The sequence below is a fragment of the Camelus bactrianus genome, chromosome 10 (assembly GCF_048773025.1).
Source record: "Camelus bactrianus isolate YW-2024 breed Bactrian camel chromosome 10, ASM4877302v1, whole genome shotgun sequence".
Taxonomy (NCBI): domain Eukaryota; kingdom Metazoa; phylum Chordata; class Mammalia; order Artiodactyla; family Camelidae; genus Camelus; species Camelus bactrianus.
In genome coordinates, this window is record NC_133548.1 from 53283783 (window position 1) to 53355871 (window position 72089).

Below are 72089 nucleotides of genomic sequence, written 5' to 3' on the forward strand. Positions count from 1 at the left end.
ACAGATAACAGGTCAACCTCTGTTGGCGATTATAGGACTTGGGGACTTACCCTAAATGCAACAGGACTCTGATGGAAACTACAAACATGTGAAGAGGGAGGGTGGAGGAAACTCTTAAGATATGCATTTTGAAAAGACCACCCTGGGGGTGAGAACAGACAAGAGGAGGGAAGAGTGAGCACAGGGAGATGAATGAGGAAGCTACTCCTTGGGCAGTCCTTTCATGAATCCTCACAAAAATGCTGGGAGGCTGTACTTAGTATTCCATGTCTACAAATGAGAGCCCACATTTCCCAGGCATTAATTTACCTCCTCCAGGTGCTAGAAACGGCAGTTGACAGCTGGAGGAGTAGAATGGGTTCCAGTCCTGCCGGAAGAGCACCACCTATCTTGTCCCATAAGCTCACCTGTGGAAAGTGGGTGCCTCTCACCAGGAAGGGACACTGATAGAGTCCAGTCATCTACTTTTTTGTGTGACACACACCCACACGTACGCATGCACACATGAATTCACAAGAATGGGTGCTCAAAAAAAAAAAAAAGAAAAATATCTAAAATGAAAGTGGCTTAGAGGTGAAGCTGTCCCCCTCTAGGGGTGAGCAGGCGAGGCCCTGGCTCCCGCAGACCACTGCTGTGAATGAACTCAATTCATTTCTCCAGCTTCTCCCCAATCTGTGCTCCTCTTCTGGAAGTCCAGTCTCTGTGTCCTTGTGCAGGCTGAAGCCTCTGCCTGGAAAGCCTTCTCCACACCCATTGCACCTGTCATCAAGCCATCAGGCGGGCAAACACCTCCCCTATCTCTCATCACCATCTCCGTATTGCAGTTGGTCCTAGAAATGTTTTTCGACCCGTCCTCCTCCAGATCCAGCCCTAAAACTAACCCTGCCATCCTCTGGCTCAGCCCAGCCCTTCAGTGGGCACTCCTTCTTGTGTCAACTCTCCGCTATGTGGACTCCTTGAAAGCAAGGGCTTTACTCTCTGGACCTCTTCCCTGGCAAGTGTTTAAGAACAAGAATGGATGGAAGAGAGGCAGGATGAGAGAAAGAAGGTGGAGAGGAGAGGAAAGAAGGTGGCGAGAAAGAAAGAAGTGGGGGGAAGGGTTAGGTCATTAGATAAGTGGGGGCACCAGGCAGATAAGGCGGAGGAGAGGGAAGATGGTCCGAAAGATGGGAGTATGCCCGCCTTCAGCATAAAGGGGCTTTACTTCTAAATAAGTGCCGGCGAGAAACCAATTAGAACTCCACAGCGGCAACGGTGCAGTGATGACAAGGACCTAACAGGACATGACCCAGTGCTCATTGTAACATAATTAGCATTATGGTTTAGGCGCCCCCCCCCCCCCCCGCAGGTTTTTTTGTTTGCATCATGGGTCAGGACATGCGCAAAAGGGGCCGAGCATGACTGCGCATGCCAGGAGCAAAAGCCGTCAATCAATCAAGAGACCACCTCCAAGAGAGGGTGTAAGAGAAGGGGCAAAGACCGCGGCTACCCGCCCTCGGGTCAGCCCGCCTCCCGTTCTTGGAGGTCTACCTTCCCTCTGCTAATAAATCCTTTAAAGTCTTTCTCTACTCAACGCTTCTTTATCTTTCGGGTAAGACAAGAACTGGAGTCTTTTCCCTTCCCCTCTTGGGGTAACAGAAGGACTTAAAGTGTAGCTTATGAGATAAGGGTTACATGGTGCCACACGTGCTCAGCAGAATATACTAAGACGCACGTGAGCCTCGCCTGACCACCGTGAAGGGTGAAAGAAGGAAAAGTTACTGTTGTGTGATGACCAGGTCGTTCTGTCTCGGGAGAAGGGAAGAAATATTCATCTGACAGAGATGGATTTGTTTTGCTCATGGAAGTAAGGAAATAGAAGACATTCTGGGTGGCAGCCTGAAATATCCCGTCCTTTTCTGCAGAAATGACATTGTCCCCGAGTAGCCCCTGTCCATGGTCAGGAAGGCCTGGGGAGAGGGCTACAGGTTCTGTGCTGGCCAGAACTTTATCCTTGGTCTGGGGCATCAGAGACTGACGAGGGCTAGGGCTAGAAATATTACAAATTTGGAACATTCTTAGGGATGTACTTACAGAAGCTTATTTTTCAGAAGAGGTCACTGAAAACCAGGGAGGTGAAGTACCCTGCTCAAGGCCAAGCTGCCAGGAGTAAGTGCTGAGGGTTTATCCTCTGCGACCCACAACAGGAACCTGGCACACGCTCCTCCATCATTCATTACTGACGTATTTTATTCTAAGAAACATAAAACCATTTAATCTACCTTGATCGTAGTACTCTGTGGAAGGCACGGGATTACAGAGGCAGCTTGGTATAAAAGCAAGAACACAAGTTTTGGAACCAGATGGACTTCGTTTTATAGTCCTGCCTTTCCCGGCTGTCCTGAGGCGACTTTGAGTAACTTATCTATGCCTTGATTTCTTTCAAGAGCTCTGTCTTCTCTCCCAAACGGAAGTTAAAAGGTGGGGACTGGGGTTGATCGAACTGATGAGACATCTAAGGGACAGAACACGTCTTGGGGTCTCCAGGGCTGGAGCCTAGGGCAGGGAATGCTCCCAGGAGAGAAGAGAGGTGAGGCTGGCTAGCGAGAAGCATGTGGAAGAGTGAAGAGAGGTGCTCTGAGGGCCCCACCATCGAGATGGGGGCCTGAGCCAGCCAGGCCAGAGCCAGCTCCACTCCAGCAGGCAGGGCCCTGAGCTGGAGGGGACCGTGGGGTGGGCTGTCTGGGAGGGGATCCTGAATCTTACTTAGAGCAGCTGGAGTATCAAGACTTGAGGCACATATAGAAGATCCATGGAGAAGCGTATGGACATAATTTGTTAGGAATAAATGTTAGTGGATAGGAACGTGTACCCACAAACTCAAGGGCACAAAAGAAGTCGTATCAACTTAATTTTTAAAAATCAAATTAAATACAACTTTGAACGTAACTTTAAATACGAATTTGATCTCAGAAGCTGATAGAAAATCCAACCTCCGGGAATACTGGAGTTTGTCCTCAGGGCTCACGAAGCTCCCTGCAGTCTCATGTGGAGCCTCTGAGGAGAGCCCGCAGATTCAGGCCACACCCGATATGCTTAGAAAAGGTAACTGCCTAGGGCCTTGTGACATTTCAGCTTTCAGCAATTCTGCCCCTTTTGTATTGTCTTGGGCACCTGGGCCTTTGCTAAGGCTGGGACTCTGGCGGCCAGGGTCCAGGCGGCGCATGTCCCAGCCTTTGGAGATTCTGCTCCTTTCAGTGGGGGGGGGCGACTGAAAGGCTGCGGGCTTCCCAAGACACCTAGGACGTGCAGACCCAGACCTCTGTGTCCTTCCTTCATGGCCTTCCATAACCTTCTCTCACCTTTGCTTCTCTAGTGCTGTCTCTGACTCTCCCTTTCCTCTTACCCTGGTTACAACTCTAAAAGGCTTGACCCTTTCTCTGTCTAAACAATGAGTGTAGTCGCCTTAAAGAATTGGCTATCATAAAAGCCAGGAAAAGTAGTTCCCCTGGGGTGAGGAAATAAGACGTGTGGGCTCCTCTTTAGAATGGAGACAGGACCAGAGAGAGACCACCTCTGTCAGGCCCCCTTCTCTCTACCCATTTTTCCACTTCAGAGGAAGCAAAACACAGTATCTCAGTAAGTTATCTTGACACACTGAAGTGCCAAAGTTTTGAACGATTTAATTTTTTCAGTTGTGGAAAAATACACACGACATAAACTCTACTGTCTTAACCACTTTCAAGTCTAGAGTTCAGTATTGTTAAATATATTCACAGGGTTGTACAACCAATCTCCTGACTTTATCATCTTGCAAAATGGAAACTCTACGCAGTAAATGGCAACTCCTCACTCCCGCCTCTCCCTAGACCCTGGCCCACACTGTTCTACTTTCGGTTTTGATGAATCAGACTACTCCAAGTACTGCATATAAATGGAATCACAGAATGTGTGTGCGTGTGTGTGTGACTGGTATATTTTACTTAGTACAGTGTCTTCAAGGGTCAGAATTTCTCCCCTTGTCAAGGCTGAAGAATATCCCACTGCATGTATACACCACATCTGGCTTATCCATTCGTCCATCAATGGGCACTTGGGTTGCCTCCATCTTTTCACTATTATGACTAATTCTATGAACATGGGTGTGCTGAACAATTTAATTTTAACACACAAAGGAGAGTCAATAGAGGAGTATTTCTATCAGAACATAATTCTGGACACTCACGATGCCAGAATTTAGGTATTCTGTGAAGCCCCATGGGAGTGTATCGCAGGGATCATGGCAGGAGAAGGGACTGAGGGCATCAGTTACCTTCCAGGACCAGAGACGCAGCCCCAAGCACCCACCTCCCACGGCTGCTGGGAGGACTAAGGGAAGTGAGTGGAGAAAAGCACCCGGCACATAGTAGATGCTCCATATACTTGCAGCCCTCTTGCCTTCCCTTTGAACTCGCCCTACTCTGAGCGCAGACGGCTGGGGAGTGCGCAGGACCCAGGGAAGCTTACAGCGCATCAAGTATTCTGAAAGCAATTAGACTGCAGAGTCTGCCTTCTGTAGAGTCAAAACATTTAAAATACCATTAAACTGCTCTCCCAGCTCTGCGGGTTCCTGCAACCTACAGCTCACAAAATTTCTGTGTCTGCAGGGGTTCATAATATACTCCAGGCCCGACGTGGTGCCACACATGTTTCCACGAAGCGATTATAAGGCCGAGTGCAGTGCAGCTCGCGTCTTATTTTGAGATGGCAATTTTGCATGGCATTTATCTCTCCCCTTGATTATGTATTTTTGTTCCCTGTGATCATTTTTCATGGGGCTGGAGGGGGTCTGTTAGAGTTCTGTAATCTCGTTTATTTAGCGTTTTGATTTTCAGATTTTTGTCCTGTAGGCACCTAGTGCAGCAGCAAAACAGAAGCTCGCATGTTGCCAGGGGCAAAGAGGAGAGAGGCAAAGAAAGGGCATTTATTCGGCGACACCATGCTGGAGCGGCTCCTGTGTCCAGAGCCTGGGCTGAGCGCTTTCTCTCTGTGATCTCTAACCCAGGGCTGCTTGGGAATCAAGAGGTTAAATGATGTGACCTGGTGTTCAATGACACTTAGTGACACTTAGGAAGTGCTAGTGTCAGGACTGGAACCCAGCCCCGACCAGCTCCTTAGTCTGTGCTCAGCTCACCACACAATGTTTATGCAGCCACTAAAAGCCAGGTGCAAAACAGGTCCAGGAAATACAAAGGTAGCAACACTGGTGCCCAGAGTTTGTGTCCCAGGCAGGGTTCTGCTTCTTTATTACCTATGACTCTATCTTCAGGCAGAAGTGACTTCCACAGAGTAAAGTGTTTTGAGAGCTTAAAGAAGGACACTGTCACATCATTTAGGCTAATTGGAAAGCTTTCTCTGGACCTGAAGAATTTAGGGCACTCAAGGAACAGAGAATTAGCTGTTTGATCAAAAACACAGAAGTGAGAGAAAATCTCAAATGTGGTAGCTGGGACTGAAGATAGAAGGCTGGTTCTCATACAAACCACAGTGAGGACTGAACTTGCTCTTTCTCAAAGCCAGGCAGAGGCTGCGGGGACCAGAGATGGACATGAGGTTCAGAACCCTGCCCCGGCTGGTACGCGCCAGGGCGCACGTCACGTGATCCACAGAGCGGGAATTGCAGACAGGGCAAACGTGAGCTAGGGAAGGGAGGCGCTGCCCCGGCAGGCGCCTTGGAAGAGCCCCTGTTTAGCGCTTCGGGCATACCACCGCGCCTAAAACTTTGATGCTGGCGTCTGTTTATGGGATGGCGCTCAGCCTCCTGAGCCTGGCTGGCGCTGCTTTCACGAGTGAGCAAGCATCCTTCCACCCCCACACGGGGCGATGAGGGCTCTGGATTACCCCCGCCTCTCCCAAATCTCCAAGCCCAGCCACAGCAGCTTTCCTCCCCCAGCACCAACTTCCCTCTCTCCCTCTGTACTGGCGGCATCCCTAATTCATTTCTTAATATCAACCTGAATTCTGTTGCTTAGTAACTCCTTTCTTCTCTCCAATGAGCTAGGCTAGCTGTTCCCTCCCAAGTGCTCCCACATGTCTTACTGAAAGGTCTTAGAAGGCGCCACTATAATTATTTGGGTCCAAGTTTTCCTGCTCCACTGATGTGGTACATCTCCAGGGCTTAGGAGAAAGAGTTTATGGAACCAGTGAATGAATAGGTGAGGGAGTGGCTGAGTGAACACGTGACTTCTCTGTCCCCATAGCCTGATGCAAGGTCCACACAGTGGGCACATGAGTGTGGGAGGGAACGAGTGAGGGTAAGAGTGAAGAAATGAATAAGAGAGTTAACAGTGGGACAAGGATTGGCTTCCTGCTCTGATCAACACCTTGTGACCACAGGTGGATGTGGAGAGTGACAGGCATAGGGACACTTCCCTAAGACAGATGCTGAGAACCTGCCAGAGAAGGTAGTGAGTGACAGATGGTACTCCTTCTCGGGGAAAAAAAAAAATCAATTGACCTAAAAAAAAAAAAAACCAACTAACTAAAAGAGGATTAAAATCTTAAAAGGCAGTGTGTGCTTAGACAATTCTGTTATTGAGGCTTTTAGCAGGTACCTGGTAGGAATCTCTGATTTATGTTTTTTTCTACCATTTTCCATTTCATGTAGAACAACATTCTCCAAAGCAGTGCCCCCTGCCCAGTAATTCCTAGCAGGCAGCCACATGCCTCCCTTTAGCTGCACAGATAAATCATATCCCTGCGTATTGTGGTAAACAGCAGATGTCAGTAAAAGCAGCCTGGGGGAGCAAACAAGGCCACCCCAGACTTTGCAAAGGTCCGGGTGCAAACCCAAAATACATCACTTAACTTTCTGGGGGATCTTGGACAAATTTCCTTAATGCCTTGTTATTTATCTATAAATGTCTTATCTATAAAATGGGAAGAACATCTCTAGCCACCGCTGTTGTGAGGACTAAATGGTTTTTAGCAGCTGATCCCTCGGTGAGGACGGCGGAGGCAGCAGGAAACACGATCTGAAGCAGCAGGACCTGAGCTGCAGTCTTAAAATTTTGGAAAGCTCTCATAACTTTTTAAAAGGGTTTTCGTATCTCTCATTTGTTCTTTCAAACAGACTTACAACACAGGTCCTGCTGTGGGATTTTAAGGGCTGAGCATAAACAATCTCAGATTTGGAACCTCCACCCTGTTAATTCTCTAAGCACCATGTAGTCTTCGGTCTTCCACTTTCATTTACTTCCTTGAATTGCATTCATTCACTCATTCTTTCACATATTCCTTCGTTCATGCAATCATTAGCTGAGCGCCTACTCAGTCATCGCTGGGTTCTCGCCTTCATTCATTAAACATGTGATGGATACCACCTCTGGGGCAGGCACTGTGGTAGGTACATGAGATACAGACACAATCCCAATCTTCGGAGTTCACGCTGCACAGGATGAAGAGGTACGTGCACTCACACATACACACAATTATAAACACAGATGCATGACCAGGGAACCGTGGTAGCATAGAGGGGTGTGTGATTAAACACTGCCTGGGAGAAGCAAGGCAAGCTGCAAGGAGGAGGTGATGGCTGAGCTCCATTGTCATCATCAGAAACCAGCAGGTCCCTCAGAGGAGCTCTTTACTGGTACCCTCCCTTAGTTATGCAATGATAAGGTAGGGTGGCTGGCATCCACTGCCCTGGGGAAAAGACCAGAGTAGAGAATTTTATGGCCTTTGTCACATAGGGTTGGGTCCTGGGGAGATGAGAGATTAATTTGCAAAAGGATTTCAGAGCTTTCAGAGGATAGAGGGAACATGACCCTTAAAGGGAGAAAAATCTTGGCCAACATTAGCAAAGAAGAATTCACCAGGAAAGCAGGGAGTGAGGCTGGTGACCCTGGCTTGGCACAGGGCACAGAGCTATAGGAGAATCGAGGATCCAGCACTGCCCAGGGCTGAGACGGGGAGCTCCTCAGGTCTCAGTAGCCCTGACTCAGTGTCTTGTTAGTGCCAGCAGTGGGTGAGCATCAACGAGTGGACAATGAGAGCTGTAACCCTGGCGCTAGTTCAGGAGGTTCCCACAGCAGTAACAGGGGTCCAGCACACTGTACGAGTCAGCATCTAACCAGGAAAACAAAAACCATAGAGATTTTCTATGCAGCTGATGGAGGTAGTGCGAAGCCAAGGAGAGAACGGTAGGGTGACCCACAGGTTAGCAAGAGCGGAAACCTAAGTGAAGGGTAAGGAGGAGGTGTTACGTGAGCCCGGAGCCTGTGGCAGAGGAGGCGGGAGAAACACTCGGGCTTCTTCCTTTCACCTTGTCTCCCACTAGCACCGCCCATTGACTGAAGCCACTTAGAAGCCGGCTGACACGGAGGCCTGGAAACTCCCGCCTGCCGTCATCAGCCCTTCTGCCCTGCAGTTCAGGGCAGAGCGGAGGAAGGGTGAGAACGGGGCCGAGGGCAAACAGGCTAAAGCTGGGTCACAAGGGCATCCTTCCGGCACTGGACAAGCTCGGGCAGTGCAGAGCCCTCTTCCACAGCGACACCATGCGGCCGCAAGAAGTCGCAGCACAAGGAGGCTGATCAGACTTGGGTCCTCTCTCAGGTTTAATACACACCAGGGTTCTTGGACAGTCCGTGAGCGAGACATAGGGTCTCGGGGAAGAACTCAAGGGATAGTATCAGACGTCTTATCAAGAAAGCACACAAGAATTTGTTCAATTAATTGATAAACTAAGTTGTACTTGAATGTAATTAAAACCTAAGGTGGGAAGGATAAAATAAAAACGGTAGCTACTAATATTGAATTCTTACTATATGTCAAGCACTGTATTAAACACCTTACATAAATTAAGTCATTGATACTCACTGCAACCCTGTGAGGGTATATATTATTGCCCTATTTTACACATTAGGAAACTGATCTTCAGTGACTTGTGGAAGATCACATAACTAGTAAATAGCAAAGATAGACTTCAATCTCAGTTCCTCTAGCATCCAAAATATATGCTCTTAGTCACTATGATACATGGCTGCAAAGGGACAAAAGTGTGCCCTTGACATCCCAGTTAGTGTGCAGCCTGTGTCCATTCCACCAGGAGGGGTGGAGTCAAGTGACAAGCAGTCCAGAAAAGACCACCCATCACGAATGTATTGTGACATCCCAGAAATCAGCATAGGACCCTGATCAAGATACATTTGCACAGTGTGTAGCAGCAGTTGTCTGCTTTGCTCTGTAATTGGATAATCTAGCTCTAGTCCTGCTCTCCCCACTGCTGATGAGAGAAGTTTGGTCCCAGGGAATGCAGCAAGGGAGATGGGCTGAAACCAACCAGAAGAGAATTTGAGCTGATTATCCTGCAAAATATGTCCGGGCTCTGAGACGTTACACTATGAGAGTCCCCCAAGGGATGTGCAGAAGAGAAGCCCCATTGCCTTTAGCTCCTCTGAGCAAGTGCTGTGTAAACAACGTGTCTGCCGAATGGTTATGACAGTGTCTGCTATCAGCTAAGGATTACTGAGGGCCTCGGGAGCTGGGAGCCAGGGGCCCCTGCAGAAACAGACGGAGATGGTCCCTTGTAATGACAACCCCCGACACAACAGCATGGCAGTATCACGTACACTATCTTTTTGAGCCTCTCAGTGGTCCTGCAAAGGAGGCAGGGCAATATCATGATCCTTGTTTTCTGAATAGGGAAAGTGGAGTCCAGGAAATAGAGGGGATTCACTGAAAATCGTACGGACTGCTGGTAGGCAAGCTGGAATTAGGACTCAGGTCTTGAGAGGCAGGTTTAGACCTCACTGCCTTGCCCTCAATTGAGATGTGGTTATGCTTCAACGTCTCTTTCATACTATCTGAGTCTTGGGGAGTTGAAGTGACAGACCTCCAAATAAATTCCTCTAACCCAAACATATTTTCTAAACACAAATCAAGGTCGCTGAGACAGCAATGTCTGGCTTAGCTTCAAATAACGAGATTAGTCCAGGGAGATGCCTCTCACCCATAAGGCAGATCTATGTGACACCAGGAAAGGAACATAGACTGTAGAAAAGAGGCTTGCATTTCACTCACCAGGAGCCATCCATTCATGGGACCCAGGTAATCCCAGCCTCAAAACATTACTTGTAATACGAGTGGGGACTCATAAAATGGCAGTCATCTCTGCACCCCCTTTCAGGCCTCAATAGACCATTTCATGATCCTGAGTCCTTTGAAAAGGGCTTCACTGGGAGTCTGTGAGCTTGTGAAGGGGGGCTTGCCAGCCTGGGGCAGTCAGAGAAGACTTCCTGGAGGAGGAGCTGTTGCTTCAGCTGGGGTATGGTGATTGTGCAGGGGTCAACAAGGATCCTGGGCATGGCTCAGTCCAACATTGCCACTTTTAAGATCCAAGTCACTTCAACTCAGCAAACACTGATCAGGTAGATACTCATCAACCTTTCCAAGAGACTGAGTGAGACCCAGGGAAGTCAAGATATTTTCACAATCATAGCACATTTCATGGCAGAGCTGGAGTTTATGAGACCTGTCTTGTGACCCTCAGGGGAATACATCGCCTGATACCACCACCCCCAAACCTGCCCCTTTCTCTTGGTGCAAAGTAAGCACTGAGGGGCCTTAATCACCCTACTTTCCATGTTGTTAATGCTAATTGTGAAAATGCCTGACATTGGGATCTGTGATATTTCATGTACAGGTGATCTACATTATAACCACTGAGACTTTGCCTAAAAATTAGCTGATTGAGTTTGTCAGATCTGACTATGGTCTCATGAGCCAAAGTGAAATGACAATTTCATTGGACAAGAATGAACCCTGAAACAGCTGTTTAGCCTCAGACAAGGATAACGTCTTTCATCTTGATGCTTCAATAGGCTGGGACCCTCAATTTGGAGCCCAGAGAGAGGGTTGGCTGAGTCATCATCAGGGCTTCCGTTTTGAGCACATGCTACATACCGAGGGTTGCACGACCTCAGGTGTCCGTCGCCACAGAGACACAACAGAATAAGAATCGTTGTATTTTTTCACATGTGAGAAAGTTGGGGCAGGGAGATATTGCCACATCGCTTGCCCAAAGTTAGTCAGGCCGGTTAAGTACAGAAAGTACGAGATTCATACCAGGTTTGTCCAATTCTAAATCTCATGTTCTTCACCCTACATTGGGCTACCTACCAGAGAAAGCTGGTTTTGAAGGAAAAAATGAAAAAGCAGGGTGTCAGATTTGGCAGGAACTTGATGTCATGACTCTATTGGGGTGGTCATGGGCCTCATGGGTCTTCAATCACAGGGTCATCAGAGAAACAGGAGTAGCTGGAGATGAGCGGGAGGAGGCCTGGGCCCAGGGCACCGAGCACACCCAGGACTAGGCTCTGGCGCCCTGCTGTCAAGGGCAGTGACTGGGGACGGGTCATGTAATCACTGTCATCAAACCCACAAGGAGGTACAACTTGACACCCCTTTCAACTGTAAAAATCAAGAAGCCTCTCTATATTATGGTGCGCTGAGAAGAGGCTGAGAATCAGCACGATCTCTCATGCTTTGTTGGTGAGAATGAAAATTGGCATAACCACTCTGGGAAATTGCAACATGGAATATTCACAATTTTACTCCCAGAGATAGCCAAGAGAAACATTTGCACGTGTGTAACAGAAGACATGTTCAAGAATGTTAACAGCAGTTCTGTCTGTAATAGCAAAAATCTGGACACAACCCCGGTGCCATCCTCAGATACAATGATAGAAAAAAGTATGGTATATTCACTGGATGGTATATGATATAGGAGTCAAAGCACATAACCTACAGTTAGACACAATATTGTATTTTAGCAATATAATGTTACATAAAAATAATCCCAAAAGATTATGTACTTTATGCTAACCTTTTTTTAATACTGTTAAAACCAAGTTAAAAAATATTTTATACAAAGTGAAATGCAGATCACTAAATACAAGTCTCAGGATGGTGTCATCTTGGGTTGGGGAGGTGGACGGGGATGGGAGAGGTGAGGACCACATATGTGATGAAGGTTTTATTCACTATGGTGGATTGCTGTAGTCATGGTTGTAGCAATGGCTTAAGATGACCGTGCTTCCCTGTATCCACAGCTTTGAGTAGTCCTCTCCCACCCTGACTTTGGGATTGGTTGGTGGCTTGCTCTGGCCAATGGGATAAAAGCAAATATGATGGAAGCTGACTTGAAATATGTTTCCACATTGATCTTGCCTCTCTTGCTCACTCTGGGAACACTGCATCCACTGCCACGTGAATCCACTCCAACTACCCTGGTAAAGAAACGAGGTCCAGCCAGCCCTGTCACCTGAACAGACAACCAGTACTAACCAACAGTCAGCACCAACCTCCACATGACTGTGAGTGAGGCTGTCCTCGACCACCCAGCCACGGGAATCACCCAGGGGAGCCCAGGGAAATTTCTAACCCACAGAATCATGAACTAATAAACCCCTGTTACTTTAAGCCACTGAGTTCTGGGGCACTTCATTAGATGGAAAAACTCATCTAAATTAGTTTTTATGTAGAGTGGTTATTTATTTTATAATAAATAAACAACAAACAAATGAGAAGCTCATATGAACCAATGATGAGAGCATATACAGTGAACCAAGGATGGCAATTAATCCAATTCTACGCACCTGAGGCTCATTTAAAAACAAACAATAATGACAAAAATTAAAACCCCTCTCTTAGCTTGATGATGATATCAGCCTGCAAACCCGTCTCCCCATCTAGAATTCTTTGTTCCTTCTGGCACAGACTGCTGATTAATAAATCCTTCCCCCATCCCCCAATCCATTCTATGGCTACATCTTCACTAATGAGCATAAAAAGGTAGAGATGGGTGCAGATTCCAGGTCAACTCAATAAAGACTCTTGTCCTGGACCCTCTTTTCCCTTTTCCTCCCTACTCTCTGGAATTGGAAAGTCCTAGAAAATCTCAAGATACCAGTTTTGAGGCTAGCATAGCTCTCCTGTTAGCTTCAGTCCCTGCTGGCTTGGGGACCCAGAGACTTCTTAATCTGCTACGTGAAAGGAACATCAATTTATGTCTTGTCTGAAATTTATATCTTGTGAATCTTTGTTACATGCACTTTAGTTCTTGCTCCAACTAATAAATTATTCCATACCAGTCGCTACCATAACCTACAGTGATACACATTTTTTTAAAAAATGAAAATGCTTTTATTACTTTATTCATTGTAAAAATCTCAAACCAAACAGAAGTGTATACAGAAGGTGTAAATCCTGGAGGTACTAAATGGTTTGGAATTTATCACTCCATACGTTTTACTACAGGTAACATCACACATGCCTGATAGACGGGATTGTACTCTATACTGTGACATAATCTGTGTCGGTTATGTAGTAATATATTATGTATCTTTCCATGCCAACATAAGATCTATATAATAGTCCATCTAATAGATGCACAATATTTTATTTTAAAATCCTCTTCTGTGACTGTCCTCAACTTTTCACTGTTTATAAAAAATGTTAGGAACATTTTGACATCAATTTCTTTTTTGGGTCCTTATCTAAATTGTTTCCTTAAGATGATTTTTAGGAGAGGGCTATCTGGGAGACAGAATATTGAATACATCTAATACATACCTTCTGTGGTGAACTATTTTAAAGATTCCCCATTTCCCTTAAGATAAAGCCCAGACCAAACTGGCCTGGCATACTCCAGCAGGGCCCTTCCTAACTAAGCTTGCCTCATCTCCCACCCCCCAGAGCACTCTGCACTTTAGACACGTTTACTATTACAGTTTTCCATCAAAGTCATCAAGTTATGTCATATGTATCCATCTCATGTTACTCCTTAGGTCTTTCATTATTTTGTATTTGTTTGCTCCATATGTGATACACACACACACACACACACACACACACACACACACACCCCTACCTTAGATTGTGAGCTGACTTCCTTTTCTTGAAGATCCAGCTCAGTATTACCAAGCTCAGGAAGCCTTTCATTGCAGCTGGATCACATCCTCGCCATCCCCCGCCCCCATCTCTATACCAGTTTTTGGCTGCTTTCATCATAGCTCTTATCACATTCTTTTATGTTGCTTAGTGTCTTTACTTACTTGTTCTCCTGTCTAGGCCATGTTATCCTGAGAGCAGAATGTGTTTGTCTATGAATTCTCCTTCTCCGAACAGTGGCTGGCACCTAGTAGACATTCACGAGACTGCACACGCACCTTGGTTTTCTCCAGGTGTTCTGGATGATGTCCTCCCCAAGATTTATTCTAGACTCCTCTCAGTAATACGTCTGCACCTGCCAATATTCCTCTGGCCATAATTAGTGTTGGCGTGGCACTGAGGTGACTCTAGGGCTGCATAAGTAACCCATCAGGGATTCCATCTAAGACCATGGTGAAGACAATCATTACAACGTTCTTTGATGATTCACAAAGTTCAAGAATAGTCCTACAGGGAATTTCCCAAGTGTTTATTGTGTGCTGGCCACTGTCTTAGGGTGTGTGGACACCAAAAGAAGCAATCTGAGACAGGCCTCTATTTCGAATTCCTGGCTAAATAGTAATTAGCGATGAAGCAGTGAAGAAGAAAAACCCTGATGGTACGTGTATTCTTGTTGCTGTTATGTTGGATGCGTGGCCGTAGTGTGATGGCTTTGTCAAAACCACCTGAATCATTTTGCTGAAGTGGGTCTGAGTAAAGACCAGTGTGTGACACCAGCCTGCATTCAGTTATTGACCCTGGAAAAACCTTTTATCATCCTGTGCTTCCATGGAGACACCTATTACAGAACTTTGGAACTTAGAGAACTCTTGGGGCTTATCTAACAAACCACTCATGTAACAGATAAAGAAGCTAAATGCCTACAACACTAATTTGACCCAGATCCCAGATGTGATTTAGTGTGAGAGCCAGAATGAGGTCCCAGGTCTTCTGAATTCACAACAACTCCCTTTCTATCACACTGAACTAGTTTCTGGCGGTGAGCAGACTACGATGGCCCTCCTGATCCCCTCCTCCTGGTATTCAGATCTTTGTGCAATCCTCGTGCCTTGACTGAATGGGACCTGTTAACTGCTTTTAACCAACAGACTATGTCAACTGTTACAGAAAGTCACACCTTGATGAAGTTACATTATACAAGGCTCTCTCTTGTTAGCAGAGTTACTTGCAATTTCTGATAAATCCCCGAGTCCAGTCTCTAGATGACAATAAAGCCCACCAAAACCTGAGTTTCAGCTTCGGGGGGTCCTACGCAGAGGACACAGCTGAGCTCTGCCTAGAGTTCTAACCCACAGAAACAATGACATAATAAACATGTGTTGTTTCAAGTTGTTAAATTTGTGGCATCATATTAAAAAGTAGCTCTCCAATGGAAATATCCGGGATTTCTTTACATCAAGATGCCAAAACTATGTACGATGACTGCAGTCATTTATTAACAACAGAAAATACAAAATAGGTGACCTTGGTATAATCAGAACCTCAACTTAATCAAGATGGAAAGGGAGAAGTGTCCAGCGCAAGACAGCCTAGATGGAGCGTACTTCCTGAGGCTGTCTGCTCATCTGCAGCCCTAACACTAACAATAATAGAGACTTTGTTCTGCGTGAAAGGTAACGGAAGCTCAATTCCTTCTTATACGTGGGGAAGAATTTGTATAGAAAAGACAGGCCAAATGTTAGAATATTCTATCTGTTGCTAAGCATGGAGGTAGAAGTGAATAAGGTCAGTAAAGACTGAATTTCAATAATTTAACAGAATTAAGGCAGTACTAGTAACATCTCAGAAGGTTAGTAGAAGGATCATAAAAGTATATGACTTATTTCTGAGTTAGGGTGTCATGTTAATCATAATAAAATCTGTATCTCATTGGTATCAGCCAAAATGTGGGCAAAGGTTGAATGTTTATGCTCTAAGGAGATATAGGACACCTTTTCATAGCAAGGATGTCAAATAACTTACACCTTGTGTGTCAACGGTAATTGACTAACATTGGCACCTTGTACTGAAGTAGGCTTCAGCAGAGAGTAAGCTGTAGTCAACCAAGCATGTCTGCCCGTGAGCAAGGGAGGGTGGACGAGTGGTACGCACGTCACTCCCAGGCAATAGACAGAGCTGTAGATTTTGTGTTGAAATGTATGTGGTTTGACTTCTGACAATCATATTCACCAGTCTGCTGACTTGGTGCATGTCACCTAACTTCTCTAACCCCTAGCATCTCCAAACAGTTACCATCATAAGTAGTTTAAGAAATGATTAAGAGTGCCTACATAAGAATACCCAGTAGAGTGTCAGGCCTCTATCACACTTTTTTTTAAAAAGTCTTTATTCATAATTACCAAAACTTGGAAGTAACCAAGATGGCCTTAAGTAGGTACATGGATAAACTGTATACACACACACACACACACACACACACACACACACACACACATATATAAGCTTATATATATATAAGCTAATAATAATATCTACTTCATTAGTCACATCCCCAGCAAGTGTTGAGTCAAATCCTACTGAGTGGTGTTGGTGTGAGACTTGGAACAATGGTTATAAATATTCTTTGAAAATGGCAAATTACCTGAAATATAAATTATGGATGCAATTTTTACATTTTAATATTTAATATTCAACATAACTATAGAATTTATGTTTCTTAAGGGCTGGAATAATACATTTTTATTTCTGCCATTTCTCCCTTTTATATAATGTATAATACCATGCTTTGAACAAGGAGTCTTTTCAGTAAAAACCTTGGACTGAAGGAAGATTTCCTGTCCCTCTCTGAGGTCAGTGGGGCTTAGCAGGTTGAGGACTGTTTTCATACATGAGCTACCATGTCACATTTTAGGACGTAGACAAAATAATACAATGTTCCTGGTCAAGGGAGAAGCAAATAATAATGCTATAATATGCATTGTATGTATACAACACATGTATATACATATATCATACAAACATGTGTGTGTATAAAATCCTAATGCCTTCTCTACAGTGCCATGTTATTGCGCAAATTGATCCCAGCTATGCTAAGCTAGATGCAGTCTTAAACAGTTTGAGTGGAGCTCTGTAGCTCTGCATCTAGATAAAGCTACATCCTTTTGACAGGAATCTCTTATATTATTTATTTTTGTGAACATATTTCTCCTTATTATATGCAGGGAGTGTACTTCTTAATTTGCCAGTCAATTAAAATGCACTTTGATTAAGAGAAAAAAAAGATCCAGCACCATCTCTGAGTACAAATGCACATTCCTTAATGTAACAGTCTGTTTCAAATGTGGTTTGATTAACGTCAAATTCTCAGAAGGTACAGTTAAGAGAGAAACAGGCAGGGTCATCAGACTAGGAATTCTTGTCAAAAAAGGATCAGTTCCTGTTTTACTTCATTGAGCTTTGTATTTGGTACCGTTTTTATACCTTTACGATACTTTATACATGAAGTCCTTTTGATATCCTTTCAAACGATGTTTAATAAAGTAGTGAAACTAACTTTTTTTTCACCAACTGTTCATAGTCACTGGGAGTGGGTTGCAGAGAATAGGAAAATTGCTTCTCCTCAAAACTGCTCAATAGGGATGAATGGTTAGTTTTTTTGAACACGAATCCCCTCCCTTCCCCCACACTTACATTTGATAAATGTGAGCCAGGGCCGATGCTACAAAGGGTAGAAACCAAAGAAAGAACAGTGAGGGCCCATGTTAGATTGCAGGGAATATGTTACAGAGAAAAGAGGCCAAATTCAGAATCTGGAAACCTGGAATCAAATATCTACAGTCATGAAGAAATCAGGTCTTTTGGAAAGTTACTTAAGCATTTGAATGATCTCAATCACACTTTTCTATCTACAGAATTGGGGATAACAGAAATCTCTTCCTGTTTCATAAGCTTGTATGTAAAATTTAGAAAAAATTGTTATATTCATCATTGTTAACATTTTTGAGTGTTTCCTGTGAATCAACAATAAATGAAATGTGTAATATGTATTAGGGCTCCACTGATAACAATAGCCCCACAAGATACAGCCTATCTGCATTTTTGGTTAAGCAAACAGTGTTTGAGAGGTTAACAGACTTACCCAAGATTATAGGTAAATAAATGGTATGGCCAAAATTCAGAGCCAAGCAAATACTGAGTCTGCACAGTTAACCGATGCACAATACTACCTCCCATGGTCATGGATATACATACTCTTAGGAAATCATAAAACACAAGGCAAATGAATATATATTATTCTTTTCAACTTAACTAGAGACTTAAAATGAGTTAAAATACCAAGCAAGGTGACTGATACTAAGCAAGACTTTGATAGTGTTTAGAACATCGATGTCAATCCTGATTTGTATCATTTGTTAAAACCTCACAAGAAGGGAGACGACTTTGCCAATCTCATCCCTATAAAGTTAGAGACAGGAATGTAGTACTATCTTCCTCCCTCTTCTGTATCCCCATTACTCCTTTCCCCTTGCCATAACATGCAAATTATGCTCATTTATGCTCTGGGTTGGTAACTAACTCAATGAAACCTCTTTAATTAATTTCACAGATATTTATTGGAAATCTACTAGGACTCAGTTCACTGTGCAGTGAATATATTCAGGCATGCAAAAACTTTCCATACAAGATGGCAAAATAAGCCAATGCTATTATGAAGCTATAAGCCTAGAGTCTTACGGGAATTCATGTGACTCACTTTATTGAGATAGTCACTTTATTAAGGTGGTCTGGAATGAAACCTCCAACATCTCTGAGGTATATATGTATAATTAAAATCATAAAAGCTAAGGATAATGAGAGAATCCTAAAAACAGCAAGAGAAAACCAATTTATTACATACAAGGGAAATCCTATAAGGCTATCAGCAGATTTTTCAGCAGAAAATTTATAGTTCAGCAGGGAATAGGATGACAGATTCAGAATGCTGAAAGGAAAAAAAACAAAAAACAAAACAACTTCCAACCCCAAATTCTCCAATCCCCAAAACCCCAGCAAGATTATCATTCACAAATAAAGGAGAGATTAAGAGTTTCCCAGATAAGCAAAAATTTAAAAAGTTTACCATCACAAAACCAGCCCTACAAGAAATGATAAAAGGAAATTTTTTAAGCTGAGAAAATGATTACAAATTAATAATAATAAAGCACACAAAAGTAAAAATCTCACTGGAAAAGTTAGTATGTAATAAAGGTAGTGGAAGATAAGAGTGTCCGTCGATAGATGAATGCATAAAGACGATATGTATATACACGCAATGGAATAGTACTCAGCCATGAAAAAAGAATGAAATCTGGCCATTTGCAACAACCTGAATGGACCTAGAGGACATTATACTGAGTGAAATAAGTCAGACAGAGAAAGACAAATACTAATTGGTTTTACTTACATGTGGAATCTTAAAAAATAAACAGAAAAAGATAGAAACAGACCCATAGATACAGAGAACCAACCAGTGGTCATCAGAGGAGAGAAGAGTGGGGGTTTGGGCAAAACAAGTGAAGTGGATTAAGAGGTAAGGGGATTACTTCCTGTAACAAAGGAAGTCATGGGGATACAGCCAACAGCACAGGAAACATAGTCACTGATATTGCAGTGACTTTGTATGGTGACAGAACTTTGTATGGCCACAGATTCTGGAGATCGATTCTTAATGCATATATGTTGAATCACTATGCTGTACAGCTGAAACTAATATAATATTGTATGTCAACTGTACTTCAATTAAAAGAAAACAGGAAGACATATTAATGTGGATACAAAACCCAGAAAGAAATGCCTCTTGCTCTGCATAACGTCCACAAAACAAATAACTGGGCTATCCTAGAAACCACCAGGGAGTAAAACCCTGAACAGTTTGAAGAGGTAGTAAATAAAAATTAACTGCAGAGAAGCCATTATTCCTAATTTAGGATGCATAAAATATCATTAGTGCTATCTCTATTGAGTGTTCTGTCATTACTGGTTTATTTTAGTAGACATAAAAATAAGGTCTTTCATAGATTTTTACTCCTGATCTCCTTCTGACTAAATTTTTATTTGTCATAATACCGTAAGTTCTTGTAATATGAACCACCCTTCCATGGTGTTTTACAGAAACCTATTCTTAATGATTGTGCTGTATTATAAAAACATTAGTTTTTGTTCGTATTGTTGTTATTATGGAAGTAAGAATTAAGCATTGTGATGAATATGAAACGAATACAGTTTATTACCTTCCTGGGTCTCAGTTTCCTTATCTTAGAAATCTGTGCATATCAGGGAAGTTACTAAACCCTCTTTCTTTTCGAATTTCCCAGTCTATTCACATTTTTCCTCTCTTTAAGCACAAGAAGGCAACATTAGGGACAAAGACCTCCAGTTCTTTCTAGTAAGTGCTCAAGATTAAGTTTATGTCTAGAAAGTATGAAAAAATTTGGGGAAAAAAATGGTAGGAAAACAGGAAGAGCGAACATATTTTTATATTTCACTCATTTACTTTATTTTTTAATCAATCAGTTCTGAATTCCAAGACATTCAAGACCTCTAACGTATTGCTCTACATGGCCTTTCCAACCCGCTTCTAGCCACTCATCTTGCAGCAGGAAGCTAGCTCTCCTATTCTAGTAATGTGTCCCCCACCGTGCACCTGCTCATTCTTTTCTACCGTTCAGGAAATCCCTTCTTTTATCAGCTTATAGAAAAAATACCCTCCCTTCACAGTCAGAGCTCAAATGCCCACTTTCCTGAATTTTTCTAACTAGAACGATACTTCCTTTTCTTTTATTCTCTAAACATTTCTATCTTGGAAGCAAAATCTGTTAATGTTGAAATATTTATTCCATTCTTTTTTTATGTTAAAGTTAATATCATCTGATTTTCTTCTCCTTGAGAAGCTCCTTGGGGCCAAAATTAGGTCTTACTCATACTTACACCTCATACAAGTGGTTAACAAAATGTGTTTATATGTCCTCAAAAGAGTACCAGAGTAAGGGGCAGAAATTTGGGGTTCCAGTTTTGGGCCCTTTAACAACTAACTATGTGGCTATAGATATATTATTTAAACTCTACAAACCTTCATTATCTCGTGTAATATGAGGTTAAAAACTTCTACTTCAAATGGAGGATTAAATGCTAAGGGGCTTTTAAAACTCTAAAATACTACATTACTTCAAGAATGAAAGTTATTAATGTTGTTCTTATAACTTTATTATTATGGTAGTCACTCAGTAACTATTAAATGTGTCTAAAAGAATGAAAGAGCAAAATTAAGTAGATAATAAATGTCATATTTGAATTCAGTTCTAATCGAATGGAATGACTATATACATTTATTTTCTTTCTTTCCCCAAACTCTATTAATATAAAATTAAAGGAATTTCGTAGTAGTTAAAAAAGCAATATTACAAAGAGAATAAAGAGGGGACAAGAACAGACACGGGATTTCTACAAACTTCTTAAAATTTGGAAGTAGATGGGGAGGTAATAAATGGCATAGCTGAGCAGGGGTTAATCGACCTCTGAACCTGGAGGGGGAAGCACCAAGGAGGAGCCGGCAGATCCCCACTGGCACCCCGAGAAAGACTTGTAGCCGGCAACACGTAGGAAGGCGCCAAGGGAGGGAGAAGGGGGAAGGGGGGGTTGTTAAAATGGGTGTGCAAAGCAGTTAGTTATTTTTCATATCCCCTTCTGTCTTCTGTGACCAGGAATTATTTCTTCTCCCTCTTCCTTCTCTAGCCATGCCTCTACCTGCAGGAGACTAGAAGTTTATACTCTGGAGACATGAATCTTGGAGGCTCTGCCTGGAACATATCAGGCATAAGGGAGGATGGAGATCAAATGTGGGCCAAAAATGAAGGGAGATGAAGTGAGAGTCTGTGTTTGCAATGTAGAGCCCCCAGCTTTCTTCCCTTGGCTGTTCCTAAAAGCAAGGAACAAGGTGCATTTATCCAAAGCTAGAGGCTGGAGGATCTCTCTAGAAAAAAATAAAAGAGAAAACCCAGGGATAAAGCATACAGATAGTAACACATGTAGGTTCTCCAGTGGGGGAGGGGCACTTGCTATCTCATTTCTCTCAAGTGGAGTTCAGGAGTCAAAGCCAACTCTGCCCACCTCCCTTTCCCCCACCCAGAGAATCTTCAGTCTGCCTTTAGTGTCTCATATTTAAATGTGAATAAGCATCTACTGAAGGAAGTGATGCTTTAAATACGCAGAGAAAGAGAGAATGAAGCCCCAAAGAAACAGAAGCTGGAGAAAATTCCAAACATGAGAGAGGAAAAATGATAATGAACTATTGAAACAAGTAGAGGCTGTAATTAAACAAAAGAAAACAAAACAGAAAACAACAGTATAACTGGAGATAAAAAGAAGTTCTAGAAAATTATTATGATTGTTTGATTAAAAAAAAAAAGATGGATTTAAACAAAAGTTCCAAAATTTCTTCCAACAGTTAAACTAAAAAGCAAATTTGGAAAGTTAACATAGGAACTAAGATGTGATCCAACATTCAACAAATAGATAATTAACTGAGATTAGAAGTTCATTTCCCTAAAACTAGCTAGACACAGAGAAAAATATTTCTTGTTCAGCTGACTGAGAAATCTACTGACTAGAAACACCACCCCAGCGGTAAGTCAGGACACCTAAAACTTGCCTGCTTCTCCCAATGACAGCATGAGGGAAGGGTAGGGGGTAGACCTCAGTGGCAGAGCATATGATTGGCATGCTGAGGTCCTGGGTTCGATGCCCTGTGCTTCTGTTAGGGGAAAAAAAAAAGTGTGAAGCAAAAGAACCCGCTGAGACCCACTAATCTCCAAATCTGTGGTGCTCTTCCTATTGTTACAGTGTGAAAAAGAAAATCAATTTCCTTTCTTGTTCTTTTTTTTCCCCCTTTGTCAATGGAGAGAAATCAATTAGAAAAGAAATGATAGAAGTTGTCACAAAAGCAAAGGACATAAGTCTGCAGACTACGGGTGAGAGTGCCTATCTCAACAGGTGAAGAAATACCCACACGAGGTCACTGGGAATGAAGGCAAGATCCTAAGACACTCTCATGGAGAACAAACAGCAAGTCACCTCCCAGCAATCAGGGGTCAGAACGGAATCAGACTTTCCACAGCAACAAGGAACTCTAAAATTAACTGGGAAATATTTTCAAGCTGCTAAAGAAACACGATTTCTAACCTGATCATCTGCCTTCAGACACATTTTCAATCAGATATAACAAAAGAATTGAAATGAGTTCCTTCTTAGGAAGTGAATGAACAGTTATAAGCATCCTCTAGTAATTAGAGGGTGCACTTTAGAGAAACAAGGAACAATGTGCCTGATTCAGGAAACGGGGTGTCTCCCCCAGGAGAAAACTGGAGTGTAATTAGTTCTCCTGGAACAGGAAACCAGAGGGCTCCAAAAAAGAGACCTCCATGTGGAAGGAAAAAAATTTGATTTTTAAATTTGGTAAAATTTGTTGAAGTATTTCTGAATAACTGGTGACACAAATATACAAAATTCATAATTAAAATAGTAATTTATTAGAATAATATATAAGAAATTAATCATAATATATAATTTGAAATGACAGTGAACAGTATTTACACGTTGTACTAATTTTTTAAATCAGGTCTTTGATTTAATTTTAAAAAGAGTGTGACAAAACTATTTTTAGAGCATGGAAAAGGGGGAAATATATATGGAAGAGAGCCAACCTCCTCTACTATAACAGAAGTAAAAATGTCTAAAATGGATACATCAAGAAATGATAATATATGTGATTTATTTAGACATATAGAGATCAATACTCAAACTGAACAGGACTCTGCGGGTCCTTCCCAGGTACAAAAGCCCCTTCGTATCCCTCATCTCTTGTTTGTAGATAAAAGGATTTAGTCTCCTAAGCCTTCCTTGAGTTCCAAAGGGCAGGCTCAAACAGTTACTAATTAGGGAAGTGAGAGAATGAAGAAACAAAGAAAAGCAGTCAAGCAAGAAAAGTAACGGTAGCTTAAGCAAAAGTTCACTGATAAAACAGTTGTAGTTCCTCCTCAGGGGATATACATAACAACTGTAACAACCGGATGCATATCTTTGAGTTATTCTTCAGAAACTAAGACCCTCACCCAGGTGAAGAATGGTGACTACATGCTGGCCACAAGCACATATACCCTAGACTGGCTGGAGCCAAAAAAGTCGGATGATTAAGATTCCTGAAATATCACCCTGCTACCTCACCATCAGCCAATCCGAAGAAAGTCGACGAGTTGCAACCCTCACCCCAAATGCTGCCCTTAAAAGCTATTCCCTGAAAGCCACTGGGGAGCTGAGGTCTTTTGAGCATGACCTGCCCATTCTCCTTGCTCGGCACCCTACAAATAAATGCTGTATTTTCCTTTAGTAGCACCCAGTGTCAGTAGATTGGTTTTATTGTCCTTGGGTGAACGGACCCAAGTTTGGTTCAGTAAGAATGCCAATGAAAACAGACAGGTGGAGGATGTGCGAGTTCAAAAGTTGGGGAAGAGATAAGACAAGGTATAATTTTTTTAAATTTTAATCTTCTCAGTACTATTTAAGTTCATAAATCATGTCCACACTGTAGAAATTTTAAATACAAATGAATTCAGAAAAATTGAAATAAAATTGCTCCAAAAGCAAAAAATATATTGCTAATAAAACTTGGTCATTAAACCAGGGTTTCCTTTGGCCTGTTCATAGCACACAAACCACGGATTACATGCGCAGAAGCAATGACTTCATAGGCCATTGAACATTTTAGGGTTATAAATAAATCTTCCACAATTGAAATCTCTGTGCAGTGGGAAGGAACCTGGTCAAAGTTATTGAAATGAAAATCCTGAAATTTCTAATTGTTGCCATTCATCCTGGGTACGTGCCAGAATAGTGTCTCCTTTTTCGATTATTTACTTTGATTTTTGGAAAATCAGAAGAAAAATAATTGTGCACAGTAATAATAATGCCACAGTCAAAATAAAGCAATAGCTTGGAAGGTGCCCAGGAAAATACTTGTTCGTGCTTCTACGTGGGAGAGAAGACAGTGAAGGGAACTAACATTCACTGTGTGCTTCCAACGTACCAGGCTTATTCATGCCACTCGTTTTGTCCTCACAATAGCTTTGTGGGACAAATTATGACCCCCTTTTTAGAGATGAAGAAATTGAGCACCAGAGAGGTTAATAATCTAAAGTTCACACAGTGGTAAGTGGTGGGTCTGGTACTGGTGCCTAAGTGTGTCTCATAGGAGGCTCAAAACACTCTGATCTTTCAGGACTTTTTCCATCCCTTCATCCTTTAATCCCATACTCTCATGGGGGTCCAGTGGCCACAGCCACGTGCCTCCAATGGGCTACTGATGTGCCAAGACATTGATCTCTTCAGTCTTCAGGGGAGGTGTATCCCACGCCCTTCACTCCTGTTTCTTTCATGTAAGTGTGATCATCAGCCATGTGCACCATGTGCATCCATGGCATAGAAAAAGAAACGGCTTGAAGCAGAACTAAACCTGCCCTCTTACACGTCAATTTTCAAGATGTCTGTACTCAAACTTTTCAGAACCACTCTGAAAAAGCATCCTACTGGGCAACAAATTCTTTACTGAGAGAGAATATTTTGACTTAATGAGGGCCATGAATATCAACCACTTCAAACCCTTGTTTTTTAGACCAAAAAAAATGAGCTCGATAAGTAAAATGACCTAACCTAGACAGAGGTAAGGGCTCCTTCCTCAGGTGGCCCTCACCCCTCCCAGGAAGCAGGGAAGCAGGGATGCTTGTGGCTCTGCTCCGGTCGCCCTGCTGCGGCTCTGACCAGACGGCATCACACTCCCTGGAGGGTTGCTGGTTCATCTTTTCCTGTGGATAAGGAGCTCTAGGAGGCGAGGCACTGAGTCGTACTTATCTTTGTGTGCTCAGCTCTAGATCAGTGTCTGGTACATAGTGGGCACTCAATATTTATTAAATAAATGAGTGACTAAATAAAAATTGTGTTCATAGGATCCCAGCTCAAGGTCTGTTTCCCCAGCTTGCTAGCTCTCTGACCTCAGACAAGTCATTTATATTTGCAAATGGGCATATGAAGTCTTAGGCAATTATGAGAATTAAATAGGATTGTAAGAATAATGACAAAATACTGATAGCAGGTAATATTTTGTGAGCATTTACTATGTGCCAGGCAAAGTTGAAATGAACTCATTTAGTTTAAAATACATTTCAAAGTTATAAATAGTCTGCCTGTATGGACAATGACCCGAGCTCCTTGTCCAGTGTGTTTCCCATGGCATTAGAACTCAGTCTGGGGCATATTTGGTTTCAATTTCTAGTCTTTCTTTGGAAGCAGATGAAAAGGTGCAGATGACTTAGACCAAGACTACGAGTCAGAGCTCTGATCTTGCCAGTCCGTGAAAATGGCACTGGGGAACCAAGGAAATGATGAGGGATCACATTTCTTATAACGCGTGGCTCTACGTGTCTTAAGAAAGAGAGAAAATTAGTATTCTCCTAATAGACAGAATGTCATGGAAAAGTTCAACCTTCTTCATAATACTGTAATTAGTATTTCATATACTATAATTTTAGTCTTGATGAGATAAGCACTTTCTGAAGAAATTTCAATATCTATATTGCTAGTGCTAGCAAAAAAAAGCAATTTAAAATGACACATTTTAATACATAATAGCTGCCCCAACCTTTTGATGTAGCAGCATGAATGAATATCAAATTCTCTGGGAGAGAATGAGGTTTGAGCTGCCTTCAAGGGGTTGGTGCCTTTATAAGGAACGCAACACGTGTCTGCTGAATGGAGCCAACCTCAGCGCCCTGGGGTTTTTGCTGATCAGGCTGGTGAGAAAGTTCCCTTAGGCTAATCTCACCTAGATTCAAGCAGACTCAACCATAGGACATGCTAGGAACCTGGTGGTATGGCTTGTAGCGAAGCAGGAGGGAGAACACTAATAATTTTGCATCACCCACCATATGCTAGGCATTATATTTCACAACCAGTTTGTCATTAACCCCATTCCACAGATAAGAAAACTGATGCTAAAAAGCATGATCTCACTACTGCATATGTAAGATCAGTAGTTATTTGAATCCAGATCTACCTGATTAGAAAATCCATGTTCTGAACATTGCAATAGCCTGCCTCCCTGAAACAGGTACTTCCTTTTTTGGTGATTAGATTCCCCAGCTACGTACACTGAAAGTGAATCACTGAAAGGAAAAAAAAAAAAGTGGATATCAAAACTTTCCAATATATTTAAATAGCACTGATGGAGACACACATTCCCTGAAAATAACCCTAGCTGGTATGATAGCTACGGTTGGAATAAAGAAATTCAACCGTTTGGCTTGTTATCTCTTCTGTGACCGCTGGGTTCAGACTACCTGCTGGTATCGTGACAGAGTGGTTTGTGATTACAAATGCTCATACACATCCTCAGCGCGCCTCTCCTCTGAAAAGGCAAACACAATGATACGGCCTGGGTATTGTGCTATCTTCCTGTGAGTTTCAACAGATAACTTTGATCATTTTCCAAACAGCTGTAAGAGGTGTACAGACTGAGGCATCTACTGGGAATTGCAGGTTGGGGGTAATTAAATTGGGTCCTCTTCCCTTGGATGGTGCCCTGGGCCAGCGCTAATGATTACCATCACTGCAGGGATAGCACACGCGTCACGACTACTGTTACTGCGAGTATGAGAAGGAACAAGACAGAGGAGAAGAGAAGGGGGAGGTGGAAGAAGGGTGGGGGAGTGGGGAGACAGGGTATTTATATGCTAGCTGCTAGGCCTTCCTCATTTATGTGCCCTAGTGTGGATCAAAGTTGCTGGCAAATAACTGATCCTCAATAAAGAGCTATCAAATGTATGGAAGAATTGACAGACACAGGGAAGGCGAAAAATTCTAAAAATTAAGAACTACCCACATGACTTAATCTGCGATGGCTGCCATAACAAATATCACAGACTGGGAAGTTTAAATGTCAGAAATTTATTTTGTCAGAGTCTAGAAGCTAGAAGTCCAAGATCAAGGTGTTGGTAGGGTTGATTTGTGTTGAGGTCACTCTCCTTGGCGTGCAGATTGCTGCCTTCTCTCTGTCCTCACATGGCCTTTTTGTTCTGTGCCAGCACATCCCTGATGTCCTTCTCCTCTTCTTATAAGGGCACTAGTTCTATTGGGTTAGGGCCCCACCACATGACCTTTTAATATCTTCTTTACCTCCTTAAAGGTCCCATCTCCAAATACAGTCACATCAGGAGTTATAGATTCAATTTATGAATCTGGGGAGACACAATTCACTTCATGCCATCATAAAATTCAATTCTAGTTTGAATGTTATCTGTATTGTAGATTATTTCCTGATTCTTACCATGAGAATTAATGTCTCTATCCTTTGGGCTCCTGTAGCACATAACAAAAATCTATGCTTAGAACTCATCAGTTTGCTCTACTTTTTGGACATGACAGAAGATTTCTAACTGGTCTCTCTGCCTTTGGTCTTACTGTCATTTTTTCTCATTCATTCTGAATAGCTGTCAAAATGAACTTACTAAAATGCTCATGGAATCATGTTACCCCTCAGCTTTAAACTTGTCAATGAGCTTGTGAATATAACTCCTTGGAAAGAGTCTAAATTCTCTGCACAATCTGAGACACTGCCTATGAATGAATCTCATCTTTTATACCTCTTACCATAAATCACCCTCTGCCCACTCTGTACCAGAGAAACCTCTGCTGTTTTGTAAGCATGTTGTCCTTTCTGCAGATCCCTGGGCTAGAGTTCTCCCCATCTCACTGCAATGACCCATGGTCACTTCTCTGCCCTCTCTAGGATTAAAGACCTCCCCAGTCTCTCCACTCAAACTTCTCTTGTTCTCCCCTGTGTATTTTACAATACTCATTCTTTTGTAAAATGTGCCCTGGACGGAAATCACAATAAGATATGTTAAGAAATAATCATACACATTAAAACATTGGCAGGGGCAGTTCCAATTGCTGTTAATCAAGGAGTAGCTCCTAGCAGATAAAAGTCATCAGATAACAACTATATACTCTGGGGAAAAAGGATTCTGAAGGCACACGAGAGCAACCAAGAGAAGTCAGGAACAAGGGTGGGGGGTTATCATTGATCTTTCCTTCCTTCCTTCCTTCCTTCCTTCCTTCCTTCCTTCCTTCCTTTTTTCCTTCTGTCTGTCTGTCTGTCTAACGCCAGGTCCCAGTTGGTCTTAAAGGTCTTAAAGGTTTGAGGAGTGGAGAGATGTTATTGTAACGAAAAGAGTGGAGAAATGAAGTATAAAAACCAAGAAAGGAAAAAGGCAAAGAAGGGGAATCTTAAGTTCCACATGTAAAAACTTTACCCGGATTTTTGGCTGCCATCTGAAATATGAGGGCATAAAGTAGGTCCCAGCTCCCAAGTAAGGTAAATAAAGCAGAGATTTCAGTTGATGCATAACAAGGTAAAGCTAAAATCTGGAGTTTGAGTTCAGTCAAGTTAATACTTTGTCAAAGAAATAAATACACATCAAAGGAATATAACAGAATCCAGAGTTTCTATAAAGTATGAACTACACTGAAGCATGATACTTGGGGGAAAAGATTAAAAACTATACCCAGACAACAACAGCTGTATTCTCTCCAGAATAAGGCTGAAAATAAAGATGTAGCAGGTAAATGACAACTGATAGGATTTGATGCCAGTGGATCTATAATACAGGAATGTTGAAGAGGGTTCTTCAGGAATGAAATGGAATTAAGACAGATGAAAAACTCAGAAAGGAATAAAAAAAAAAAACACTGGAAATGGTAAATATGTAGGTAAATAAAAAAAGGCTATATTTCCTCTATAATACATGTGACTGTTTAAAGAAAAAATAGTAATATTAGGTATGAAGTTTATAAATTACAAAGATGCAATACATAAGACAACTCTCGCACCTACTAAGATAGAACACATGTTGTGCCCTGAAAGAAGTCTCAGTGAATTTTCAAACATTGAAATCATATAGTGTATGCTGTCTCATCAAAATGGAACAAAATTATAAATACATAAAAATAGTATATCTGAAATAACTCAAATATATGAAAATCAAACAATATATCTTTAAATAACCCAGGAGTCAGATAGAATAATCATCTAGAAATAATTTCCTAATGAAAATATTTTAAGCTTAATCATAATCAAAATGCATTAAGCACTTTCTGGGCATGACATCATTTCAGATAAGTATTGATGCAGGTGCATGATTTGTTTTAGGGGTATGTTATAGCATCATGGTCATGACCATGAATGTAGGACACTGATAGCCTGAGTCTGAATCCCAGTTCCATCAACCACCATTTATATTGTGGTTTGAGGCAAGTTATTTAATTTGTTTGCAGCTCTGTTTTTACCAAGTAAAACAGAGTTCCATTCAAAAGAGATACTATGAAAATTGAATGAGTTAATATGGGTAAACTGCTTAGAAAGTGCCTGGGACACAGTAGGTACTTAACAAAAGTTAGCTATCATTATTATTTGTCCTCACTGCAGCTTTGGAACATATCCAGAAGAGAAATTGTGCTTGGTGTCTGGCACATAATAGGCACTTGTTAAATATTTATTGTTGAATGAATAAATTGTCTCTTTCTTTATTATGTCCTTACCTGGGCTTACGGATTGTACTGATCAGTTTCCATGCCTTACTTCACTGAATCCTCACAGCATAGCAGGTGATTACCTTTATGGTTCCCACCCTACAAATGGCAAAGCTGGGTAGAAATGTTTAAGGGCTTGTCTGAGGCCTCACAAAACACAAGCGGCAGACCGACTGAGCATCACACTCAAGCTCTTTCTCTCTTTTACACAACTTAATAAATGGGACTCAGATGCTAACTTAAATTCTTACAATATTTAGAACATGTATTTTAAAAGTTTAAAATCCCAGCAACATGTATGATGCCATAGGTAAGTCACCTCTTTCTGGTAGGGGGCCTTGGCTCAAATATCTCTTGAGTTTACACCATGTGGAAACCAACAGGAACCTGTAAAATCTAAGCCCCAGAGTCCCCCTCTGCCTGGCCACACTCTCAGTAAAGGCTCAGCCTGTCGTGTGACTTCCTCCCAAAGTGCCAACTGGGAAGCGGGAGCATTGTTCCCATCCTTGATGAAGCTGGCACAGGGGCTCCTTTCCAGCCAAAGCCCAGAGGGAGGAAAGGCGAGATAAACTTTCTCTTTCCCTCCCTACCACACTCTGAGTGGGTCAGAAAGGAGCAGTCTTTCCTTTTATCTGCTTTATCTCATACTCTCTTCTGATCACAGGTAGAAAGAAGTTCACTCTGGCTGACTCAGTCTGAGTCCTCTACACTCAGCTTTTGCTATGTTAAAGGAAACAAAACATTTTGGAAAATCCCTTCTCTTACAAAGCTTAGCAAAAACCTGTTTTGCACATCGGAGGCTGAAATTTCGCTCATTCTTGCTTTTCCTCATTCCTTCTTTCAACATTCTTCCACTATGAGTCTTCAAATTCGACTAGGACAATGGATGTTTTTCTTTTACTAGGACAAATGTCATGTATTCAGAAAGGGGAAAAAAAGCACAATAGCAATTTTAAAAACATTCGTCTCAGTATACAAGCTTGCTATTGGTGTCAAATGACTATAATAAAACACTATACACACATACTTCAGTTTCACCAAAAAAGTAAAAAATATAAATTAAAAAAGCTAGTAGCATTTTACACACCGTAAGTAAAGGTGAGTATTAAAAATTAATTTCTAGTTATTCATTAATGTCTAGAAATAGTTCAGGATTGTCTACAATTATTTCAAAGCAAATTGTAAATTTAAATTTTACTTTTGTAGGTTTTTTTATCCAATGGGACAACTCTGTGTGTGTGTGTTTGTGTGTGTGTGTGTGTATGTGTGTGTGTATAGATGAGTATCCAATCCTCTGTACAAATACTTAATGATTTTCTGGTGTTACAAATCGGACTTTTTAAGTCATTTCACTTTCCTAGGATGTGGAGTTATTTATGAATCATGTCCATTAATTAGAAATTCTTGTTATTGGAGAAATTTTAAAAAACATTAAAAAAATCAGTAATTTAGACTTGCCATTTAGCATGCGCTAGGTGCACACATGCATTTCTTTGCTCTGTCAGCTGACAGGGCCCAGAAGCAGCAATATCCTAGTAGCTATGGCAAAACTAGCGCCTAGATGTTGGTTTCCAAAATCATACTCCAAGGGAAGGAACACAGGCTTCGTGGAGGACTGGCTGATTCTATGACTGGGGCGAGAAATATACAAGATGAGCCTAGAGCATCGTACAGGGCCGGAAAGTACAGGTGTGCTCAGAAAACAACAGAACTAGACACATACACACACACGGAAAGCCAAACAAACCCCAACGCTGAGTATATGTCAAAGGGATACGGGAGCCAACTAAAAGAGTTCCCAGAGGCCAAAGCTGGGGCAATTTGAGGGTAGTATTGGATTTGGACCCAAAATATAAAATACATATCCATGAGTCCATACTGATGCAGATAAATGACTGAATACATAAATGGGAGACAATAGGCAATTTTTTCATGCAGAATAATCCTAAATTATTCATATCATTCAGTAGATACTCCTTCCTTAAGGAGGTAGGGTGTTATTCCTCACTCCTTAAGCATGAACTATATGTAGTGACTTTCTTTTAAGGAGTCAAGCATGGAAAGGGGGAGAAAAATAGTAACTTTACAGAGGTGGAACCTGGCAAATACCATCTCAAGTCAGGTGACCAGTTCTGACCTCAGCAGTGGTAAGTCGTACTGATAGCATGTACCCTTGATGAGATGTGATGTGATGTGATTGGTACTTTAACTCTGTGGTCTTCCTCCCCAGACACATTAAACAGTTTAATCATGGGGAAAACACACACACACAAACACACACACACACACACACACACACACAAATCCCACTTGAGGGATATTCTACAGAATCCCTGACCAGTAATCCTCAAAACGGTCAAGGTTACCTAAAACAAGGAGTCTGAGAAACTGTCACAACCAAGAGGCACGTAAGGAGATGTGCCTTTTAAATGCCAAGTAGGATCCTAGGTGGGATCCTGTGACAGCAAAAGAACAGTAGGGAAAACTGAGGAAACCTCAGTTAAAAAAAATGAGTGTCAGTTAAAACTAACGTATCAAGATTGGCCCATGAACTGTGACAAAAATACTTGGTGTCAGGTGTTAACGGTGGAGGAAACGGTGTGGAGGGTGTGAGGCTTATGTGAAATCTCTGTGCCATTTCACAATAATTCTGCAACAATAAAACTGTTCTAAAATTAAACAGTTTGTTTAACACATGCCCCTTCTCTATTACTAAATACGCCATTCGTATTTGTAAGCTTAGACAAATACATGTTCTTCGAATGTAGAATTCCCTGCCCCACTCATTACCCACTTAATGAGCAGGCACGTTGTATGGAAAATACCTTCACCTGGAGATGAGGTCCATTTCCTCACTGACCTCTTCTCTAGGGAATTGTGCCTCCACAAATCACTGAAGTCACGTGGACATCGAGGGACATGCAAAGGTGCGTGGGATCAGTTACTTCTGTCATAAGACCCAGCATGGGCAAGAGGGCAAAGGCTGTGCCATGCAAGCCAGCACGGTCTCGTGTACCGTTCATGCCCCTTGCTTGCTGAGCCTTGTCCCCACGCAGTCCTACCCCATCATCATACGTGTATATGACTGCTGGCCCGGCCTTTCACTAGAGCCATCACTGGGAGGGCAGGAGCCTGGGCAGTGCTGTTGAAGCCTCTACCGCCGTTCTCATCCACACTTCAGTGTCGTCATCCAGAGACCCCTTTCCAATCTCTGCAGCTTGACTTACAGACACTACTGCTGTTGCTACCATTGGTTTGTCCTTCATCACTTTCTAATTAGCCCATAAAGCCTTTTACTCTACAATTAGAGCCTCTTATTTTCCTCACCAAGTCCTCCTTTTATTCTCTTACAAGAAACCCTGTCAAAAGCCTTTAACAAGGCGTAGGCAATATGGATTACAGGGGATGAAGGGCAAAGTCAGAGTCAGGTACAACCAAATCAGGTCGAGGCAGAGGCCAACAATGGAATTTTGGGTTATGATTAAGTTAAGGATCATATTCTAAGATCATCTACTAGCTTTTAAGATAATCAGTTTCTCCTAAATGAGGAAAACAAGTTGCTGCGCCAGACTACAATAAATATTTTTTTTCTTCTTTTATTTTCATTTTCGGGGAATGATAACACGCTTGTACAACCTAACGTTGTTTTTAAAAATGCTACATGCATGTATTGCTATTCAAATGAGATGGGAGAGCTTCCACCTCATCTAGACCCAGCAAAGAATTCATTTGTTAATATGTGAGTTGGCTCCTCCAGGGGTGAATATCCAGTTTTTTGGTTTTTTTAACTAATACGACTGGAGAAGTGGTAAGCTTTCTTCTTTCTATTTCTTGTTTTTCATGGTGGTATCCACTGACACTTACCTTTCATTTAATGTTGTATGTGAGTATGATAAATTACAGAGTAGGATGTCAGAGACAAGAGCAAAGGTTTAGAAAGAGGCTGCATTTGTCGGTAGCCCAGAGATGGGCTCTTAAATGTCTCTGCCTCTCCTTCTAACTCTTGCTCAGTACCAAAGGACAGATCCTGGTCCAACCACAGATGCATTCTCTATTCTTCAGATCATGTAGTGTGGGCTACCTTTTTTCCCAATGGATCCGCCAACATGTAAAATATCAATACCACCTACTCTTACTTAAACACATGGAAATGTATTGCTCTTTTACTGAAATGATGCCTTTAATAATGGGTTTCTTCTGTTCACCATGTGGAGATAAATTCTCAGGGCTTGCCTGGCTGTGTCTTGGTCTCCCTAAGCACGCTGCTGCTCAGCCATCAGGCACCCAGCTTCCAGAGTGCAGTCAGAAATAGAAATCAAGGCTGGCTGCCTACCAGGTAGTGGCAGGCAGACCCACATCCTGACTCCAGGGACCACACTGGGTTTTGCTTTTCCCTCTGCAGATCAATTGTACAGTTTCTACAGATCTAGGATCTGGCATGGGAAACAGCCCCTGGCCACCCACTCATGGCTGAGTCTCAGACATTTTTCAATAAGTTCCTCCAAACTACAGTAAGGGAGAGGTGGGTGTGACTGGGGGTAAACTCAGGATTGTCTGGACCTCAGAGAGCTGGGCAGCCAGAGATTGGCTCCTGCTCTTGCTAGTGCAACCCTGGGTGGTGTCACAAACAAGGACAGGAAGTAAGCGGACACAAGACTGATCATAAGCATCAGCCAGTCCTGAACATGAAGTCACCATCCTCTTCTTTGTAAAAATTCCATCTCCCTTTTCAGACTAAGAATCAAAAGAGAGACTGACAGAGAGAGGGAGGCTGGGAGAGAGAAAGGAAGAAAGTGGAGAGAGAAAAAGGAAGAAGGGGGAAAGGGGAAAAGGGGGCAGAAAGAGGAAAGGAATAAACTGGAATGTTCCTAGGGATTACTGCATGGGGTACACACAGAGCTGAATCTTTCAAGTTTCTGACTTAACTTGATATGATCATGAGTCGTCTGTCATCGATGACCAGCAGGACAGAAAATGTCGGCAACGCATGTGGAGCAGGGGAGGTGGGGGGGGGTGATATCTACAAGATCTATTCTGTAACAGACACAGAGCTGGACACAATATAAATGAGTCCTTAATCCTCACCACCACACTATAAAGTAGCTATTATCCCAGTTAACTGATGAGGAAAATGAAGTTCAAGGCTCCAAAGTAATTTCCCCAGAATCTTGGTCGAGTCAGGATTCAAATTCCTATTTGTCCAATGTAAAGTTCTAAAACATTTCCAAGCGATACAGTGCTTATTTGGTACTACATTTAAAAATAAATATAGTAATTTAAACAATCCTTGAAGTTATCCTCTTCATAATAATCTTTGGAAGATCTCTAAAGCATGCACAGCATTCAGAAAACTTGAGACTAAAACCCAGGAAGTCCGGCCCAATGTATGATTCTCCACAGAGCTGGGACTACGGTAACTCAGAAAGTAAGGCCAAACTTGGATGAGCAGTAGGGAAGAAGAACATATTTAAAAAGAGCTGAGGTCACTGCTGCCTGTCTTCTCAGTTACTCTGTGGGCTGATTTCACTTGGACCAAAATCAATACTTTATCTTTTTCTCCTCCATCATTTCTCTCTTTCTTTTCTCTTCTCCCGTCTTTTACTGTTTGATACTCCTTTAAAGGAGAGGCAGACAGATTAGGTCAATTTTTTTTAATGCTGAGGAAACACATAGACAGTCGCCTATGCTTTATAATATACAGAGACATAATTTAACTAGCAGAGAAATAATTCAAATAATTTAACTAAGAGAGAAATCCGATGATTGTGTTAAGGTTTGAAGAAGTCCCTGAAATCCAGGGCACTTCCCTCTTTCTGCCCCCATCTTACCTCTCTCCCTTCATTAGCTATTAGGAGAGAGAAGACACTGGCGAGGCCAGTCATGTCTGAGGTATCCTGGTGACTAGTGGATGACAGGTGTCATACTCAATTGACTCTCATGTGTGCTTCTTATTCTTTAGAAGACACGTTTCCTGTTGCTGTCATTCCATGAGCCTGAAAATACCTATTCAAGGACATTTTTGGTTTCCTCTCCACTGGAAAAAAAATCACTATGGTTTTAATAAAATTTGAAAATTGGGCAAACAACATTTTTATATTTTATTGAGTATCTGCTCAAAACCAGCATGGTGTTGGTAGCACAGAAATCCGGGTCTTGCCATTTAAGTAAACAATTGGCACAAAAAAGCTATTCTTAAACAAGGGGGTCCTTGGTTCAATAAAATTGGAATCTTGGTTAAACTTCTGTAAATGTTTATTTTTTAAAATGGCTTTATTGACGAGTAATTGATATACAAAGAACTGAACATACTTAACGTGTACATCTGAGCTGGGACACATGCAAACCCTCATTATGCTGTCACCACAGTCAAGTAACAGACATAGCCAACATCTCCCAAGGTTTCATTGTGTCCCTTTGTTTTGTTTGTCTATTTGTGGTAAGAACACCTAATGTGGGTTCCTTCAGTGCAAATTTTTTCAGTTGTAGTTTTTATCGTGCTAATATACATATTGGTAATTCAAACTTATTTGACCATCTAACCTTTATATTTTTCATTTAGGTTAATATTAATGGAAGATATGATTGGGCTAGTGTTCTCAAAAGCACCCTTGGAGAAATGTTGCCTTAAGACTCCTTATCATCTGTTTCTATTCTGTGGAGGTTTGTACCAACCTTGAGTTGGTAGACATCACGCTAAGGAAAGAAAAGAACTTCTCCACCTATTTTGAAAAGAAGGGGCAGAATAACTTGCGTTGTTATGGATGTTTAGCATTTTTGGAACCCTAGTGACAATTATTACCGTGTTTCATCTTCACAATGTCCTGGTGAAGAAGACAAGGTTGGTATCTCTGCTACTTCTGCTACTAGCAACAATCATCAATATTGAGCGTTTATTATATGCTAGGTACTTAAATTACCTTGCTGTTGAAAATAACCTTCAATAACCACTACGATCTACTATGCTAATGAAGAAACAGAGGCTCAGAAAAAGTACAGTGATTTCTGCCCAAGTCCTGACTCCAGAAGAGCAGTTGACAATTTTGAGGCTTAAGAAAATCCCAGAACTTATTCAAAGTCAAGAAACTGTACTCAGTTAGCACAGAAGAATTCTTCCCCTTGACTCAGGCTCCAACCCTACTACCACAAGCACACCTTATTATGTGGTTTTCTTTGTTTACCCTCCACCCCTGTCCCAATAAGGAGAAAGTACAGTTGAACCATTTAACAGACCAAATATAAATACACTTAAGGGCTATAAAGAATAAAAGTCTCAGGGTTGGAAGGTAACTCCACTAGGATTCTAGTCTAAAATGGTGTCATAGAATGTGGTAGCCAAGGAGTTGGAAGACCTAGGTTTTGGCTCTACTTCTGCTGTGTAATATGTGATATAATCATTATTTTCTCATCTGTACAATGGGGAGAATAACTCACTGTGATGCTGGTAAAGGAGGAGCTCCACAAAAATTATTAACTTAGAGCTCCTGCCCATCTGAGAGGTGGTCTTGTCTAAATAATACAATGAGTGTGTATTATTTCAGCCTTGGGTAGGTTTGCCAAACATTCTGACAAGTGTTGGTTTCTTGGTTTCTTCTTTTATAAATGAGGTTAAAAGTATCTCCCTACATATATCAAGTAAAGAATAGAATATATACTTCTTGAACTCTTCCTAATGTCCATCTTATTACATATTTCTCTTTTCCAAAAAATACTGCAAAATAAACTCAGGATACAACTATACTTTTTAAAATAGTAAAATTAATGTTTATCAACTCTAAGCTGGGGACAGTTGTAGCTGGCATGTGAGATTAGTTCTGGCTGATGTCAAAGCCCATGTTTGGTCCTGCCACCCCAAGCTGCAGACACTTAGCAGGTGAGGAACAGATTCAAGCTGTTTCCTTTCTCCTTCCCTTTAGTGAAATTTCCTTCCAGCAGCACTTATCTGGCTGTGCCTCTGTATTTAGGAATATTTACCAGGGTGTCTACATGCAGTCAACTCCTGTCTTCATATGTTTTTCTAGAACAAATGTTGGGAGCCTTCAAAACTGAATTATGCCAAAGTGTCTTATCAGGCACAGAGGTGTTAAGACAGCCCCGACCAGCCTGTTGAGACCTTCACAACTACCCTATAATTCAACCTTAAATATCTGCAGAAGCCTGGAGGTTACATAGAATATGCAAATTGAAACTCCCATGAAAAATCACACTGCCTTCCATTGTAATGACTTCATTACTGATGATAATGGCAGTTGTATGCCTGTGGACTCCATTCAAACCCTCCAGCACCTTCTAGAAGCGTGAGCCTTCTAGTCTGAGATGGGATGGTCTCCAAAGTACAGATAATAATACATGTTCTTTCTATGTTCCTTCTCCTCCTATATGGACATGGAAGAAATTATCCACTTTTTCTGGGAGTTAAAAGAATGTACTATATCACTTTTGCCTTTGCTTAACCCTCCTTTTACCTATTTATGTCTGCTTGACACTTGAAATTAATAATAAGGGCACAAAATTACAGTGATCCCTAATGAAAGGTGTCAGTTTGCTGGCTTACCAGAGGTATTCTCTGGTACAGGTCTTGGTGCCATGATTCCATGCAGTGAGGACTTCGAAGCACCAGTTTGGATTTCCCCAGCATATTCCTTCCCCTAGTCCCACAGAGCTCTCTTAGAAGTCTTTAGAAAGATGGAGAATGTAGACAGAATTGCACACTGAATGGATTAGGCTTCTAGATTCAATTTTTTGTCCAAGTGAGGTACATTTGGAAGGAAAGAGCAAAGCCTATATTCACTCTAACACATCACTGCTTTTCTGCTGGGAACAGTGGTCCATCCCTCTTACAACCATCACTCATCATGGTGGGAACTGACACCTCAATAAATGGTGATGAGCTCACACTTATTTCAGGCCACACAGTCCGGAGCCAATATTAAGAACTTAGGCTGGGCTCAGGTTAAAGAGGATCTGAGTTACAGAGTGCTGTGCACAGAGTGCAGGTCTTAGAGTCTGTTACCTAGTAGGTGTATGGCATTAGGCAAATCTCTGAACTTTTCTTGATATTAGCTTCTATATCTATTTGTCAAAGGGGTACAGCTCAATTACCCCTTGAAGTAATGCTCAGCATTAAATAAGGAAATGCAGGTCAAAAGCGTACACCTGGTACCTTATATTTGCCCACTGCACTATAGTTCCCTTTCCCTGGATAGAAATATTGGCAAATGCTCCTTTAGCTCTATTTCTGTTGTTCCTCCAAATGAGAAGTAGTATGATCCTACAAGTGGTACCAAGTGGTCGGAAATAGGGTCCAGAGTTTCCTACACATTCACTTTTTCAACGAGGCTGTCATGCTTATGCAAGACTGGAACCAACCCTGGAGCAGTGTTTACAGGAAGCTTGGAATTGTGTTTGATGGAAACAAGCAGTAATGTGATCTTTCAGAGAAAAGCAATATTAATACAGGGAGATCCTGATATAACATGATGTGAAATGGATAACATAATAAAGCTATATGACATTTCTGCCTCGGTGTGAGTTCTGTCTGGGAGCCAAACTGCCAAGGAAAAGGATGCAGGTTAAGTGAATGAGTAAGACTTCCCTTCCATCTCAGAGTAATTCAGTATAGAGGAAGGCGATGGCCCCCATGACTCAAGTTGCCTTATCAAATCCGGGTTTTTTCCCTTATCAGCCAAGAGACCCAATAAGACGGGGGAGATATCACCTACAGACTTGGGACATCACATCGCACATCCATGATGAGAAGGGGAGTATCATGGCTAGGATGGCAGGTTCTGGAGCTGAACTGTCAAGGCTCAAATCCTAGCTCTGCCACTTAGAAGCCATGTGACTTTGGACAAGTCATTTAATTTTCTTCAGCCTCAGTTTCCTCATTTTTAAACTTAGAAAAGATAATAGTACCCCATCTTTAGGGTTGTGTGAAGTTAATACTATAAAGCACTTTGAGCACGGTTCACTGCATTGCAAGTGTTCAATCAATGTTGGTGCTTATGTCCCTAAACATGTTAGACACTTGCTGGTCCCATATGCAATTATACAGTGTAGCTTGGCATATTTGGGTTAATTCTTTTTGCATTAATCTAAATATGAATATCTGATCGATGTATTGAAAAAATGTGAAGAAATGCTATTCCTATTATAGCATTTAATTGTGGGTTTTTTTTTAACACATACTTCTTTATTACAAGACTGAATTTCTTAAGAACAGCCAGTGACTGTGTGATTTTTTTTCCTGTATTCAGAGTGCCTACCACCATGTTTGGCAGAGCAGGTAGTCAATAAAATTTGGTTGAAACGTTGAGTAAGAAACTGACCAGGTAATTGAATGAAAGAAGCAAAGACTGCCTGGAAGATCCAAACCACTTGCAAAGTATTCAAATCCTTCCTTGTGTCTCCATGTTTGTGTGTCTTTCAGAGCTAATCCATTGCGTTGGGGGCTAATGATAAAAGGGGCTGTACTGAGAAAGGGCCACCTCTTAAGCCCAGGCACTCCCTTTCTCATCGCATCTGCTCGTGTTTATGTAAGCAAAAAAAAAAAAAAAAAAAAAAAGCATGCATTATATTTTTATGAGCCTTGCGGTTTATTCTGTTTTGTTGTCAGACCTTTGGGAATGCATTCTATAAACTTTATTGAGACAAGATATCTAGAGACGTTTGCATATGTCTGAGCTCAGCACAATATTACTTTTTAATGCACTTTTGACTTTGCAGGCAGAGGATACAGTAAAAAACGTAAAACAGCAGTAGCTGGGGCTTTTTTATTACCTACATTTTGCCTTCTTAGTTCGAAAACAAACAAATACCTCATTCACATGAGGTAAATTAATATGCATTAGTTTGACACAATTACAAATTCTGTTGTTGAGTAAGAAATGGAGCCAGGACAACAGGTACAGGGCACAGGCTGGACCATATCCTCATCGGCTGACATCAGGGCCAACCTATTCCCTGGATGTTAGGAACACAGCCATGCAGTGAGGTGCAAGGAGAATGAACGCAAATGTAGACTCCCAGGCTCAGAGATGGAAGGAACTTACATCCTTCCAGGGGAAGAAACTCAGTCGCTGGGAGGTCAGGTAATGTGCTCAGTGTCATCTCCTTATCATATCCTGTGAGAGGGGGAATCAGGGCTGAAGTTAAAGTGTGAAGCTCGTACCATGGGGCAAGGGGCCAGAGCATGAAACAGGACCAGAAGGAAGTCCGGCATGGTTGAGCACAAAGAAAATTCACTAAGATGACAGCAAATTGGAGCAAAATGAGCGTCAGAGCCAAAGCTGACATAATAGTATGGGGTCAGGCAAGATAGGCATTGACAAGAAAATAAGGTCTGCTTCGGCAATTCTAGGTCTTTTTTGATTCCATATAAATTTTAGGATTATTTGTCCTAGTTCTATTAAAAATGTCCTGGTAATTTGATAGGGATTGTATTAAATCTATAGGTTGCCTCGGGCATTATGGCTATTTTAACAATATTAATTCTTCCAATCGCAGAGCATGGATATCTTTCCATTTCTTTAAATCATCTTTAATTTCCTTAATCAATGTTTTATATTTCTCTGCATATAAGTCTTTAACTTCCTTGGTTAGGTTTATTCCTAAGTATTTTATTTTTTTATGTAATTTGAAAAGGGATTTTTTTTTACTTTCCTTTTCTGATATTTCATTTTAGTGTAAAGAAATGCAACAGATTTCTGTATGTTGATCTTGTGTCCTGTTGCCTTGTTGAATTCATTTACATGGATGGACCTGGAGATCATCATAGTAAGTGAAGTAATATAGAAAGAGAAAGAAAAATACCATATGATATCACTTATGTGTGGAATCTAAAAAAAAGGATGCAAATGAACTTATTTACGAAACAGAAACAGACTCACAGACATAGAAAACAAACTAATGGTAACCGGGGGGAGGAAGGGCAGGAAGGGATAAATTGGGAGTTTGGGATTTGCCGATACTAACTACTATGTAGAAAACAGATAAACAACAAGGTCCTACTGTACAGCACAGGGAACTATATCAAATACCTTGTAATGGCCTATCATGAAAAAGAATATGAAAAGGAACGTATGTATGCGTGTGTATAAATGAATCACTATGTCCTACACCAGAAATTAACACAACATTGTAAATCAATTATACTTCAATAAAAAAAAAGTAAGTACTAATTGAATTGCTAAAATTAAAAAAAAAAAAAAAAAGGAAAAAGAAAATAAGGCCTGAAGCAGTGAAACTGGGAGGCAGGTTGGTGAGGAGTAATTCTGAGGCACAGAGGCCGCTGGGGCCCAGTTTGGCCTCATGAACTCCCTTCTCTGCAAAGGCAGCTAAATCCCAGCTAAGAGGAGGCAGCTCTGAGACTGACACTAAATTCAAGAGACTAGAATCCAACACCTAACACGGACGGGCTGTCTCCGGCCCTTACCCTTTCTTCTTAAACCAGACTGTCCCAGCACGATATAAGAAGTGATTGACCCATAGATTGTCTTTCTTTGCTGGAAATTACCCTTAAACGTGTGGCTAATTGTGAGTTACATGAACAAACTTTTCCAAGTGAATTGACCCTGGGAAGCAGCATTTCAGGAAAGGTACAGCAGAATTTTCTCTTTTCGGATTCCTGATCACAGACACATTCTGGGCTGCAGAGAATCAAATGATCAATATTTTGGGCTCAGGTGGTTTTATGGCAAAATGAGAGGAACTGAGATATTAACATGGGGGCCTTTCAGGAATTTTGAGTAAAAGAAAAAAAAATTCTTCAACACTTTTATCTCTACAGGTAAGAAACTTTAAAGTTTACAAAGTACTTTCTTATTTTTTACAACTGCCTTTGATAAGAACAAGAGAGGTTAATCGACTCGCCTGTAATTACAAAGCTGAGAAGTGGCACAGCTAGGATTTGAACCCGGGTCCCCTGAACCAATGTGGTGGTTTTTCCTTCCCACTGCATGGCTTCTAAGAACATTTGTGTTCATGCTGGTGGAGTATGGGAAATCCTGTTGTTCAGAAGCATAAAGAGATGTGATTTTTCTCTTACATTAGATGCAGAAGTTTGTACCCATTTGAAAGTCGTTACTCTCATAAATGTATCAGAGACAACATGTAGTTTGCGAACATCAAATGCAAGTTCAAACCACCAAGGATGAAGGGAGGTGGGGGAGAAGGGCAAAAATCACAGCGGTGAAAATAGCTGGTCTTGGAATTAGACCAACAAGGGTAGTATTTGGGTTCCACTGATTAATAATTGTGTGTTTCATAGATTTAACACCAGGAAGCCTTCCCTGACCTCCCCTGGCCTTCCTCCCCACCACTGCCATGGCTGAGTAAGGAGGTCCCTCTTCCTGCACATAAAGCATCCTGTATTATCCTTGTAATACCTTGTAATACAATTTATCATAGCACTAGAAAGTGAGTTTCTTAAGGACAGAGGCTGGGAAGATTTGTGTTTATATCACCAAGGCCTAGCACGGTACTCGATGTGTGGTGGTGTGTTAGCCAGGGATCTCCAGAGAAACAGACAACATCCTCCTGTGCAGAGAAAGAGAGAGGGGGTGGGGGGAGAGTGGGGGGGGGTGATACTAAGGAATTGGCTCATGTGATTGTAGGGGCTGGAAAGTGCAAAATCTACAGGGCAAGCTGGCAGAGTAGACAAGAACAGCTGATGTTTCAGCCTTGAGTCTGAAAACATTCTGGAAGCAGAATTTCTTCTCTGTCTGGAGACCTTACTCATTTTCTTTTACAGCCTTCAACTGATTGGATGAGGCTCACCCACATTTTGGATGATAATCTGCTCTACTCAAAGTCTACTGATTTAAATGTTCACAGCGTGTCAAAATTCCTCCACAGCAACATCCAGAATGGTGTTGGACCAAACATCTGGGCAACATAGTCCGCCAAGCTGACGTACAAATCTAACCACCCCAGGAGACTCTCAATAAACAATGGTTTACCTGCCAGGTATCTTCTGTCTGCTCCTTAATATCTACCTCCATATTTTTCCATTCTGCTCTCTGTCCTAGGAGGCTGTCCTGTATGGACCACACTAACAGGGCCCTTGTGTCTTCTGGCTTCCACTGGGTTCAGCCAGTAGGGGATCCCAGGAGGAGATCAGTGGTAGGAAAGAGAGTGAGGTCAGAATGCTTATCGTCCTCTTGTTCGCCCTGGAAGCTCCTCTAGGACTGCTCTGTGCCTCGATCAAGGGTCACTGTACTTCTCAAGGTAGGCTGCTCTACTTGCCTCTCTCTCATTCCAGGTCCCGGTAACCTCTTCCTCTCCAAAACCTTTCAAAAACCAGGATGATATTAGCTTCCTTTCTGCTACCCTTGAGTTTCTACACTGCCCTTTGTGGTCCCCTTCTATTTTGTCTACACTTTTATCATAAGTTTCCTTAAAAAAATAAACCTTTTTTGAATGAAATCAAATAGTCATGAATTTACTGATTGATATAGTTGACTCAATAAGTTTTTGCGTTTAACCTGTACAGTTTCCTCATCTGTAAAATGGAAACAAAATGCTTTAAAATACAGGGTTGTTAAATGATTAAACCCAGTAATATATGTACTATGCTTAGCACACATGGCAAGCACCTCACATAAAATAATCACTTAACAAGTGTTCAATTATCATAGTAGTAGTAGTGGTAATAGTAAGGATAGCAGATTTGATACGGTATGGTCACTCGCCCTAACTACAAAGACACGTGGTAAAATGAGAGTTGGCAGGCTCACTGAGACCTTAAAATGCATCATTAATTTATTCATTCACGTATCAAATATTTACTGAGCATACTACCAGTGCTAAGAACAGATTCTCTCCACCCCTCTTACCATGTGAGCTGAGGCCTTGACCAGCTCACCTTGACAGTGTAACACCCCCCTGACTTGTCTCCCCGCTTTCACTGTGCCAATATCAGTGTCCCATCGGTTCTCCACGTGATGGTCCTTAAAGACATGTCAGATCATGTGCCTCCATTGTTTCAAATTCTATGATGGCTTCTCAATGCTCTTGGAATTGGGAGTACAATGCTAGGCTCTCCATGAGCTGGATCTTGTTCAGATCCTCTCTTATCTTGAGAAACTCTTTAATTGAACTACAACCACAGTCACCTTGCTTTGGAGCCACCAAATTCTCACTTCACCTGTCATTTCTTACATTTGAGCGCTTATTTCCACCCCACCCCCAATCCATTTATTTTCTGATCCTCCCACTCACTAGTCAGGATCCTCAATCATAGCTTTTAGCATTTATTTCTTTGCAGTGCAATTCTTCACATTTATTGATTAATGTGCTTCCTCCACTAAAGAGTAAGTCTTAGGAATACTGACATTTAATTCATTGTCATATCCCCTATTACCACATAAGTGTTCAGTTCCCAAGATGTGGTCCTGACCTCAGTAAAGCTCATCATTTTGTTCCAGGTGCCTGACTCCTATGAGCCGTGGGAAGAAATACGAACTCTGCTCTCTGTCTCTAGCCTCTAAGTAGGAAATGTCCATGAAATGCATAGAAACTAAGAGACAGTTGCGAGGATGCTGAAGGAATTTGACACTTAGAATTAGATCTCACGAATTTAAATCCCACTTCTTCACCTTTAAGGCCAGCTCAGCATGAGCAAGTAACTTAACCTTTGAGAACCTCAGATTTTGTTATTAAAATGAGAATAATAATGACCACTTCACAAGCTTTCTGGAGGATCGAGTGACATAAGATATTAAAAGCACCCAGTGCAATGCCTGGCACAGAGTAGTTCGATAACTTTTATATTTTTACTTGCTATGATCACTAGCATTATCATCCTCACCACAGTCATCGCCTGAGCCCGTGCAATGAAAGGCCTGTGGGGATGTGTATAGAAATAAGTGGATGAGACGGTTATATATGAAGCCATCACCCACTATCCATCTCCATGAGATGTCAAAGGCAAAACTTAAGAAGTTATGTAGTATGGTTCAGAACCAGCTTTGTAGAAAAGTTCCTGATTCCTCTGGTATTAATCTGGGGAGGAAATTGAAAGTTTGAGTCAATCACCACCAGGACAGGGGTAGATGTAGATACGTATATAGTAGCGTTTGGGAGGCAGAGCTAGAAGTACAGGAGGTTAACAAAAGAGGAAGTTATGGAAGTGTTAGGCCTCCAAGGTCAGGAGGCCCCAGAGATGCCAAAACCCATGGTGTGGCCCCGTGCAGATGGGTAAATAAGGGCCTGGAGCCGGGAGGAAGATTTTATATGTGGATATGAATACATGTGTGTGTGTGTGTGTGTAAGTATGTACACGCATACCTGTGCACACACACACACACACACACACACATATACCTATATATGTACATATTACACGTATGTAGATACGAAATTTTCTGTTTATTCCCTCTAAAGACAGTATTCCTACAAATGAAAGCCATTTTCTGAAGGGCTTCAGTCTGGTGGTGGCTTTGCAGACTTGGCAGAGACCTTCAGGTGAGAAAGCAGCAACACTGGGTCCACCCGGGAGAAACCAGGAGACTCTGAGCCGTGCATCCCACCACAGCAGTAATCACGGCATCTTTAAGGAACGGTTGATTACTTTATTATAATGGGGCTCAGATTGGGGTTTCTCCATGAGACTGATGTTTTAACACTCACTGTGATAATCCATCTACAAATGAATCAAATCTAAGTCTTAAATTATTGAAAATCATTCAAACACCCGAGTAGGTGACACTCATACAAGGAAAACACACGGTAAATGTTCTATCCCCAGCAGCCTCTTGGGGTGCTTCTAGTCTGTAATGATGCCCTGCACAATGTAGGACCTGGTTATCTGCACTGCTCTCAGTGTGCTGCTGGTAAAGAGAAGGGCCTTCAGAGTCTGCTGGAGCTGGACGTGAAATCCAGGCCCCCTTCTAACTAACAGGCCATCTCCCTGGTCCCAGTATTGGTCAATATCCCTAGTCTATGTTATTAATCTTACTAAGTTGTCTCAAATCCTTAGTGGACTAGAGACAAAGAAAAATATTATTTATTCTGTGACCTTGGGTTGTTCTCTTAATCTCTCTGAGCCTCAGTTTCCTCATCTACAAGGTAGAGATTATAGCATATATCCCAGTGGGTTATATACGAACATCCTGTCTTATTATAGAAGTAATTCAGGAAATAGAAGCACTTGGGATGACAAAATGAGGCACAGAGTGTAAGCTGCCTGTCTAAGTGTCTGGAACAAGATACACAATCATTTCCTATGAATCCTCCTCCTTTGCTCATTTTTTTCCCTCTTCCAGTGAGAAATAGAAAAAAAAAAAGTAACAACATTTTTCCCACTATCTTGCCTTGGCTCCTTGTCTCTTTCAGCTTTTTCCTGAAACAAATGCATTGAATTCCTCCTATATACAGATCTCAGTGGAGACTGGGGACAGAAATATAATGAAGCAAAGACCTCTAACTTGAAGACACACACTCAGCCCAAAGGGAAGAAAGAAAAATACATGAACAGTCACATTTTAAGGTGTACCACCAAGTACTACACAATCACGAGGAAGGCTGCCTGGGGAAGTGACATGGTTTCTGGCTTTTAATATGAGCTGGTCTGCTGTCACTTCTCCTCTAAAACAGTGTCATCAGGCTGCTGTTTTTTGGTCTGGGAACACCTGTATTTGTATGTTAGAGGAAGGGTTAATTCAGTTCCAAACACAAACCACCTTCTTAAACGATGACCAAATCTACCTAAGAAGTAAATGTTTTGGAATTTGTTCAACGTTCGGCAGAAGGAAGACTTGAATGGCCCTCCAAGGAAAGCAGATTACTTGGTCCAGAGATTGTCTCTGGCCCTGGCCAGTCTGCCAAGTCCTGCTAAAGAGGACCAGGCATTGCTGGAAAGCAGTTTGTCTTCCACCACCCCCACCCCCGTTTCTTTCTTTTGTTATGTTCAGTGCTTTCTTTGCAATCAGAGAGGAAGTTAGCTCTGAAGATACTGCAATCTACAATATTTGAGAAAATATCAAATCACTATTATTTATTAGCACTGCTCTTCCACCAACTACGTCTCTGAGATATAATCTGGATAATGAAAGTTCTGCTGCTTGCATTTCCACATCTGTTCAAAAGAGTTCTCACCAGCCACTAGCCCTGTGGATAAAAAGCCTCACATTACACTCTAACATCTTCATTGACACTCACTCCGAGTGGCTTGGAAATGTGTAGTTGTTAAGTCTGCATTTTGGCTCTGTTCCTCTTGGGCCTTTTGCAAGCACAAGTCTTATCCAAGAATGCAGCTGAGTACCATCTACATCTACATAGAAGTGATCTACTTGATATCTACGTCTATACCTGCCGCAGTCACACACCTCTTTTCTGATAATAGCATCCTACTTCTCGGGGAAATGTTTCTTACACCTGCTATAACCACATGGTCCTAGTGGCAACAGGAAATCTCAGAACTCTGCCTTCTTGATATGAATGTGAGCATGTGGTCCAGACTGGGCCAATCACAAACTTCCTTAGGAATTTTCAAGTTGGAAATTGGGAAAAAAAGTCTTTTTCTTCACGGTGGTCTAGATTGGCTAGACGTGAGCCAGGTACTGTCTGCATCTCAGTTGGCTGAAACAAAGGCAAGTTGCAAATGAAAGGAGGGATGGGGGGTGCAGAGAGAAACCCTGCGGAGTTCCAGACCCTGGTTCTTGTCATGATGGAGGCCTCCCTACATCTCTGCACATCTTACCTCTGGGGATAGGAACCAATAAATCCCCCTTGTAAATACTCTGGTTTAAGTTGAATGTCTGCAACTTGCAACCAAAATCATCCTGAAATATTTCCCTCTGTCATTCCTACATTTTTTTAGGAGGCATTTGGTGGGGTGGGGTGACATTGTTCCAGGTCCAAAGTCAAAGGTAAAAGGTTACCCCAAGATTCTAAGACTAACCAAAGTACAATCCTGGAATGGGAAGAGGTGTAAGGAAAAGATCCTGGGCTTTAGGGCTCTCTCAGTTTGCTAGTGCCGCCGTGACAGATCACCGCAAACTGGGTGGCTCAGAACAGAAGCTATTTGTTCTCTCACAATTCTGGAGTCTGTAAGTGCAAAATCAGTCCCTCTAAAGCTCCAGGGCAAATCCTTTCCTGTCTCCCCTGCTTCCGCTGGCCCTGAGTGTTTTCACACAGCACAGCACCAATCTCTGCCTCTGCCTTTAGGTGGCCTTCTTCCCTCTGTGTCTTTTCGTCCATTTTTTTTGTGACTCTTATAGAAAGACTCATTGGATTTCAGGCCCATCTTAATCCAGTATGACCTCATCTTGAACATTACCTCAATTCCATCTGCAAAACCTCTATTTTCAAATAAGTTCCCATTCTGAGGTCCCAAGTAGATACAGATTTGGGGGAGATACTATTTAATGCACTACATGTCCTAAAACTGAAATAAGGGTGAAGTCTGGATCTTATAATAAACTGTTGTCTGTATAACTCCAGGTAAAATCACTTAAACCCTCTGATTTATAAATGGATGTGATGTTAACTATCTCTCAAGAACTGTTTTAACATTAAGGGCAATGTAGGAACTATACCTTTCCTAGCGCGTGACACAATAGATGCTTAAAAAGTATAGTTGTACAACTCTTTTTCTTTATTAATGTTTCCATTGCTTATCTAAAAAAAGGAATAATTAAATATAGGTTTCAATACATTAAACAGAGGTAAAAGCAACTTACTGTGGAAATTTCACTGAAGAGGAAGGCTTCGGGGAGAAGGTGGTATGTTTAGCAGGACCTTAAAAATTAGTAATTTCATTAAGTGAGAAAACTGGATGTGCAGTTAAAGTACAGTTCAGGAGAAGGTCTAGGCTGACCTGCTTAAAGCAAAGCACAGCCTTCGAGGGGCTCAGTCCACTCTACACGATTCCTCTAGCACTGCAGAAACGCACATGCTTTAGACAAATCATCGGTTGCTAATTTAGGCTTTCATACATTTCCGTATCAGAGTAATCTTGAGATTACAGTCTAGGATGAGAATTTGGAAGGTAAATTTTCTCTACTATGAAAAAAGGGTGGATTTTTATACTTTGAAAGTAAATACGTGATTAGATTGATATTTTACAATGAATATTGAGGAACCAAAATTTTGACTAATACTATGACATTTGGAAAGTTCGTTGAAATTTACATGCTATTCGTCATTTTCCTCAACTATATGGCAAGTCCCCTGAAGACAGGGATGGTGGCTACTCATCTCAGTGTCCCTAGTGCCTGGAACATAACAGGTCCCGATAAAATATTTTGTGAACGAGTCAATGAAATTGCATCACAACTTGCATCCCACGTGAAAAATCTGCCAATATGCAATCCTGAGTCATGTACCTGCCCTCCTGTTAATTTTTTCCCATAACTTTGCTAATGAGAGTCAAGAGGCCCAAAAGTTGGACGTAAGTTAGGATGGAATGTGGACAATTGATCGTTCAGCTCTGTCTTCTGCACCCTCCCCTTCCCAGTTGATTATATATGTAGTGGCCAGAGCAAGCCTTTTAAAATGTTAGACCTTATCACTCCTCTTCTCACAAACTTAAAAGTTGTCTTTGGCGGTTAAAAGATGACTATAAATTCTAGCTACTTCTTTTTTTAAAAGGTGGAGTTTAATTCCATTTCTCCTCCCATTGAATCTTTTCTGGCCTCAAGGGGCTTACTTGACCAATGGAACATGATGTAAATAATATTCTGGGACTTCTGAGCCTACCTTTTATTTTTCTTCACATTTATCACTAATAATATTTTGTCTATTCCCAGGATTACATTATGAGCTTCATGAAACTACAGACTTTGACTATTCATAGCTTTATTCCCAGTGCCTAGAACAGTTTCGGTCACACAGTGGGCACTCAATAGATAGCTATTCAATGAATGAATCCATTGGGACTTAAAAATTGGTATCACCTCACACCAGTCAGAATGGCCATCCTTATAAAGTCAACAAATGATAAATGCTGGAGAGGGTGTGGAGAAAAGGGAACCCTCCTACACTGTTGGTGGGAACGTACTTTGGTGCAGCCATTATGGAAAACTGTATGGAGACTCCTCAAAAGACTAAAAATAGACCTACCATATGATCCAGCAATCCCACTCCTGGGAACCCTAATTCAAAGAGACACCTGCACCCCAATGTTCATAGCAGCACTATTTACAATAGCCAAGACATGGAAACAACCTAAATGTCCATTGACAGATGACTAGATAAAGAAGTTTGGTATATTCATACAATGGAATACTATTCAGCTATAAAAATGACAACACAATGCCATTTGCAGCAACATGGATGACCCTGGACAATGTCATTCTAAGTGAAGTAAGTGAGAAAGAGAAAGAAAAATACCATACGATATAATTCATAAGTGGAATTAAAAAAAAAAAAGACAAATGAACTTAAATGTAAAACAGAAACAAACTCACAGACATAGAATACAAACTTGTGGTTGCCAGGGGACAGGGGAATGGGAAGGGACAGACTGGGAGTTCGAGATTTGTAGAAACTGACAGGTATACATAGAATAGATAAACAAGCTTATACTGTATAGCACAGGGAAATATATGCAAGATCTTGTAGTAGCTGATGGTAAAAAATAATATGAAAATGAACACACGTATTTTCATGTATGACTGAAAAACTGTGCTGTACACCAGAAATTGACACAACATTGTAAACTGAATATAACTCAAAAAAAAATTGGATTGTTAACACCCCACTGGTGACAAAGCAGTACTCTAAGTGTTCCCCTTTCCTGGCAGGAGACAGGCTGCTCAAATTAATTGTTATTTCCTCTGCTTAAATTTCTATGATTTAACTTAATCTTTCCTCCTTGCCCTTCAAACCCATGTGCTCTTGATTTAATCAGAGGGATCAGAACCATTGCACTTCCTTTGCCCTTCAGTCACCAGCAGAAAAATGATGGACAGTAAATCATGTCTGAAGGGGAGCTCTTCCTCTCTTTTGCCTTTCTCTGCATGAGGGTTGAACTACATTACCCACTGGAGTAAAATAGCCCATATTAATGTATATTTTAAAACTTGTTTCTTAGAGTCTTTGAGTATGTGTTTTTGTTTCTCCCAGTTTTAAACAAGGTGGCAGTCCTCATAACTTTATAAGGAAAAAAGACTCAACAGAAGGAAAAAAAGAAGTAAATTGACATTGACTGAACATCTATGACAGGTTAGACTCTGTGCTTCAATTTTTCACTTTACAAAATATCTAGACCTTCTTTCTGGTCTCCCAGCATCGGGGTTGTTTCTAAATTTAAATCTCTAACACTCATACCACACAGAATTGCAGGCATAAGGCAACTGATGTCATTGTCAGTATTAAGCAGATGATATTGTCAGACGTTTAATGTTAGTGCACATATGTAATGATATGTTTCTCTTTTTTCTTCATGTGTAAGTCAGAGAGCCTGGGAACTTCATATTTCTAACAAATCAACCAGCTCCTGAAAACGGAAACTTTAGGAGGGCGAGGAATTTTGCTTGGCCTATACTTTTCCCCTGTGCAAGAATAGTGTCACCTCCATAGTAGGTATGTGGTAACTGTTGTTGAGTGAACACAGTTTATCAGAGGGTCCCCTTACCATGGCTGGTCTAATAAAACATTCAAACTACTACACAGCATGTTTCTAGTTATCATAAAAGAAAATTTCTCCCCAGTACCCTGAGATGCCTAACCCATTGATTGAACTCTACGTAGCCTCACTTATCTAGACTTGATGCAACTACTTCTACGTCCACTTCAAAGTACGTTCTTAATATTCACAAGTGCCATTGCTAAATATGATTATTTCTCTTTTTCTGGACCATTAAATACAATGATCACCTCCCAGAGACCACCAAGAGCTACGGAAGCACAACTCAGTTCCAGCTAATCAGAGTACTACTTTATTCCCCCAGTTTCCTTTTCCCAAACTCTTCACTTTCAGCCTTCTTATTCTGTGTTTCATTTCTGGTGTGCTCTTCTGGTTCGGCCTCACATGATCTTCTTTGATTTGGTGCTGCCCTTCCCCCACGCACACATACACTCAAGCATCACTGGATTCTCCCCTCTCCGTTCTCTCTTGCTACCAGTGGGAGCTGCAGCTCCTGTAAGAAATTGCCTCTCCATTCATTGATTGAAGAATATTTTTATTGAGCAACCTGCTATTTGTCAGGCACTCTTGTGGGTGTTATGGCAGGCTTGGACCTTAGCCTCTGTCCCTTAGACGTCTAACTACCTGGCCAGACTGCTCTTTTACACTATGTATCAGTAACCAGGGATTCCGGCAAGAAGGAGTGACCAAATGATGATAATCCTTGAAGAAACAAAGACTTCAATAAAATATCTGTTTTATTTTAAGTAAAGTAGGTATGGGGCAGATATTCAATGCATGTATCACTTTGCAAGAACAAAAAATAGTTCGTGCATTATAAATAATTGTATCTTTCAAATATAAATAATTATAGCTATTGAAAAAATACATGAAAAATAGTAACAAATGAGTAGGTTTGCTCAAGAAAGCCCCCACTGTTAAGAGGATGAGTATTTTAAAATTTGTAGGTCACACTTTGTTTAGATTTCCTTAAACGTCATCTTTGGCTCACTTCTGGTCACTGTGTGAGATGAAGGTGTTAGAGGCATCAAACCATCAATGATTCAGCAAGTATTTATTTAGCATCTACTCAGCTGTTTGCTGTACCAGGTACTAATATAGACGAAAGTGATTAAACAGGATTATCCTGGAGATATTCGTGCACAAGGAGCAGTAAATGGCGTGTCAGCAGTAAATGGAAGTTAGACAGTACTTCACAATGGGGAGCTAGATTTCAGCAACGACCTCAACCAAGAAGTTGTTCTTCCCACAAAGAGTGTATCTGGCTTACTGCCTTGGAAAAGCACGGAAACTCAGGAGAAGTAGGCAGAGATGGTAACAGGGCACAAAGTATTCAGAACAGGAAAGAAAGAGGGGCTTGTGGCGCTAGGCAAACAAACAGACAGAAGATCCTTTGGTTAGTTACAGGGAATTAGCATCAGTCATTCAGAGAATCTTAGAGGGACAGACCTTCATACACAGTAACTGATAAAGATTTGTAACTGATGCCACCATGAGTGCTGACATCAACAGAGACTGAGAGCACATTGCTAAATGGCAAAGGCAACATCGGAGCCTAGATGGTCATGGCATCATGTTCTCTGACTTCTTCCTGAATTTTTAGGCCACATTCTCAAATACTACCACTCTGACAATTCTCGGATTGAATGCAGACCTTTATTCTTTTGACCTTAATGTCTTCTAAATGATCCAGAATCCCTCTCATGTCCTTTCTCTCCTTAAAACGTGAAGGAATCAGAGCTGTTTAACGTAGGCCTGTGATTCTCTGTTTCATTGTCGGCCTTTTTTTGCAGCTTAGACTCCCTGCTAGACCGTCTTCCACACTTGCTTATAACCCTGCTGACCGAACGGGCTGAGAAGGTGCAGAGGTATTTACTCCATCCATTTACAGCGAGGATGGGGGTTGGGGCTTCCTCTCTATTGACTTCTCTCCCTCAGTAATCTCGTTTGGTCCCGCGGCTTTAAGTACCATCTGAAGTTTTATGGATCTCACATATATAACTTCAGATCTCTTTCACTTCCAGGCTTATACATCCAAGGCCTCTGGACTGTCTTCATCTTAACATCCAGTAGTCACTTAAAACTCATAATGTTTAAAAAGTTTTCAAAACAGAGCTTTTGACTCCCTCACACAAAATGTTTGCTCCCCCGTGTTTCCTGATATAAATGGTTGTTCAGCCAAAAGCCAAGGAGAAACCCCAGTTATTCTCTTCCCTTCCCCGACGTCCCCCTGCACCATGTTCAGTCCAACGTCAGGTCCTCTTGTCTCTGAAACCGACTCCAAGTTCATCCCCTTCTCTTTACCTTCCAGAGCCATGTCTTCAGCCCACCTGTCTTCATCTCCAGCCATCTCTAACTCATTTCCCCCTTTCCACTCTTCGTCTCCTTCCATCAACTCTGTACCAAGTCACTGATTTACTGTATTTTACTACAAAGTAGCTAACACTTCAAAAACAATTTATATCTCATCACTGTTTTGCATAAAACACTTCAAGAGCTTTTCTACTGACTTTTAGAATAAAATCCAAACCCCACAGCATGCATGGCTTACAGACCACTGTAATGTGCCCACCACTTACTGCCTACTGTGGTCCACTCTCCACTTTGGCCACTAATGGCCCTACATCACTGGCCTCCTGTTTTCCATTTATTCATTCATCATCGGATTGAGCAGCTCCTAAGTACCACTATTCTCCAGCAGTGAACAAAAATGTCCCTGCTCACAGGAGCTTTCACATTAGTGAGGGGAACAGGCTGTAAACAAACACATATACAATTCTGGATGGGATACTGTTACGAATTAACAATAAAACAAGAGAAGAGAACAAAGAGTGAGTAGGGCTACTATAATTTAGACAGAGGTGGTGTACAGCAGAGATCTGAATGAAGAAAAGTTATGAGCCATGTGAATTCTTACAGGTGACTATCCAAGGCAGGGGGAACAGAAGGGGCGAAGTTCTGAGATGGAGCTTGCCTGTATTTTGCAGAACAAGAAAGGCTGAAGAACAGAGAGGCTGGAAAAGAGTAAAGAAAAGATAGAGAGAGATCCATGTCCCAGGTTTTGTCATTCTTTGGAAGGACTTCAGCTTTTACAGTGAGTGAGGTAGGAAGCCCCTGGAGGACTCTGAGCAGAGGAGCAACGGACTCCCTCTGGCCCCTGGGAGATGACAGGACGAGAATGGAGGTGGTAGACAAGTGAGGGGACACTTGGAGGAGCTGAGGTCAGAAAGGGTGGTGTCTTGGATGAGACAGGATGTCGTGGAAGTGGAGAGAAGTAATGAATTTAGGAATGTGACTTGAAGGTAGTACAAACACAACTTATTCCTGGGTTGGATGTAGCGTACGGGCAAAAGGGAGCGGCCAAGAGTGAATGCACGTTTTGGTCCAGCTAACTGCATGATGAACTGCAGCGTCCACAGTGTCCTGGCTCCTAATACAAGTCCATAAACAAACCATTTATTCAACAGTTATTGAACGCCTATTGTATGCAGCCATAGTTTGGGGCAGTGGGTGTGCTGAGATGATTCAAAATCTGTTCCTACCCCAGAAGTATTCAGAGTGGAACACGAGAGACAGATACATAAAATGCATGAACATCTTTCATGCATCCATCAGCTGAACACAATTCAAAGGAGGCACACCAATTCCAGCCTTGGGTAGAAACCCTAGAGTTATTTCCAGCCTTTCTCACCCCATCCTTTTGTGTCCTGTGGCTGTCTGCAGTTTCATCTCTTCTTTTAATTTTCTACAAAAGCTACAAACCAAGAATATCATTATTTAGTGGCCACACAAATGGCATACTGTTTCCCATTTAAAAATAGTTCACCACTCCAATGTTAGCTCAATTTCTTTATCAGGAAAAGGAGACTGCAGGCTGAGAATACATTGATCTAAATATCTACTCGGTTGCTAAAAGGAACACAAATGGATTCATGAGTAATGAGGTGATTGACCTTATGCCACTAACAGTAAATCCTTTCAGCGAGAGATTTCCCTGTAATTGTTGTAATTAAGGACACCTTTCTGGGCCTATACTTTTGGGTGCGTGGAAGTCACATACACGCCAGGAACTCGGATCAATGGAAATTTGCCAGCCTCCATCAACACGGTCTTTCTGGGCTTCTTGTTCCAAACACAGAAGATATGGCCAACTTCTAAAAAAAAGGGAACACTCTGTGCTTCTGAAATATGAGCGGAGATGAAAGACAGCAGGTGGCTGAAACTGGATGAAATGTTCACATTTTAATTAAACCATCAATGCAATCACTAATGATATGAATATCAATAGTTTCTTGAGGGACTAAATGACTAAGGCCAGTGCAAGTGAAATAAGCTAACAGATTTTCTGAGTCTATGTTAGATGACCCATTTAGAATCATAAAAAGTTAAACTTATCAGTCATCTGCTTCTTGAGCAAGTTTGCCCCCTGCTCCTAGGTAAGTTTATGGGGTCCTGATGCAACACTCTGTATGTACCTGTATTTTATCTTCTCCCCTTGTAGATGGAAGTTGTGTGTAGAGAGCATCCCTGAGTCTTCATGGGAACTTACGACACGGAGTGCGTAGGCCAGTGTTAAAGGTGTCTGGTGATCCTTTCAGTTACATGATTGTTACAAAGGTACTGTGATTGCATTTGTCAGGTGCCTGCTCCATATCACTTTGAGGGCTATACACACCTTATTTCACTTACTCTGCATAACAGACCTCCAGGGTAGGTATCATCACTTTTTAAAAATACCATTTTTATAGGTGAGAAAACTGAAGGTCAGAATGGGACCAAGGTCACCAAGCAAAAATACTGTGGCACTAGGATTCAGTATTAGGCTGATACGTGTTCACAACCATTCAATGTGGATCTTGGGCTCCTTGAGGCCAGGAAACAAACTGGTGGGACACTTGATAATAATTTTCTTCAGGGGTGGCTACATAGAACCTTAGAAAAAGAATTACTGATAAAATACTTTCTCTTTAGCCTACACACGGGTTTCTCAAATTTGGCATTGCTGACCTGTGGGCTTGGATAGCTCTTTGTTGTGGGGGCTTCCCTGTGTACCGTAGGCTATCTGGCATTGTCACTGGCTTCTATCCATTGCATGTCAGTTGCATCCCCTCAACTGCAACGGCCTAAAACCTCTCCAGACATTGATAATGTCCCTTGCCCCACCTTGAGAATCACTGGTCTGCGCATAGAATACAAATTCTGTCTCATGCTTCTTACAAGAGGACAGTGTCTGTGTGTGTGTGTGTGTGTGAGAAAATTTATTACAGGACTTCCTCCAGCTTGACTATAATGAACTCCACCTGCAAGTGAAGTGAGGACAAAGACTGAAAGAGTTGCTAAAATATTCTAAAGTTAATATTTAAGTCAAATGGGATCCATGCTTTGTTGGAACAAAATGTGAATCTGAAAGATGAAAATAAAAGTCTTCGCAAAGGGGCTTCTAGGGTTTTTGAATCAGGCCCTGGAGTCCCACTCCACTAAGCTTTACGGCACACGTCTTCTTAACGGCAACCAGGGAAACGAGGCACTAATTCTGCCCCCTCCCCGTACACACAACTCCAGATCTTTTAACAATGCAGAAAGGAGCCACTGTGTGCGTCACACCCAGGTAAAATAGACCATAAACATTCATTAAACCACAAGACTGGAAGCACACGCTCCTTTCCGGATGCCGAGGCAGAAGGCAGTCAGAGGCGCTGGCTGGGTGAGGGCGGGGGACCCTCCACACGGAGGAGCAAGTGGAGGCGGATCTTCGGAAGTGACTCAGGGAGTTGGCGGAGTCGGGGTGGGGAGCTCGCTTACTGAGTTTCTTGGTATGAGATGTGCACATAGTAGGCACGCAAGAAATGTTACTCACTGTCCTGCTACATTTTTAGAAGACCCAGCATTCACTGAGTCATTAATTACTGGCACTGACCATACAAACCACAGTACATAAAAAGAAAGAGCATTTAGTCCCTGTCTGTACATGTGCTACACAGTGTTTTTTGGCTTATTACATGCTTTATCTCTTGTATAATATTTCCTATTTTACAGGTGAAAAAGGCAAGGCAGAATGACTTACCCAAGGCCATAAAACTAATAAAAAGGGCCCAAAGTTTGAACGTAGGTCTGTGTAATCCAAAGTCAATGTTCTTTCAGTTTATATTACAGTATAGAGAATGTAAAATGTGACATACTTCATGGTAATTCTCCTTAGCTTAACTGATGTTCAAAATCATTCTTTTTGACAGGGAGAATAAATACTCTGACCTCTAATTGCAGCCGAGCAAACTGAGCCTTGTTCCTGTTCCAAAATCATGACATTTTCTCCAGGGACATGATTAAGCTTAAAACTAAAAACAAAGAGAACCAACAGGATTTCTAAGGCTCAGCCGCCTAGACCACAGTGGCAGAGGTCAAATCCTGGCTTCATCGGTTTTCAGCTGTGTGAACACACAAGTGACTTCACTTATCTGTACCTCATTTCCTTTCTCAGAAAAATAGCCATAATAAAAGTGTGTCTCACAGCATGAAAGTGAAAACTAAATGAGATTATGTACACAAAGGGCTTAGAAGACTGTAGGACACACAATGGATCAATAAATGCTAGTTATTATTATTTTAGCAAACATCAACTGAAGACCTACCCTACACATGATGGCAGGCTAACTGCATGGGGAATTCACCAAGTATTTATTGAGAAACTACTATGTGCTGAGCACTGCTTTAGATGCTTAAGTTATATCAATTATTAAGCAGACAAAGGGAAAGGCAAGGTCACCCTTTCTGAACCCCTTACAGTACAGATCATATACTGACTTTGGAATCTTGACTGGCTAATCCACAAATTCGCTGTCATTGTGAAATCTCTTCCCTCAACCTTTCTTCCTTCATCATTCTTTCATCCCTTCTAAGTGTGCCCAGTCTCCAAGCAAAGGCAGATATACAGATGGGATTAAACCAACACAGACAGACAGACAGACAGACAGACAGACATGTTAACTATTCAATCTATGCAGATACTGAGTTAATATATTCATGCATTATCTCATGTAATCATTTAATCCTCATAACAGCCCTATGAAATATATTCTTTAATAACAGTCACTTAACAAATGAAAAAAAATGAGTCTCGGAGAGGCTAAGTCACTTTCCTGAAGTCCTACAGCCAGTGAATAACTTGTCTGTCACTGGGAATAAATTATCTGACTCCAGAGCTCTCCCAGATGGCCTTCTGGTATTTACTTCCTTGTTCTAGTCAGGCACTCCTGTAAGTATTCCATCTGTACCCTCTTCTTGGGAAAGGGCAACCCTTCAGGGAAGGAAAACATAACTATCTTTTCAAAGGTAAGAGAGCCTTCTTTGGAAGCAAAAGCTCAGCACTCACCTAAGATCACAAAACTGAGACGGAGAAGAGCCATTACATGGATTCAGGTTTGACAGAAAATATTTCCACGTGTACTTTCCCCTCTGATCTTTATTAGCAGCAGTGGTATTTAGGGTCAAAGGGAAAATTCAGCGTGGGCTGTTCTTTCACAAACGACCCCCAAATGAAGCCTTTCTGATGTTGTCTGTAAACGAGGTTAGACATTCAGAAGCAGGGATACACTAGACATACGTATTGAAGGAAAATAGCATCCAACCTGTGTCCCACTGTTAACACAAACTACCTGTGGTGTACCATGAATGAGGATTCTTATAAACACTGTAATTATTCTTGGAACATACTTCCATTTTTATCTCAAATGTGTTCATTCATAAAATGCAAATATTTAAAATATATCACAAGTTTTAGCACCCAATTTTGACATTTTGAGACTCGAAAATGCAAGTTCTCAGAGGACTATCCATTAGTGAGGACTCGGGCTGGGGGAGAATTATTAGTTTGTTCAGAAAGGAGGAGAGTGCGGGGGAAAGATCTGCAAACATGCCATTGGTTAAACTGAATCTCATTTAACGCCTCTTACAGATGCTAGGAAAATTAGAATGGTAGACTAATTTCCTTTTCTTTTTAATCATATACTGCCCCAGTTAGGCTGATCCACATGTGACCTCTAAATTTGTAAGTGCTGTATAAATAACATTCGAGTGGAGATTAATTATGAATAGCAAAGCCAAGGAAGTAAGAGATGATCTAAATAGATTCAAAGTCCATTTGGTTCAATTCTAGTCCACAAGCATTTATTGAGTGTGCAGTATGGTCTAGACACTGTTGCTCAGAATACACAGCCAGGACTCATCTCCTGCCTTCAGGAACTCACAGACTGGTGTGAAGGGAAGAAAAGTACCATTCGCATCACAGGACAGTGTGATAGTGGAGACATTAAGAGTATTTTAAATACAAAGAGGATGGGGCACTTATCCATGGAGGGTGGAAAAGGCTTCAGGGAAGCTATCAGAATTCAGAGAAGTGTTAGACTTTTGCCAGGCAAACAAGCAAGAGAGCGTTCATGAAAGATCTGAGCAAATGCCCAGAAATGTGAAAACGCGTGAACTATTTGGCACATTCTAAGGTCTTCTCTCTTATGTGAGGATGCCCATTAAACCAAGCTGTGCCTACATTACAAAACGGAGACTCCACGGTCTCACCCTGATCAACTGCATATTTTGAAGGAGACCTTCCAAACACATCTGATAAATATACTCCTTTTAAAGAGCCAATTATTTGAGTTTCCCAGTGGAGAGAATGTAAATTGTGGAGTAGGCACAAGAAACAGAAGTTCTTATAGGAGAGCAAAATAGCCAGACATTAAATACTGAAATCCTTAAGCTTTTTTCCTGCTTTGGAATGAGGCAGGTATACAGTTACATTTCCATGTGTGTTACATATCTTACAAAAATTTCATCTAGAGTTCTAAAGCTTCTAATATAAATAAACTCCGCTAGTAAATACAGTTTTACATTCTTTTCCATTTTATTAAGGACTGTAATATTCTTTGTAGAGTTCATAGCCTCATTTTAACCTAGAAACGGTATAGGTGTTTGGAAGCGACAGCCAGGTGTATTAATAACCCCCAAACAAGCCCACTAACCTAATTATTCACATACCTGTAGGAAGCCTCTCTCTCCCTGCCTCTCCTTTAGTACTATTGGGACAATTCACATTCAGCCTTATATAGTCTTCTTCCAGGTACGGTTCTCTAGGAAAATGGGAGCAAGGGACAAATTAGCGTGATAAGTGTGTTCACGTTGTTATGTTAGACTTTGGAGAGAATGATAGGAACACACTCCCCATCACCCTTGTTTGGGTGCTCAGCATCCTTAAGTTGACCGTCTGGAGAAGCTGGAAATTAGGCCTCTGGCTAATGGAGGTGACATCATTTTAATAGATATTAAATGTCATATGCAAAAAGTTGACAAGTCTAATTGAGTTTTCTTTGATATTAATCAAATTAACTGACATGGAAAGTTTCTAAGCCTAATGAACACAGGCTGCTGTCCAAACCAGTTACCATCCAATGTGTGCCAAGATGGACAGACCTAATTGTGCTTCCTGAGCGGGGCATTTGGGTACTTGGAAAGAAGCTTCAGTTGAAAGGAAGATCTTGGAGCTTTGTGTATTGTAGTTCACTACTTACATGTCTTTCTCTGCAAACAGATAATGAGTTCAGAGACAGTAAGAATTGTGTCTTACTGTATATCCCGCAATGCAGTGTCCTCAAGGCCTGCATCTGCTTGTCAGAGAGGAGGCCTGCAGGGAAGGTCTGATGAAAGAACAGATAAATGGAAATACATTTCTTACAGCATCCTCAGGGTTGGGAACCCCTTGTAGCTTATCTTTCTTCAAAAGCTTTGTTGACTGCAGCTTCTTCCAGGGTGCAAAGAACTTCATTCCTTTGTGTTTCCAGCACCCAGAAGGGCTTTGAATAAAAGGTCTGTGCTGGACAGCTTTTGCTAGCTCCCGCAGGTCCACTTTCTCTCCCTTTCTGCTCTGCCTTTCGTCCACGACCTCAACAGTCTCCCTTATGCTCTGGTTTCTGGTTGGTTTGGTCAACAGATGCCCCAGCAGGAGAGGAGAGGGATGGAAGGGAAAAAAGCGAAGCTATGGTACCCATTTCCAGGCTCCCTTCCTGCAGGGACAACTCAGACAGGCCCTGTCCCTCTGCTGACATCACAGACCCTCTACAAAAGCCAGCTCTGTAGTTCTCTTTCCTTCCTGCTTCCGGTAACGTTTTCCTCTGCCTTACTCCAGGTGTCAGGTTGCTGCATCTCATGGTTACTAGCTCTGGGTTTCTGTGCTGTCCGGTCCATGCCATTGTAAACAGCTTCCTTGTTGAATCCACCTTGAATGATCTAATTTTACTATGCCTTTTGTTTCCTGTGGGGACTGCGAGTGATAGAATAAAATGATCAGACCCAGTGGCCAAAGTGGGATTCGTGATGGAAGAGATGCAACTGTACGTGCGGAGGCTGGGCAGGGGTTGATGTATCCGTTCCAGGAAGAGACACAGGTGGCCTGGACCAGCGCGGGGCTACTGCGGCCACTTATTTTATTTTCTGTAAGTATACTGTCCCCTTCAGTCTAGGAGCAGCTCCTTCTGTGCAAGAGCTTTGCCTCATACACTCTAACCCTACCTCACGCCCCCGCCTTGATTTCTCCCTACCACTCCCCTCCCGCCCGCCCTACCCAGATGGGGCGGGGCTGCCTGGCACAAGCCCACCCAGGAGAACAACGGGACCCTGCAATAACACAAATTTCGATATAACAAGATTAATGATTCACTTCCATCCTCTGAAACAGCTTACCCTGGCTCTATCATTAATCTTGTAATAATACAATTCTGCATTTGGTGAGATGGATTTAGGTTTGCCGAAGGAATAAAGGGATGACTGAATATTGGGAATTGGGTGGAGGTTGTCTGACCTTCAAAAATGTAAAGAACCTGCATTGGCTGGCAAGATAAGCACCTTGATATTCCTAGGAAAAGACTGCCTTTTGTGAATAGGGAGGTCAAGGGAATTACAGATTAAAATTAATTTTACCAGCAGCTACAACTTGGGGGAAGACAGCAGCCATGACATAATCACTTCCTCAGACCCTCTTCATTTTTTTTTTTTTTTTGGTGAGGGGGTAGGTTTATTTATTTACTTTTAATGGAGGTACTGGGGATTGAACCCAGGATTTCATGCATGCTAAGCATGTGCCCTACCACTTGAGCTGTACCCAACCCAACCCCCCCAGACTGGCTTCACTTTTTAGTTTACAAAATACTTTTTATATATTTTAGCGTATTTGTTCCCAATTTTATGTTTGAGTTCTTCAAGAGAGGAATGAGGACCCCTCAGACCCAGGGCTCCTGATTTCTTGTCTTTCTGAATACTCACGAGGTCCCTCTTTCTAAACAACCTTGACTCTAAACAGTATATCCTGTTTCACTAAATTGACAAATGCTAGAAATAGAGGCCCTTCGGCTGATTGATACACTCCCTACTCAACAGGAAGGCAACTTGAATTAGCGCCATCATCAAGCCATTATGAGAACCAAGGTATTAGCATAACATCAATACCTCATTTTAAGAAGCTTGTATTTAATGGTCTTGCATTTAACAAGCTTCACTCACTTAAATTCAAACTTTTCCTTCTCCAGTTCTGGAAAATGAGGCGTTATCTCCGGCATAAAAGCATTCCTTGGGGAAGTGGGGAGTAGGGAGAGAGACAGACAGAGACCAGCTCGGTAATATCTGTAATGTCGCATGTGATACTGGTTTACTTATTTGTGTGAGGCCTGTGAGGATGTAGATGGGACACATTCTTGCTTCCCTGTGTACAAGCTGCGGAACTTCTCTGAGACTGAAGCTTCCTGATTTGTAAAATGGAAACAATAATGCACCTCTCATAAGGCTGCTGTGGAGATTAAACAAAATAACATTTGAAACTTCTAAATTCCGGGCTCTGCCTATGCTGCCTGCCCCAGTTTATACCTCTAAGTACTTTAAGTGGCCCAAATATCTCATGTGTCACAACCCCGCAGAATGCCTGCACATTTCCACAGAGGCAGCGAGCTGGGGGAACTCATCCAGCCTTCCCCGTGAACACTCAGGGCCCTCTCCTGTTCCATCCCAGTCTCTGCCTAGATCGTGGCACTTAACCTTGTCTTTTATAATAGATGAACATCCACCCCCACTTAGAATATATTCTTGGCATTCTGTTTCCTTGGATGGGACCTGCATTGCTCTCTAAGGCTGAGGTCCTGGCTCCTCCTGCCTCCAGCTGCCTCACGGAGGCAAACACGACCACTTTGTTAACTGCTGGAAACCCAGTCCTCTGTAACAATTCTTTTTCTTAAGCTGGACTCTTCCTGGAGGTAAGAAGTCATGCAGATTTTTAACAGATATTTTGTGATGGTTGAACCTGAAAACAGACTAACATTTTAAATGATTGCAAGCCCCTTCTGAAGTAACTTGATACCTCTATCAATAACATTCCCATTTGACTGTCTCTTCATCACTGACCTCAAACTGGTCCTCGGTGTTCTCTGAGGGTTCAGAGCTCAGGAAACTAATGGGGTAATTCCGTCGTGAAGGGAAGTGGGAGCCTTCCAGATATGTATTTACTACTACCTTAGAAGTCATGATTTTTTTCTTTTTAACCCTAAGATAAATTTAATGCTCTTTGGAGGTGGTCTTAGCTCTACTAAGTGTGATGATTGACTGTATGAGCTTAGTCTAGTATCTGACTCCACCTGGGATTCTGTTTCTTTATGTGTAAAGTGGGAGAAATAAAATCTACCTCCCACTTTTGTTATAAAGATTAAACAAGTCCTTCATTCATGTAATAAAGTTAATTGTACTATTTCTGTACTTCCGACTCTCAGTTCAGTGATGGAAATGCAAAGATGAGTGAGGCCTTGTCCCAGCCTGGCAGGATCTCAGTCTAGAGTAGGGTTAAGGCAATGAATAGGACCATCAGGTACCCTGGGATGAAGGAAGAAGTGTGTAAAGGAGGCATAACTAGTCCAGGCCTGGGAAAGTCAGGGAATGCTTCCTGGAGGAAGAGTCCCCTGAGATGACCCCTGAGCTGAAGAGTAGAAGTTCTTCAGGCACAAGTGGTACATGTATGTTTTGGGGAGTCATTAAGAGGGCATTCCAAGTGGAAGGAGGAGATTTAGTGACAGTACAGAGGACAAATGGTTTGGGAGTTTGGTAAAGCTGGGGCACAGAGTGAGAGAAGTGTGGTGAGGACAGGCTACCGCTGGGAGAGTTAAAGTGGAGGCGAGAAGCGGGGGCACATGTGCCCTCTGTACCCATCCTCACACCTGCTGCCTCGACTTTGACCCTGATTTCTCTTCACAGGAGTTTGAGATTATTTTCTGAAGGTCTTCTGGTTTCTAAGCTTGACCTTTCCACACTCCTGTGAGAATTATTTCCATAAATCTGATGATGTGGTTCCACTGATAGAACCCTTTACTAATATTCTCTCATTTCAGGAGCTGTCCTGTAAAGCTGTTCCTGGAAATGTTTGTCCTGGGAAATGTTCTGGGGTTGGGCGTGGAGGGGTGGGTGGGGGTGTGGGCACAAAGAGTTCCGTGGGGAGCATGTCTGGGAAGCACTTTTTATTCCTTCCTTTTAGAACCCATATCAGGATCTTAAAGGCTCTGAGAAGTCCCGCAGTAAAGAAACATTTTGACTTAACCTAGAATTCTTGAAGTTATTTTAACCATTGAACTTTTTTTCCTTTTCATTCTTTGTTTTCCCCATTTGCAGTCTATTTTTATGCACTAGCAGGAGTTGTACACAGAGGCCAGCCTGGGAAAGGCTGGCTCGTGGGATTAAGTACAAACTTCTGAGAAGGAATAACATTTATGACCCAGTTCCCCAGGTCTTCGGCTTCATCTTCCACATCTTTCTTTGTCATCCTATTTATAGTCCCACTGAATGATCTGAGGTTCCCTAAATTGATGATGCTTTTGTGAGGATCGGAGGTGCCTCGTGGGAGAGAACTCAGCTGTAGGGGAGAAGGATCCAGATGCAATGAGCTTGACTTGGGATCGAGACTGCAACCTTTGGAGGGAGACAGAAGCTGGGCGTGCAGCATGGCGGCTGCCGCTTGGTACCACTGACGCCGCCTAGCCCACCAGAGGAATGTGAACAGATTCCGGTGTCAGCCAGCCAGCCAGGAGTGGAACTCACAGGCTAACTGTGGCGTTTCCTCAGTTCTTTACCATTTGAAGCCCAGTTTCCTGAGCTATAGAAGCGGAATAACAATAATTCCTGCCTCAAGGGCTACTGAGGGGATTAAATATAAAATGCCTAGTGTACTAGCTGGCACACAGTATGCATTCAACAACTCTAGCTATCATCATTTATGAGTAATTATTACTAATTAACTACAATGTTAATAATAGCTAACATAAATACACTGCTTACTATAGTGTCTGCACTGTTCTGAGAATTTTGCTTATATTCATCATTTAATCTTCACCACAACACTACGAAGTTAGAATTACTGTTACCCCATTGTACAGAGACATGAGTGGCTTAAGTAAAAGGTGGAATCCTGATTTGACCCTAGGAGGTTTGACTCCAGCATCTGTACTCTGAACTACTACCCTAAGCTATGAGCAAAAGAATGCAACGTTATTTCACCAAAAGCTTTACAAGTGGTTTGGGGGCACCCAGAAGCATCCCTGTTTCAGGTTCTTGCTTCTAGAAGGAAACACAAAAGAAAGAGAGAAAGGCAAGTTCTCTCATAGTGCCAGATACCCCCGTCCTGGAGCTCGGACAGCAGCAGCAATACTCAGTACAGAATAGCGCTGGCCAGCAAGACTGGAATTGCTAAACAGCACACGGGCTGCGGCTTAGAAATTTCCAGAAGTACTTGTAAGGGTTTTGTGGGAAATGAGAGGTTCTGGGCTGACAGACTGGGACAAACATGACTGCAGTTATGCAACCTCACCTGTGCCCCTAAGTAGACAGTCTGGCTTGCTCCAGGCTTCCTGGTCCTGTGGGCACCACCCTGCTTTGTGAGTGACTCTCTTCCCTAGGGGAGCATTCTGAGGGAAACAGCCTGGGCAGACCCTTCCACTGGCCCCCTTGTGTCTTTCTGCTTTGGCTCTAACGATAAGGGCTCTTCAATAAATGCATTTTAAATTAAATGATATTGAAAAACTGAAGAAAAGTCCAAGTTTATCACTGAAATGTTCATAATAATTGGCCTCCTGATACTGTCGGGACCTTATTTGATCTTGTAAAAACCTATCATGGAATATATATAATTTGCTTCCAAAATAATTTTATGCAGTTTGGAAGTGACACAAGCCACTTGCAGTGTATGAGTAGTTTGAAATTAATGTTCATCTTTCAGCCTTTTATTAAGTTGGCAAAAAACCAACATAATTGCAAAAAAAAAAAGTTTTTTTTTTTTTTTCTTTAAAAAAAAAATAATGCTTTCTCTCTATAAAGCTAAGAGACATAGTGAAATGATTGGATCTCTTTGAAAGTGGCAACAGTCAAGTACTGGGCCTTTTAGGTTTGGAGACAAATGAAGTAACAAGCCTATTTTGGACAAGTCTGGGACCTCAACATTTTTGCTCCCGCTAAGTTCTCTCTGATTTATGACTTGGTTTTGGCTAAGAAAGCAATCTGGTGCAGGGAAGACCTGCCTCCTGCTGATGAGATTTGAATGCCACGTTCCTGCTATTTACCTCTTACCAGTGGGTGACCTTGACTGATAAGGGAATGGTGACCGGGGGCTGCTGTGTTAACGAGAATAGGCAGAAAAACATTGCTTTCTTACGTCCTGCCAGACACAGGGCATTAGGCTAGGGGAGGATTTCTCAGTCTCCACACTGCTGAAGTTTGGGCTGGATAATTCTTTGCTGTGGGGACTGTTCTCTGGACTCTGGAATGTTTATCAACACTCTAGATGCCAGTAGTCTCCGCTCCCTTCACAACTGTGACAGTCAGAAATGTCTCCAGACGTTGACAAGTGTTCCTTGAGCGCTGTGGATGTTAAAGGATTTGGGGCTAATCTTTTTCTTCACATCATTCCAAACATGAAGCACCAAATGCAGAAGGAGGGTGTCATTTTGGCTCAATTATCACAGTGAGATTCCATCATATCTGGTCCTGGAAGAAAAAAAGTTAAGCCCCCTCAGCTGTAAGAACTCAGCGATAAAGCACAGAGTTGGATGTTCCCACCCTTTGGTCAGAAGGAAGTCAGAAGAGAATTACGGTACGAGAATGGGTTTCCCAGCGGGAGACAGGGTGGGAAGTCCACGTGCTCCCTGCGTGACCACTGGCTGGTTACTAAGCCTTACTGATCCTCATGTTCCTTATTCGTCAGTGGGGTCTTTTTTTTTGGTCAGTGGGTCTTATGTTGTCCTTCTCAGTCCATGATTGCAGAAGCCTTTGCTGTGAAGCTTAAATGAGATCACATCTGTGAAAGAGCTGATCAGAGTAGGTGCTCAATAAATGACAGTCCTCAAGACGGTTACTGTCCTTTTGTCAGGAACTTGGGGTCTGTATTTAAGCCTGTTCTCTAATTTGAGCTCAGTCTGAGAGCCATTGAGTTTCTGGATTAACAAAATGAAGTCAATTGTTTTCACGTATACGTTTGAAATTTTTTCTCAATTACGTTAAAATCTCTGGTTTGCACCCCAGCTTTTGAGAAAAGGCCCCGATGTTTTGTCACCTCTGGGCACTGTGAGTGCTAGTGGCTTTCTGGAGTCTGTAGCCCAGGGAACAGCACTGGCTCGAGTCACAGGCAGAGATGGATGGATTCCAGCCTAGTCCACAGACCTTAGGTGAGCTGTCTGAAGCTTACGGCTCTCAGTCTAGGTAGAAAAGGCCTGGAATGCAAGTGTGGCCTCATGGAGTAGATCCTGGATTTAGCTCAGAAAGCCCCGGGCTCAAATCCTAACACTGCTGCTTCCTCTCCAAGTTGCCCTGTGCAAGTTACTCTACTCTTAGGGCTCAGTGTCCTTGTCAGGAAAATGGGCTTGATGATAACTCTCGTCACACGTTCTGGACCTGACAAAATGCAGTAACTGAGATATGGGTGCTCCTGGAATACTGTGTGCCTTCACTTACTGTTTTAGTGCCATTAAGGCTTTGTAATACAAAAGCATTTTCTAAACCAAGACAGGACCAAAAGGAAACGTTACAAAACATAGGAAACCATTTATTGACTTCTGATGACCAGAACTCCATTGTGACAAGTCAACCAACTCTCAAGACCGAGCCTTCCAGAGAAACAGTAGCCCAGCTGGCAGAGGGAACATCCCACACTTGATAAAATCCCTCCTTACAGAGCCTTCATACGTGGTAAGACTTTCTAAGTTAGAATCCTAGACAGACAAATCTCAAGCACTCTTAGCCATCATCCATTCCTCTGGTTTACAAATGCTTTTAGCAGTGGCGTCTTTTACCTGCAATGAACCTATATATGGAAGCTCCCAAAGTAAAAGTGAGACTGAAGCCTAGGGGTAGGAGGTGGGGTGCCAATCAGATGAAGCAAATAAGACCTAGTTAGTTTGTTTGCACATTTAGTCAAAGGCAAAGCACAGGCTAACATCTGCTTTCATTTTGCTGGACCAGGCTGCCTTCCATGGTCTTCAAATGTGTAATTTTGCATCTCAGCAGGAGGGATTCATCCTCACTGAAAAACACTCTTGCAAATACTACCACTACCATCCTTGCAGGATAGTAGGCTGGAGAGAATCTAAAGTGAATTCCTTTTCCATGCCTCACTTAACTTCACCGTATCTCATTTTGTAAGTAGGAGAAAGCCTTCTCAAATTCTTTCAAGTAGCCTTTCCAGATCCAAAAGCCCCTCCCTTTCACCAGGGCACTTGAGCTTTGAGAAAAGGGGGAAAAATATCTCTTGAATTCATTTTTCACCCCCATCCTCTTCTCCAGCTATCTTTCCCCACTTAAGAATTTGTCTGGGAGGCTCAGAGATGATTTTTTGAATAAAGTGCTCAGTAATGATCCCGTGAAGAAAAAAGCCTACGCATTTTCGAAAGCCCATCACCCCACAAGTATCTCCCCTCCTTTGAATTCTGAGTACTGTTGCAAAATGCTTGCTAAATAAATGTGAATAAGATAATTACCTACTTCCATTTCCACAAAGGCTTGATGGCAGGTGGAGTTAGTACGACAGAGTGCTCACATTCAGTAATAACTTTGTAAATGTTGTTTTCTCATGTTTCGATACAGTAACAAGTCATTTCTGGTTTTCACATAAATGTTATCAAGAGGATGTCAATTGTCATGCGAATGTCTTATCATTCACTGTCCATTTTAAAGCAACTAGTTTAAGCAAGAGTTATTTCCAGAAGACAAGTATCCTGCTAAGGGTGTCACTCTGAATTTGGGGTTTCTGGAAACTGGGATGTTGGCCAGACATAGACAAGGTGAGACATCCCTTTTGTGAAGATGACGATGCTATCTGATCTGCATCTAGCTGCCTCCTTCTCAGAATCAAGGCAACATCTCTAGGCTGCCTTGCTCATCCTGCCTCAGCAAAGACCATCAGTTGCTCCGTGATTCAGAAATGTCCCTGAGGTGAGGGTGGAAAGAAGACCTGCTAATTCTACTGAGGAATCATGGGATTTCTTTCTTTTGAATTCTGGGACCTTTGTCAAAGGAAGGGATTTAGAATAATTTCTGAAGATTTCCCCTGAGCCTTTCCCCCTTGATACCTGGATCTAATTTATATTTCAAAGCATCATAATGTCACAATCAAATCTAATCTATCTGCTCCTTTTAAAGGGGAACATTGAGGTCAATCCCAGGTGAGTGTCTCGAACCTGGACAAACGGTAAGTTCATGGTTAGTTAAAGCTGGAATAAGAACTAGTCTCACCCTTGTCTTTTTGGTGTTCCTTCAGCAAGCCTGCATCTCACCCTGGATGCCATCCCTGTGTCTCTCCATGCTCTGGGGTGCTCCTGTATATTCACTGACAACCTCCGGCTTAATCAGAGAGGTGAGTCCTGTG